Consider the following 72,089-nt stretch of genomic DNA (forward strand, 5'->3'; position numbering starts at 1 on the left):
TTCCCTCTTGACTAGCTTTGCTTTTCCAGGGGTCTATCTTTGGGGATCTATTTACCACTAAAGTTTTATAAATACTAACCAATTAATTTCTAATCTTAAAGTCATTTATTCCTTCCATCAGCTTTTCTTAGATTTATATTATTTGTTCTTTCTAATTCTACAAGAGTGCTCAATAAAAAAAAATACACAGTATAATTTATTCTAACAAGTGTTTCCAGTATGGTGATATTACAAATAATGACACTAGTACATTTTTGTAAACATGTAGAGGTGCACGGGTATACATTTCATTTATATATCCCATCAGCAGGTTGAGTTCTCCTTGTTCCGTAATCTCACCACACTTGATATTGTCCAACTTTTCAATTCTAGGTAATCTGGTGGGTTTAGAGTGATATCTTATGGAGGTCTTAATTTGCTTTTCCTTCACTGCTAATCACTTTATTCATGTTTATTGTTCACTTGAATTTCGTCTTTTGTGGGATATCTGTTTAAGTGTTTCTACTGAATTACCTCCATTTTAGATTGATTTCTATGAGTTCTTAATACTTTGGGCACCAGTTCCCTGTCACTTATTTGTGCTAGATATAAATTTTCTACTTCTTGGCTTTTCTTTTTGGTATATTTTGATCTACAAAACCATTAATATTACGGTAATTCAGTTTATCAGTCTTTTCCTTTTTGCTTAGTGCAGGGTATTTCTTAAGAAATTCCTCCCTACTCTGAGGTTACATTGGTATTGTCAGATACTATCTTCCGAAGGGTTTATACTCATGCCTTTCACAGGCGCATCAGAAATTCGTTCTATGCGTGGTGTGATAGAGGCTCTTGGAATAATCCTGTGAAGCAAGCCTGGCTTTGTCCCTCTCTTCTGAGAGCTTGGCTCTTCTAGGATCTTTGTGCTTAAATATAAAATCTTCAATGTCACATTTTACAAAATTGCTTTAGGGATTTTTTTTATTTTAGTACCATTAATCTACAATTACAGAAAGAATATTATGTTTACTAGGTTCCCCCCTTCACCAAGTCCACCCCACATACCCCTTCACAGTCACTGTCCATCTGCGTAATAAGATGCTGTAAAATCACTACTTCTCTTCTCAATGTTGCACAGCCCTCCCTGTGCCCCCCATGCACTATACATGCTAATCGTCATGCCCTCTTTCTTTTTCCCCACCCTTATCCCTCCCTTCCCATCCATCCTCCCCAGTCCCTTTCCCTTTGGTAACTTTTAGTCCATTCTTGGGTTCTGTGATTCTGCTGCTGTTTTGTTCCTTCACTTTTCCTTTGTTCTTATACTCCACATATGAGTGAAATCATTTGGTACTTGTCCTTCTCCACCTGGCTTATTTCACTGAGCATAATACCCTCTAGCTCCATTCATGTTGTTGCGAATGGTAGGATCTGTTTCTTCTTATGGCTGTGTAATATTCCATTGTGTATATGTACCACCTCTTCTTTATCCATTCATCTACTGATGGACATTTAGGTTGCTTCCATATCTTGGCTACTGTAAACAGTGCAGTGATAAACATAGGGGTGCATCTGTCTTTTTCAAACTACAGTGCTGCATTCTTAGGGTAAATTCCTAGAAGTGGAATTCCTGGGTCAAATGGAATTTCTATTTTGAGCATTCTGAGGAACCTCCATACTGCTTTCCACAATGGTTGAACTAGTTTACATTCCCACCAGCAGTGTAGGAGGGTTCCCCTTTCTCCACAACCTTACCAACATTTGTTGTTGTTTGTCTTTTCGATGATGGCGATCCTTACTGCTGTGAGGTGATATCTCATTGTGGTTTTAATTTGCAATTCTCTGATGACAAGCGATGTGGAGCATCTTTTCATGTGCCTGTTGGCCATCAGGATTTCTTCTTTAGAGAACTGTCTATTCAGCTCCTCTGCCCATTTCTTAATTGGATTATTTTCTTTTTGTTTATTAAGGAGTGTGAGCTCTTTATATATTTTGGATGTCAACCCTTTATTGGATCTGTCATTTTCGAATATATTCTCCCATACTGTAGGATACCTTTTTGTTCTATTGATGGTGTCCTTTGCTGTACAGAAGCTTTTTTGCTTGATATAGTCCCACTTGTTCATTTTTGCCTTTGTTTCCCTTGCCCGGGGAGATATGTTTATGAAGAAGTCACTCATGTTTAGGTCCAACAGATTTTTGCCTATGTTTTTTTCTAAGAGTTTTATGGTTTCATGACTTACATTCAGATCTTTGATCCATTTGGAGTTTACTTTTGTGTATGGGGTTAGACAATGACCCAGTTTCATTCTCTTACATGTAGCTGTCCAGTTTTGCCAGCACCATCTGTTGAAGGGACTGTTATTTCCCCATTGTATGTCCATGGCTCCTTTATCGTATATTAATTGACCATATTTGTTTGGGTTAATGTCTGGAGTCTCTATTCTGTTCCACTGGTCTGTGGCTGTTCTTGTGCCAGTACCAAATTGTCCTGATTACTGTGGCTTTGTAGTAGAGCTTGAAGTTGAGGAGTGAGATCCCCTCACTTTATTCTTCCTTCTCAGGATTGCTATGGCTATTCGGGGTCTTTGATGGTTCCATATGAATTTTTGAACAATTTGTTCCCATTCGTAGAAGAATGCTGTTGGTATTTGATAGGGATTGCATCAAATCTGTATATTGATTTGGGCAGGATGGTCATTTTAACGATATTAATTCTTCCTACCCAGGAGCATGGGATGATTTTCCATTTGTTAGTGACCTCCTTAATTTCTCTTAAGAGTGTCTTATAGTTTTCAGAGTATAGGTCTTTCACTTCCTTGGTTAGTTTTATTCCAAGGTATTTTTTTCTTTTGGATGCTATTGTGAATGGAATTGTTTTCCTGATTTCTCTTTCTATTAGTTCATTGTTAGTGTATAGGAAAGCCACAGATTTCTGTGTGTTAATTTTGTATCCTGCAACTTTGCTGAATTCTGATATTAATTCTAGTAGTTTTGCAGTGGAGTCTTTAGGGTTTTTTATGTACAATATCATGTCATCTGCAAATAGTGACAGTTTAACTTCTTCTTTACCAATCTGGATTCCTTGTATTTCTTTGTTTTGTCTGATTGCCGTGGCTAGGACCTCCAGTACCACGTTGAATAACAGTGGGGAGAGTGGGGATCCCTGTCTTGTTCCCAATCTCAGAGGAAAAGCTTTCAGCCTCTCGCTGTTCAGTATGATGTTAGCTGTGGGTTGATCATATATGGCCTTTATTATGTTGAGGTACTTGCCCTCTATGCCCATTTTGTTTAGAGTTTTTATCATGAATGGATGTTGAATTTTGTTGAATGCTTTTTCAGCATCTATGGAGATGATCATGTGGTTTTTGTCCTTCTTTTTGTTGATATGGTAGATGATGTTGATGGATTTTCGAATGTTGTACCATCCTTGCATCCCTGGGATGAATTCCACTTGGTTATGGTGTATGATCCTCTTGATGTATTTTTGAATTTGGTTTGCTAATATTTTGTTGAGTATTTCTGCATCTACGTTCATCAGGGATATTGGTCTGTAGTTTTCCTTTTTGGTAGGGTCTTTGCCTGGTTTTGGTATTAGGGTGATGTTGGCCTCATAGAATTAGTTTGGGAGTATTCCCTCCTCTTCTATTTTTTGGAAAACTTTAAGGAGAATGGGTGTTATGTCTTCTCTGTATTTCTGATAAAATTCTGAGGTAAATCCATCTGGCCCAGGGGTTTTGCTCTTAGGTAGTTTTTTGATTACCGCTTCAAATTCATTGCTGGTAATAGGTCTGTTTAGATTTTCTGTTTCTTTCTGGGTCAGTCTTGGAAGGTTGTATTTTTCTAGGAACTTGTCCATTTCTGCTAGGTTTTCTAGCTTGTTAGCATATAGGTTTTCATAGTATTCTCTAATAATTCTTTGTATTTCTGTGGGGTCCATCGTGATTTTTCCTTTCTCGTTTCTGATTCTTTTGATGTGTGTTGACTCTCTTTTTCTCTTAATAAATCTGGTTAGAGGCTTATCTATTTTGTTTATTTTCTTGAAGAACCAGCTCTTGGTTTCATTGATTTTTTCTATTGTTTTATTCTTCTCGATTTTACTTATTTCTTCTCTGATCTTTATTATGTCCCTCATTCTGCTGTCTTTAGGCCTCATTTGTTCTTCTTTCTTCTTTTTCCAATTTCGATAATTGTGACATTAGACTACTCATTTGGGATTGTTCTTCCTTCTTTAAATATGCCTGGATTGCTATATACTTTCCTCTTAAGACTGCTTTTGCTGCGTCCCACAGAAGTTGGGGCTTTGTGTTGTTGTTGTCATTTGTTTCCATATATTGCTGGATCTCCATTTAATTTGGTCATTGATCCATTGATTATTTAGGAGCATGTTGTTAAGCCTCCATGTGTTTGTGAACCTTTTTGCTTTCTTTGTACAATTTATTTCTAGTTTTATACCTTTGTAGTCTGAAAAGTTGGCTGGTAGTATTTCAATCTTTTGGAATTTACTGAGGCTCTTTTTGTGAGCTAGTATGTGGTCTATTCTGGAGAATGTTCCATGTACACTTGAGGAGAATATGTATCCTGTTGCTTTTGGATGTAGAGTTCTATAGATGTCTATTAGGTCCATCTGTTCTAGTGTGTTGTTCAGTGCCTCTGTGTCCTTACTTATTTTCTTTCTGGTGGATCTGTCCTTTGGAGTGAGTGGTGTGTTAAAGTCTCTCAAAATGAATGCATTGCACTCTATTTCCTCCTTTAATTCTGTTAGTATTTGTTTCACATATATTGATGCTCCTGTATTGAGTGCATATATGTTTATAATGGTTATATCCTCTTGTTGGACTGAGCCCTTTATCATTATGTAATGTCCTTCTTTATCTCTTGTTATTTTCTTTATTTTGAAGTCTATTTTGTCTGATACTAGTATTCCAACACCTGCTTTCTTCTCTCTGTTGTTTGCATGAAATATCTACCTCCATCCCTTGACTTTAAGTCTGTGCATGTCTTTGGGTTTGAGGTGAGTCTCTTTTAAGCAGCATATAGATAGGTCTTGCTTTTTTCTCCATTCTGTTACTCTGTGTCTTTTGATTGGTGCATTCAATCCATTTACATTTAGGGTGATTATTTAAAGATATGTACTTATTGCCATTGCAGGCTTTAGATTTGTGGTTTACCAAAGGTTCAAGGTTATCTTGTTTACTACCTTACTGTCTGACCTCACTCGCTTATTGAGCTATTATAAACACAGTCTGATGATTATTTCTTTCCCTTCTTTTTCTTCTTCCTCCATTCTTCATATGTTAGGTGTTTTGTTCTGTGCTCTTTTTCGGAGTACTCCCATCTAGAGCAGTCCCTCTAAGATACCCTGTAGAGGTGGTTTGTGGGAGGCAAATTCCCTCAACTTTTGCTTGTCTGGGAATTGTTTAATCCCTCCTTCATATTTAAATGATAATCGTGCTGGATACAGTACCCTTGGTTCAAGGGTCTTCTGTTTCATTGCATTAAATATATCATGCCATTCTCTTCTGGCCTGTAAGGTTTCTGTTGAGAAATCTGATGATAGCCTAATGGGTTTTCCTTTGTAGGTGACCTTTTTACTCTCTGGCTGCCTTTAATACTCTGTACTTGTCCTTGATCTTTGCCATTTTAATTATTGTGTCTTGGTGTTGTCCTCTTTGGATCCTGTCTCTCGGGAGTTCTGTGTGCCTCCGTAGTCTGAGCAACTATTTCCTCCCCCAGTTTGGGGAAGTTCTCAGCAATTATTTCTTCAAAGACACTTTCTATCCCTTTTTCTCTCTTTCTTCTGGTACCCCTATCATGCAGATATTGTTCCTTTTGGATTGGGCCCACAGTTCTCTTAATATTGTTTCATTCCTGGAGATCCTTTTATCTCTCTCTGCATCAGCTTCTATGCATTCCTGTTCTCTGGTTTCTATTCCATCAATGGCCTCTTGTATCTTATCCATTCTGCTTATAAATCCTTCCAGAGTTTGTTTCACTTCTGTAATCTCCCTCCAGACATCTGTAATCTCCCTCCGGACGTCTGTAATCTCCCTCTGGACTTCATCCCTTAGCTCTTGCATATTTCTCTGAAGCTCTGTCAGCATGTTTATGACTTTTATTTTGAATTCTTTTTCAGGGAGACTGGTTAGGTCTGCCTCTGCAGATCCTTTCTCAGGTGTAACTATCTTGGACTGGACCAGATTTTTTTGCCTTTTCATGGTGATAGCAGTGGCTGTAGTCAGGTTGCGGGTGTGTCAGCTGGGAGAAGAAAGTCCTTTCCTGCTTGCTGGATGCCTTGCCCTTCTCCACTGCCTGTGACGGTTACCTGCACTCCTGGAGCAGCCACTGGGTTAGTCCCCTAAACTGCTGTGGGCAGGGTGTCTGTCAGAGCAGCGTGGAGCCCTGTGGGGAGTGACAGGCATGCCAGGTGCATTCCTCTGTGCTGATGGCGACCCTGCCCGGCAGCTGTGTGGCATCAGCGGCCTTTGTGCCTGGCCCAGGTGGCTGTGCATTGGGCTTGGATTCCGGTCGGCTGCTGGGAGCGTGCCCGCTCCCTCTGGCTCTGCTGCAGGTGCGCGCGGGGCTCTTCCGCGCAGGCTTCTACGAGGCTCTGGCTTCACTGCCACCAGTGCACGCGAGCCACACCTGGGCTGTTTGGTCATGCTGCCGGCGGCTAGTACAAGCCTCTCCTGCGGCGCATGGATCTGCTCTCGGTTCCTTCTGGTGCTGCTGTTCCCAGCGCACGCTGCCACTCTCCTGCTACTGGGCCCGTGTGTCAGGGTCCGCACCAGTTGGAGGAATGACTGGCAGGCTGCCTAGTCCTGTGAGGGGCTTCAGAGCTGCACTGCCTCCATTTAGGGTGCCTACATTTCCCCGGTGTTCCCAGCTGCCGGGACATCTTCGTCCAGCTATGCGGTCCCTCTCTTTAAGACTTGCAGAAAGCACTCGCTTTTCTTTTGTCTGGGGGGCGCCAGTTGCAGGGACCTGTCCACGGCTTTTGCTTTACTGTTTCTCTAATATCCAGTACCCTGTGCACCTTGTGTCTGCGTCCCGGGTGCGGATTTCTAGAGCTGGTTGTTTAGCAGTCCTGGGCTTTCACTCCCTCCCCATTCCAACTCCTTTCTTCCCACCGGGTTTTGGGGTGGGGGAGCATTTGGGTCTCACCTGGTCCAGCTTGTATCTTACCCCCTTCATGTGATGCTGAGTTCTCACAGATGTAGATGTATCCTGGCTGTTGTACTGCATCCACTGGTGTCTCTTTTAGGAATAGTTGTATTTATTGTATTTTCATAAATATGTATGTTTTGGGGAGGAGATTTCCTCTGAACTACTCACGCTGCCATCTTCCTGTGATCCCCCTACTTTTGGGATTTTGATTGGGATAACTGAATCTCAGTTTAAGAAGAAATTGACAGTTCTACAATATTGAGTCTTCAGTTCTATTAACAGGTTATGTCTTTCCATTTATTTAGGTCTTCTTTAATAATTGCTTCTAAGTAAATTTATATTATTGTTTCCGTAGAAATCTTGTAAATTTTTGTTAGCTTTAGCCTTAGGTGCTGCTCAATTTTTAATGCTTTAATAAGTGGCCTCTTTCTTAATTTGATTGTCCAATTGTTGCTGGTATATGTAAGTATAATTGTTTTTTATATATTGTATTTTAAATGCAGAGACCTTGCTAAACCCTTTTATTAATTAAAATAGGTAACTCATAATTCTTTGGGATTTTTTATGTAGACAGTCATATCTATGAATAAGGATAGCTTTCTCTCTCCTTCCCAGTCTTTTTCCCACTCCTGTTTTCCCCTTGCTGCCTTATGTCAGGTAGGAACATCCAGTGAGATCATAGGCTTCCTTGTCTTCTTCCTGATCTTAATGGGAAAGCTTTCAAATTTTCATTGTTACGATTTTTACTGAAGGCTTTGGGTCAGTGCATTTTATTCAATTAAAATTTCTCCCCACTATTTTTACTTTGCTAAATGGATAACTAATTTTATCAAAACACTTCTCGGCATCTAATGAGATTCTCTTTTAGTCTGTTTGTATTATTATATTAATTTATTTAACTGTCAACTAACCTTTCATTGCTGAAATAAACCCATCTTGATCATGATGAATATATTGCAGGAATCTGTTTACTCAGATTCTATTTAGGACTTTTGCACCTATGTTCCTAATATTGGCCCATTATTTTCCTTTCTCATTGTGTCTTTATTTGAGACTTCTTTAATAAAGTTTATATTAAAGAACATGTTGGAAAATACTTTCTCTTCTATGGGAAAATTTGTCTAAGCTTGGAAGTACTTCTTCCTTGCATGTTTGGTAAAATTTGCTGGGCTTAGGTTTTCTTTTTTTAAAGAGTTTTGGTTAGCACCTCAGTTTCCTTGATGGTTACAGATAGACTCAGTGAATGTTCTTTTTCTTTTGTCAATTTTGCTGTTACGTTTTTCTAAGAATTTACTTATTTCACCTGAGTTTTAAAATATATTGGCTTAAACTTGTCACACTATACTTACTAAATGTTTGTTTACATGTGCAGCATCTGTAGTGATGACTGCTTTATCTTTTCTGGTATTAGTGTGACTTTGATCTGCAGTCTTCCCCATTTTCACAAGAAGTTTGTCAATTCTGACTTCAAAACGCCAACTTTTACTTTTGTTCCTCTCTGTTTCATCAATCCTGGTATTATTTTCTTTCTTCTACTTTGCTGTATTCTTTTTCTAACTTCTAGAGAAGTTAGATGCTTAGTTCATTTAATTTTCCAGCCTCCTATCTTTTCTTAGATATTGATTTAAGCCTATAACTCTCCCTTTTACTTACTACTCCTTACCAACATCTCACAGGTTTCAGAACATAGAATATTCGCTCTCATTTAAAGTATTTCCTAATTTCCATTTTTACTTCTTTCTAGTTAAAGTTGTATTTAGAATGAATTTTTAATTTTACAAAATTGAGGGATTTTTCTAGTTATCTTTTTAAAAGTAATTTATAACTTTATTTTATGGTCAGAGAACCTGTTTTCTATCCTCTTACATTTGTTAAAACTTGTTTTATGGCCACAGTTTTATAGTCAATTTTGTGAAATTTATCAAGTTCTTGAAAAAATTTTGATTCTGCAGTTTGGGAGTACAGAAGTTCAATATATGCCCATTAGGTCAATTTTTAGATTGCATTGCTCAAATATTCTATGTTGTTTTTCAACTACTTCATTAGTTAGTAGAGTCCTGATTTATGTCTGATTTCTCTTGGCCCCTGTTAGTCTCAAAAGTGTGTCTTAAGGTGATAAATAATAGGATGTAACAATGTTAAAGTTTAGAGCCACTCTTGTGAAAGTCCAAAATGAGGGTATAATTTCTACTAAGTCAACATTCAACATTCTACTGGAGATTATATCTAATTATATAAGACTCTCATTCCTGCCCAGCCACAAAAAGAAAGAAAAAGAATAAAAGCTATGACAACTGGAAAAGAAGAGGTAATAATTTTTGTATTTTTTCATAAAATATCTATATGAAAACCTTTGAATCAATGGTCAAGCTAGCAAACTAATAGGAAATAAGTATAAGGTTTGGAAAGAGATATAAGATCAATGAATAATAAAAATTAATAGAAAGTGTCCATTTACAAAGCACTCAAATATTATAAAATTCCTATGACTATATCTAAAGAAACATACATTATCATTATGGGTAAAATCCTGAAACTTTAACATGTAAGATTTGCATAAATGGAGGAATATACCAATTAATTTATGGGCATGCCCAATATGGGAGCTATGTCCACCCACAAATTTATTTTAACTTCATGCAATTTCAATTCAGATCAACAGGATTTTTATGGAACATGACAGATTTATTCTAAAATGAATACTGACGTTTAGCTCTACTCATTCTAAGTATGAATAAAGACATGGGGACTTGCCTTACCAAGTATCAATACTAAGTGTAAAGCTACAATAATTAAAACTATAGTTTTGGCACAGAAATGGGCAAATTAGTAGATTTAAATGGAGAGTCTAGAAAGAGATCCATGCTTATATTTGAACTTGGCATATAAGAGTGGAATTTTCCAACTTGGTGGGGAAAATGGTGGTAGACAATTAGATTTATACCAAAAATCCTAACAACCATACAGATCCCTACCTCCCAACAACAACACAATTCCAAATGGGTGAAACAAATAAAGATGAAAAACAAAGAAAACAATGAAAATGAATCTTTGTGACATCATGGAAGAGTGGATTACTTAAACAGAAAGGGAACAAATCACAATGGAAAAGATGAATAAATGATTATGATTTTTCAAAATAATTAAGACACCATAAATTATTTGCTGTAATACAACAGATAATTAGTATCCCAAATATTTATAAAATTCTATAAATCAGAAAAAAAATTTAACTGAAAAAATGAGTGAAGTATATAACCAGTAATTTACAAAACTAAAACCCACAAAAGGCCATTAAATCTATGAAAAAGGACATTGCCAGGAAACAGGCAACATAGTAGTATAAAAGGAGATAAATATTTTGACATTCAAATCACCAACAACTAAAAATTTGATATCAAGGACATCTGGGGATGTGGAGAAAGAAACTCTCCTTCTCTGCTAGTGAGTGTGTTAATTAGGAAAATCACTAGGTAAAGCAACTTGACATTGCATAACAATATACAGAATGTAATTTGTATTATTTCTACCCTACCTAAAAATACAGTGGTATAATTTCTATACCACATAAAAATAATGCTTAGGAAGATCTACACTAGGTAAATTATCACATATAATTACAAGGACACGTATAAAAGGTTTTTAATGCAGCATTGTTTATGGTAAAACACTGGAACTAATCCAAATACTCCCCAATAGAGAAATGCATCAATAAACTATATTCTTATGACAGACTACATATGTAGGTATATATAGGTATATATTAATATATCTTGAATCTATTAGTGCTGAATTTAAAAACTGCACAAGTGTTAGCATATTTGGTATAAAATCATTTATATAAAATCAAAATAGATGCACAAAACAATACTCTGTATTAGTATATAATGCACATGCACACACAAAAACATCCACAGAAAATGCACTAAATCCATGACGCTAGGGAGGAGAAAGAAATTAGGATTTGGGGTTTGAATCTGAAAGGGACTTCTTCACTTGAAGTATTTATTTCTTCTATTTAAAAGTACTTGCTGCAGGGACAAGACCCTTTAGGATGTCGATTCTCACTAGTTCTATTAAGCATTACACTGGAGCTTCTAGTCAGGGCTGTTAGGTAACAAAAAGAAAGAAAAGGCATCCAAATTAGGAAGGATAAAACTATATTGATAAATGAAATGATTCTATATGGAGAAAATCTTAAGGAACCATGAAAAATCTACTAGACCTAATAAACAAGTTCAGATACAAAACCATTATTCAAATATCAATTCCTTTCTAGTATGGAGGTTCCTCAAAATGCTCAAAATAGACATACCATTTGACCCAGGAATTCCACTTTCAGGAATTTACCCTAAAATTCAGCAGCCCAGTTTGAAAAAGACAGATGCACCCCTATGTTTCTCGCAGCACTATTTACAATACCCAATAAATGGAAGCAACCTAAGTGTCCATTAGTAGATGAATGGATAAAGAAGATGTGGTACATGTACACAATGGAATATTATTCAGCCATAAGAAGAAAACAAATCCTACCATTTGCAACAACATGGATGGAGCCAGAGGGTATTATGCTCAGTGAAATAAGCCAAGTGGAGAAAGACAAATACCAAATGATTTCACTCATATGTGGAGTATAAGAACAAAGAAAAATTGAAGGAACAAAACAGCAGCAGAATCACAGAACCCAAGAATGGACTAACAGTTACCAAAGGGAAGTGGACTGGGGAGAATGGGAGGGAAAGGAGGGATTAGGGCGGGGAAGAAGAAAGGGGGTATTATGATAAGCATGTATAATGTGGCGGGGGGTACATGGAAGGCTGTGCAACACAGAGAAGACAAGTAGTGATTCTACAACATTACTATGCTGATGGACAATGACTGTAATGGGGTTTGTGGGGGGGACTTGGTGCAGGGGGGATCCTAGTAAACATAATGTTCTTCATGTACTTGTAGATTAATAACAACAAAAAAAAGTAATTGCTTTCTATACACAATGAAAATTCTGCAAAGTTAAATCCATTCACAATAGCATCAAAAAGAATGTTTAGGAATAAACAAAAAAGTACAACACTTCTACTGTAGAAATTATAAAATTGTTAAAGAAGAGCTAAATAAATGGAAAAGCATTACATATTCATGGATCAGAAGACTTAATATTGTTAAGATGGTAATACTCACCAAATTGATATGTGGATTCAGTGTAATCTCTATTTTTCCTGACTCCCCACCCCTAACCCCTAGAAATTAAAAGCTAATCTTAAAATTGATATGTAAACATAAAGGACCCAGAATAACTATGAAACTCTTGAAAAAGAATTTTAAAAAGTGGATGACTCACACTTCTCTATTTCAAAACTTTAATATACAAAGCTATAATAAGACACTGGTATAAGGTTAACTATGTAGTTGAATGGAATAGAATTGAAAGTCTGAAATAAACCCTTATATTTGTGGTCAATTGATTTTAACAAAGGTTTCAAGACAACAGTGAAAGAATAGTCCTTTCAACGAATATTGCTGAAAATGCGTATCTACCTACAGAAGAATGAATTTGGATCTCTACCTCATGCCATTCACAAAAATGAAGCCAAATTATAGACCCAAATGTAAGCTAAAACTAGAAAACTCTTAGAAGAAAACACAGGAATGTATCTGCATGACCTTGAACTAGGCAATCATATTCAACACTTTAAGGACTTATAACCAGGACATATAAAGACTTCTTGCAACTCAAAAAGACAAATAACTCAAAAAATGAGCAAAGTACTGGAATAGAAATTTCTTCAAAAAATATGTATGTCCAATAAACATAGGGAAAAATGCTCAGCATCATTAGTCATTAAAGAAATGCAAATCAAAACCATAAGACTTCATGCTGATAGAAGTGCTAAAAAAAAAAAGACAAAAAGACAAGTGTTTGTGAGGACATTGAGAAATTGGAACCCTCATATATATTTGCTGGTGGAAATTTAAAATTTTGCAGGCACTTTGGGATAATGCGTAACAGTTTCTCAAAACATTAAACATAGGGTTGCTATATAATACAATTCCACTCCTAGGTATCTATACAGGAAAACTAAATGTCCACTTAGAGATTTGTACATGAATGTTCATAACAGCATCATTCATAATAGCCAAAAGATTAAAACAACCCAAATATCAGCTGATGAGTGCATAAATAAAATGTGATCTATTCATAAAAATGAAAAATTATTCAACCACAAAGAGAAACAAAATGCTGATATATGCTACAATATGGATGAACTCCACAACATGCTGAGTGAAATAAACTGTACACAAAAGACTGTATATCATATGATCCCTTTTATATGAACTGTCCAGAATAGGCTAATCAAGACAAAGTAGATTAATGGTTATCTGGAGCTGAGGATGGAAATGGGCTGTGACTGCAAATGGCATGAGGTTTCTTTTTAGAATGATGAAAATGTTCTAGAATTAGGTAATGGGGATGGTTGCACAACTCTGTAAATATACCAAAAATTACTGAATTGTACACTTAAGGTTGGTCATATTTTTGTTATGTAAGTTACGTTTCAATAAAGCTATTTTTAAAAACCATTTGAAGCAAACATGGCAATATAAAATGTTAATTCTGGACTGGTTGGAATGCAGGTTTTTGCTACATATTCTATTTTCTCTCTTTTTAATGTATATGAAGAACAAAAAAATTAAGACAGCATAAATTCCTGGGCCCCAATTTCAAATGAGACATGCATAAATTTATAGTCTTTTTATTATACTCTTACCTCTAGATACTGACAGTTGCCCCCAGCCACAAAAGAAATGACTGGATCCTTCTCAGAGCACTCTCACTGAGCCTACCAGTCTTACATTGGAAACGCAACTCCATAATGCTTGACTCTTAGACATACACCAAGAATAACTAGACATATGAGGAAAACATTTAACATAAAAGAAACCAAAATATCCTGCAAGGGTGGATTCAGGGGAAACAGACACAACATGGAGCACAAATGAATGTTTAAAAAAAAATCCCTAAAATTTATACTTCTAGAGAGAGAAAGGAAAAGCTGTAGCCATGGAAAAAACATCAGAAATCTATAATAAAAGGAATATCCAGAGAACAAAAGAATTTCTGGAAATTAACTGCTAGAAAGCTTGGAAAATATTTTAAAAAAAGATGGAAAATAGAGCAGATAACAAAATTAGATGATCAGTCCAAGAAGTTTAATATCTAAATGTATTTCCACAGAGCAAGAACTGAAAATAGTGGAAAGGAATATACAAAGAAATTATTTAAGAAAATTTCTCAGCAATGAAGAACATGAATTTCTACATCAGAATTTCTAGGACAATTGTTGACAAATAAGACCAATTATCTTGATTAAATCTGAAAAAATAAGAGCAAAAGAAAATCCTCAAGGTATACAGAGAGTAAAAGTGGTTTGCACAAAAAGGATCAGAAAACAAATTGGTTTTGGATTTCTAGATGCTAGAATTCAGTGAAACAATGTCATCAGAATCCCAAAAGAAAAGTGTAAAATTACAACAAAGACACTTCAGACATGCAAACTTTGCTAGACAGTGGTTATATTTGTGACCAGCCAATTTTGAATTCCCTTTTTACATTGGGAAATTCCCACATTATGACCCTTGCCTTGACAAGGTTGAAGCCAGAACTCAACTGTCCAGCATCTATTGCAGCAAATATGTAGGCAGATGACCTGGGCTCCTCCAGTCAGACACTTTTATGGAGACCTCAATTGGAGGGAATGTGAGGGAATCGATTTTGTACAGGATCTGTTCCTGGAGAGGGTGGTGAGAGATTGGGTTTTCAGAGGCAATAGTGGCATAAATTCTAGTTGGTAGTGTCCCTTCTTCAAGGTCTTTGGTGCCTTTGACCACAGGAGGTATAGGAACACCTTAATATAGATTGTTGGATAATTTGGATATTGTTTCTGGATGCAGTCTCCAAACCCTATTCTCCTGTCCTCTTGGAGATTCTGTGAGCTACTTCATAATCTCTAATGAAGCTTCCAAAGATGCTTCTGGTGGATTTGCTCACTGACACAAGGGCATAAACTAGGAAAGAAGAGGGATGGGTGGAATCACAGGGTCTAACATAGTATTGAGGGAAAGAGAATCCCCAGGATTATGGGTAACAAACCCCAGGACGCAGGCTCCACAACAGTCAAAGACTAGCCAACCCAGGTTTAAGAAAGCATATGGAAAGCTCCAGGCAGAATATTTTTAAAAGAGAAATCTGATTTAGTACCTGGTGTGGTTTATGTAGTTAGAAGAGGTGTACACTAGTGGAAATGAATTTGGGAATGAGTTAATGTGTACTAAGCCAAGCAAATGATATAATAAGAAAAGTATTAACTATAGGATAGATAAAATTTTGTACATGGAAAGCAGAGTAATCATAGCACACTACATGACTCAGCTGAGACTAACTTTACATGGTAAAAATTCAGATGTGATTTAACCAAAAAGTTTTTGTATCTATATGACAGGCTGGGGCAGGGGAAGTCTCTGTGTTAGGATGAAACATAAGAGAACTTAACCCATGCCTTTTGTGGTATGAGTGTCCACAATCTCTAAAACTGAAAAGTCTACAAATACTAGAAAAACAAAAGAAACAGCTAAAATATGTAAGAGTCATTTAGGAATGGGAATGAGGGAGACAGTGTATTGGTCAGGATTCTTTAGTTGCATACTATAGAATTCACTAAGGCAAAGAAGTGGCTTTTTTTTTAAGCATTAAAGTAATTTACAGAATCTCCTGGAGAATTCAAGAACGAGGCTTACGTGCTGCTGAAGCAATGTCTTCAAAATGTATTGACAATTCAAAGAAACATGTTAGATGTTGCCTCAAAACTCAATAGCGTGGCTGTGTCTTGGTGACAAGGGGCTCCAGAAGGCTTCTGGCTCCTGCTTCTCTCTGCTCCAGGTACCACTGTGACTTCTAAGAGTCCCTGTAACAGAGGAAAGCAAATACAGATGACTAACGAGGTTCATATTACCATGCTCAACTGATACTTTACATCACAACGAAGTCATAATGTGATATTTAAGTTGCTAATTGAAAGGACATGTCCTTCTGGCAAGTAAAAATAAAGGTCAAATTCCAATCTTTGTCATGATTTAATCTGTGCTCTTCCAACTCTGTCACAATTTAGTCTGCGCTGTTCATGCCTGACACTTCCTGCCATGAGTCTTTATATCTACATTCCTAGATGTTCCTAAATAGGAAATCTACACCAAATATTGGACTTTGAGATACAAAGTATACAGAAAAAGTCACTTTCATCTGAACTTTTCCATTTAGCTTATGAAGAAGGGAATGTTGAAGCTTGTGAGGCAGAAACATGAAAATATCATGAAGAGAAAAGCAAGCACATCTTGTGGAAGGAATTTATTACTTTAGATAAGTGCCCATTAGAGGTGAAAGGAATATTCTGGAGAGCTCCCACCTCAGCAATTTATATTAAGCAGAAAATAAATGGCCCAAGCAAATAGTACTCATGGAATGTGGAAGACAGAATCCTCACCAAGGTCTAGGATTGGTGGGACCTATATCAGGAAGGCAGTGGTTATAACTTAGAAAAGAGAAGTGAGGGAGAGAGAGCATTGAATCAAGACAATGGCTAGGAGTATTTCCAGCCAAGGATTTGTGGAAGGAGCTGCTGAGAGATACATTTGGGAAAACAAAGAGAAAAAGGTGGTGACACAATATTTACTCTGCTCCCTCCAAACTCCACTGAAGTGACAGTACTAGGATTTTTGTTTTAAGAAATAAGTCACAAAGAGAGCATATGGTACAGGAAATAAGATAGTAGTAAATTTTGAAAACAGATGAACAAATAGAAACTGATTTATCAAACCCAGAAAGTTGAATCTTAAATTGGGAGTGAGAAAAGCTAAGAAGGAACACAACTGTGTCCACAGACTCCAAAAGGCTTAGGATTCATGGCACTGGCTTCCTCTGGATGTGGACGGAGGCTAAGGAAGATTTGTTGAAAGTCCAAGAAGCAGTTGGAGCCTCAGACTCCCTCGCATTCTCTCGTAGCAGGATAAACTGCTCCTCTCTCATCTTGGTGGAAAACCAAGTTTCATTTCCTAGAGCAAGTGGAGAAGGTAGTCTCCGAACTGAGAATTTCCAGGAACCACAGGCAGTGTAGTTGTCATCGGGAAAACAAATTGATTTGGTGAGTTTCACAAGTCGGATATTGGAAATTTCAGGATCTTTTTCCATGTGGTGGGGAAGCAGGCCTGTCCCTTCCAGGAAGAAGATTGGAAGATCCTTCACTGTTCCATATGACCAGCTCTTAGAGGTGCCAGTGTCAGCGTTTCACCCAGGACACAGCCCAGCCAGACCACCATTCAGGGAAGCATCATCACCAAACCTATCCAAACACCCAGTTTTGAATCAGCTTCTTTTTGTGCTATACTCATATATGATCCAACTACTAAGGATCATCAGACATTTGAGGAAAGCCTTACATCTGAAAGACAGAAAACAAAATGAAAAAAAAAATGTAAAAAGAAATTTCAAAGAAACAGACTATACAGGGGGAGAAAAACACTTCAAAGCCATTGACATTTTAGTATTTTCAGAGAGACTGAAGAAGTGCACCTGTGAAACAAGAACAGGACACTAAGACTGGGAGGAAAAAAGGGGCTGGGAAGGTACATATACACACAAAAAGCTAAGGGATCAGAAATGACCTGTTGGAAATTAAAATTTTGATAGGGGAAATGAAAAAGACACAATTGAAGAAGCTTGGGGAGGTAAAGATGAGGGGGTTTTTCAAAAGAGAGAGTGTAGTGGTAAAAGGATAGAAAAGTGGGAGAAGAAAAGATACAAAAATTAAGGTCCAATCCATGAGGTCCAATATCCAAATAACAGGAGTAAATGTGCATAGGAAAAATGTAGAGGAAGTCATCAAAGAAGTAACTTAAAAAATGTCTTAAAACCAAAGCACCTGAATTTTGAGATTGAAAAAATTTAAGAACACTGGGACAGTGAAAAGCTTCTATAAACAGAGAAAACACACAGCAAACAGGTCATATATAGAGGCCTGTGGGCCAGTTTCATCTTCCTTATTCCTCACACCATACACACAAGACAATAAAATGAATTAATAAAATAAACCAGTTAGAATGAAAGGTATAATTAAAATCAGAATTAAAGGTAAAATTAATGTATAAAAAGGAAAAAACCATGAGGTAATACTTATCTGCCTCTGGACAGGGAAGTAATTTACTGAATATAAAAGACATGAAAGACATTACAAAGGAAAAGATAAACAGCACCATAAGACGTTGAAATGTATGTCAAAAACATTTTAAATGAAATAGAATTAAAGTTATAAACTAAATGGCAAACTGGGAAAAACTATGAGCATATATAATGAAGGGCTTATTTTAATATGTATTCATATGAGCAATATTTAAATAGTTAATTATGTAAAATAATATGTGAAATATGCATAAGTAATATGTTAAATGTTAGTATAAGTAGATGAGGAAAAAAAAACACTAGAAGAACCCTCTTAGAGAAAAATGGGTGAAAGATAGGAACCAATACATACAATGAAATACAATGGCTGATAATCGTGAAAGAAAAAATAGCATCCTTCATGGTAATCCAAGAAAGGTAAATTAAAACTAGAGCTACACTTTTTCACTTACCAAATTAGCAAAGCCTTTTCTTTTCCCCCTAAGTGAAGTTACTCAGTGGTGAGAACATGAAATGACATATTCTTTCTGAAAAGTTTTGGCAATATGTGTTAGGATCTTAAAAATATTTAAATACTAAAATACAGTAATTCCATTCCTAATAACTAGTCTAAAGAATTTCATTCATTCAACCAATATTTTACTGTATATACTGTTCTAGGTACTGAAATATAGGATAAATATAAGTGATTGGTAATAGTCGTGGAAAAGTAAAAAAAAAAAAAAACTGTCCAATAAGAGGGGGAAATTGAGCCATTTGCCTTAATAAAATAGAATTTATTCAGCCACCAAATATTATGGCTATAAATTATTTTTAATCACTGGTTAAGTAGATTTTTCTAACTTGAGAAGAAAGTTTTTGTTGAACACAATTTAGATACTGTCAGCAGAAACAGTGGCCAATGCCTGAGGCATTTTGTGAAACAATCCCCATTTGAGATAATAGAATTGAAATATGTACACAGCATGAAAGACGAAAAGGCTGAAATTGGTGTGCAATTTGGACACTGGCTGAAGTGAAAGGGACTTTTAAATTTATTCACTTCACTCCTCATCTTCTCTAGCTGAAAACACCCCCCACACACACACATATACATACATCCACACACACACACACACATACACACAAGAAAAGGTCAGAGGAATTATTTTTAAAAGACACAGAGGAAAGACTTTGTAATTTCCAGAGAACCATTAGGTTTAAGAGACCAGGTATTATTTTTTAATCATTCTTATAAGACAATACCTTTCCGCCATGGTAAGAACTGTCAGGTTTCCTTAGATAAAGAATTTCCGTGTTACTGTGGATACTATGGATAAGGATATAATGTGTATCTGAAGTGAAAGTGTATTTATTGATTCTCAAACAGTACCTGTAGCCCAGCTTGAAAGAAGCAAGCAGGCAGTCTCATGGTTACAGCAAGCAGCTGAGATCACAGAGAAGTGACACATTAGGCTGTAATACTGAAGGATTACTATCTTTGTACCTGCAAATTCAGAGCAGTTTTGTTTTGAGGGCAGTTATATTCTATATATAATATATACTTATATATATTATATATATTTATTACATAAAAGATTACCCTTTGTTGCTCAATAGCTGAAGACTAATACACACACACATATAATAGATATGATAGCCCTGCCCCATCCTTCCTAGAATCCTTAGAAATGCACAAAGGAAATAATTTAGTTTATAAAACAGATACAAAAAAACCCAAAAAAACAAAAAACAGATACAAAGTAACAACTCAAAGATTACTTCAACTGTATATTTGGTATTTCAATAAGAAATGAGGTCTTGTGTAATATTCATAGTCAGCATTTATTATGTCTTAAGGGAAAGGCCCTTAGTATGGTATTTAAGTTTTTGATATTTAGCTCTCCTAAATTGTTCATTCTTCCCATTTCTTTAGAGCAAGTTTTCTAATAGAATGGAAATTTTGATTATATATTCCCAAGAAATACATAAAAGAATTTATAAAATATTACAGAAGAATTTTAAGATTATAAAATTAGGGTGAGTAGGGAGCCTATGACATGATACTATCACAAGGCGATACTGGCGCAAAGCAGCCAAGGTCTGGCTTGGGTGGTGACAGCTAAGTAGGAGAGGAAAGCAAACTGGGTCCTTGGGGTCTTATACAGGGAAGGTAAGGAGCACAGAAGCCTCCTGTGCTGTGTAAGTGTTCTTGGGGTTTCCCAGTAGACAATCATGGTATCCCCTGACAGCCACTGCCTATATAGGCTGGGCAGGGAGATATAATGGTTGATGAAGGTGAGTAGGATAACTGTTTTACTATTTGTAGAAATAAAGACATCTAAAGGAGGAAATTAGTTTCAGAAGAAAGATGATCAATTTGTACTAAACAAGTTAATTTCAGGGGTTAGTGGACCTGCCTAAGATAAAAAAGGAAAGCAGGGGACGGAGCCAGGATGGCAGCGTGAGTAGAGCAGTGGAAATCTCCTCCCAAAAACACATAGAGCTATGAAAATATAACAAAGAAAACTTCCTAAAATAGAGACCAGAGGACACAGGACAACATCCAGACCACATCCACACCTGCAAGAACCCAGCGCCTTGCAAAGGGGGTAAGATACAAGCCCTGGCCCGGCGGGCCCCGAGCACCCCTCCCCCCGGCTCCCAGCGGGTGGATGGAGCAGTTTTTTTTTTTGGTGAGTGCTTTTTGGAAGCCTTAAAGGGACAGGGACCCCGGTGCTAGGGAGGCAGAGCAGCAGGACCGGTGAGTGGGTGCCTGGGACCAGTGCCTGAGGACAAAGAATATCGCACGTTTTTCCCTATGGGACCGGTGGGCGGGTGCCTGAGACCGGCAGTAGGGAGGAAATCGCTCGTTTTTCCCCTTTTTTTTTCTGTTTGGCGAGTGCTTTTTGGAAGCCTTAAATGGACAGGGACCCCGGTGCTAGGGAGGCAGAGCAGCAGGACCGGTGAGCGGGTGCCTGGGAACGGCGCCTGAGGACAAAGAATATCACGCGTTTTCCCTGCGGGACCAGTGGGCGGGTGCCTGAGACCGGCACCTGAGGACGGAGGAAATCGTGCGTTTTTCCCCTTTTTTTTCCTCTTTTTCGCGAGTGCTTTTTGGAAGCCTTAATGGGACAGGGACCCCGGTGCTAGGGAGGCAGGGCAGCAGGACCAGTGAGCGGGTGCCTGGGAACGGCGCCTGAGGAAAAAAAAAAATGGCGTGTTTTTTCATTTTTTGTGGGGTTTTTTTGCTGTTTCCTCTCTCATTGTTGCTGTTGTTGTTTTGGTTTGGAGAGTGTTTTTTGGAAGTCATAAAGGGGCAGGACAGGACACTTAGACCAGAGGCAGGGAATCTGGGGATCTCTGGGCACTCTAACCCACTGGGCAACAGGGAGCACAGAGGCCACTTACGGATATAAATAGCCTTCCGGCCGCTCCCCCTCCAATGGGGCTCCACCACTTTGGAGGAGCAGCCCCAGCCAGGCAACGCCCAAAGCAACAGCGGAAATAAACTCCATAGCAAACGGGCAGGTAGCAGAAGCCCTGTCTGCACACAGCTGACAAGCATAAGCCACTAGAGGTCGCTATTCTCCCAGGAGAGGAAGGCCACAAAACAAGAAGGGAAGCTCTTCCAGCGGTCACTCGTACCAGCTCTGCAAACTATCTCTATCACCATGAAAAGGCAAAACAACAGGCAGACAAAGATCACAGAGACAACACCTGAGAAGGAGACAGACCAAACCAGTCCTCCTGAAAAAGAATTCAAAATAAAAATCATGAACATGCTGACAGAGATGCAGAGAAAAATGCAAGAGCAATGGGATGAGATGCAGAGAAAAATGCAAGAGCAGTGGGATGAAGTCCGGAGGGAGATCACAGATGTCAGGAAGGAGATCACAGAAGTGAAACAATCCCTGGAAGGATTTATAAGCAGAATGGATAAGATGCAAGAGGCCATTGAAGGAATAGAAGCCAGAGAACAGGAACATATAGAAGCTGACATAGAGAGAGATAAAAGGATCTCCAGGAATGAAGCAACACTAAGAGAACTATGTGAACAAGCCAAAAGGAATAATATTCGTATTATAGGGGTACCAGAAGAAGAAGAAAGAGGAAAAGGGATAGAAAGTCTCTTTGAAGAAATAATTGCTGAAAACTTCCCCAAACTGGGGGAGGAAATAATCGAACAGACCATGGAATTACACAGAAAGGATCCAAGGAGGACAACACCAAGACACATAGTAATTAAAATGGCAAGGATCAAGGACAAGAAAACAGTTTTAAAGGCAGCTAGAGAGAAAAAGGTCACCTATAAAGGAAAACCCATCAGGCTAACATCAGACTTCTCGACAGAAACCCTACAGGCCAGAAGAGAATGGCATGATATACTTAATGCAATGAAACAGAAGGGCCTTGAACCAAGGATACTGTATCCAGCACGACTATCATTTAAATATGATGGCGGGATTAAACAATTTCCAGACAAGCAAAAGCTGAGGGATGTTGCTTCCCACAAACCACCCCTACAGGGCATCCTACAGGGACTGCTCTAGATGGGAGCACTCCTAAAAAGAGCACAGAACAAAACACACAACATATGAAGAATGGAGGAGGAGGAATAAGAGGGGAGAGAAGAAAAGAATCTCCAGACAGTGTATATAACAGCTCAATAAGCGAGCTAAGTTAGGCAATAAGATACTAAAGAAGCTAACCTTGAACCTTTGGTAACCACGAATGGAAAGCCTGCAATGGCAATAAGTACATATCTCTCAATAGTCACCCTAAATGTAAATGGACTTAATGCACCAATCAAAAGACACACAGTAATAGAATGGATGAAAAAGCAAGACCCATCTATATGCTGCTTACAAGAAACTCACCTTAAACCCAAAGACAAGCACAGACTAAAAGCCATGGGATGGAAAAACATATTTCAGGAAATAACAGTGAGAAGAAAGCAGGGGTTGTAGTACTAATATCAGACAAAATAGACTTCAAAACAAAGAAAGTAACAAGAGATAAAGAAGGATACTACATAATGATAAAGGGCTCAGTCCAACAAGAGGATATAACCATTCTAAATATATATGCACCCAATACAGGAGCACCAGCATATGTGAAGCAAATACTAACAGAACTAAAGAGGGAAATAGACTGCAATGCATTCATTGTAGGAGACTTCAACACACCACTCACCCCAAAGGATAGATCCACCGGGCAGAAAATAAGTAAGGACACACAGGCACTGAACAACACCCTAGAACAGATGGACCTAATAGACATCTATAGAACTCTACATCCAAAAGCAACAGGATATACATTCTTCTCAAGTGCACATGGAACATTCTCCAGAATAGACCACATACTAGCTCACAAAAAGAGCCTCAGTAAATTCCAAAATATTGAAATTCCACCAACCAATTTTTCAGACCACAAAGGTATAAAAGTAGAAATAAATTCTACAAAGAAAACAAAAAGGCTCACAAACACATGGAGGCTTAACAACATGCTACTAAATAATCAATGGATCAATGAACAAATCAAAATAGAGATCAAGGAATATATAGAAACAAATGACAACAACAACACTAAGCCCCAACTTCTGTGGGACGCAGCGAAAGCAGTCTTAAGAGGAAAGTATATAGCAATCCGGGCACACTTGAAGAAGGAAGAACAACCCCAAATGAATAGTCTAACATCACAATTATCGAAACTGGAAAAAGAAGAACAAATGAGGCCTAAAGTCAGCAGAAGGAGGGACATAATAAAGATCAGAGAAGAAATAAACAAAATTGAGAAGAATAAAACAATAGCAAAAATCAACGAAACCAAGAGCTGGTTCTTTGAGAAAATAAACAAAATAGATAAGCCTCTAGCCAAACTTATTAAGAGAAAAAGAGAATCAACACAAATCAACATAATCAGAAATGAGAATGGAAAAATCACGACAGACCCCACAGAAATACAAAGAATTATTAAAGACTACTATGAAAACCTATATGCCAACAAGCTGGAAAACTTAGAAGAAATGGACAACTTCCTAGAAAAATACAACCTCCCAAGACTGACCAAGGAAGAAACACAAAAGTTAAACAAACCAATTATGAGCAAAGAAATTGAAACGGTAATCAAAAAACTACGCAAGAACAAAACCCCGGGGCCGGATGGATTTACCTCAGAATTTTATCAGACACACAGAGAAGACATAATACCCATTCTCCTTAAAGTGTTCCAAAAAATAGAAAAAGACTGAATACTCCCAAACTCATTCTATGAAGCCAACATCACCCTAATACCAAAACCAGGCAAACACCCCACCAAAAAAGAAAATTACAGACCAATATCCCTGATGAATGTCGATGCAAAAATACTCAATAAAATATTAGCAAACAGAATTCAACAGTGTATCAAAAGGATCATACACCACGACCAAGTGGGATTCATCCCAGGGATGCAAGGATGGTACAACATTCAAAAATCCATCAACATCATCCACCACATCAACAAAAAGAAAGACAAAAACCACATGATCATCTCCATAGATGCTGAAAAAGCATTTGACAAAATTCAACATCCATTCATGATAAAAACTCTCAGCAAAATGGGAATAGAGGGCAAGTACCTCAACATAATAAAGGTCATATATGATAAACCCACAGCCAGCATTATACTGAACAGTGAGAAGCTGAAAGCATTTCCTCTGAGATCGGGAATCAGACAGGGATGCCCACTCTCCCCACTATTATTTAACATAGTACTGGAGGTCCTAGCCACGGCAATCAGACAAAACAAAGAAATACATGGAATCCAGATTGGTAAAGAAGAAGTTAAACTGTCACTATTTGCAGATGATATGATACTCTACATAAAAAACCCTAAAGACTCCACTCCAAAACTACTACAACTGATATCGGAATACAGCAAAGTTGCAGGATACAAAATTAGCAGACAGAAGTCTGTAGCTTTCCTATACACTAACAATGAATCAATAGAAAGAAAAATCAGGAAAACAATTCCATTCACCATTGCATCAAAAAGAATAAAATACCTAGGAATAAACCTAACCAAAGAAGTGAAAGACTTATACTCTGAAAACTACAAGTTACTCTTAGGAGAGATTAAAGGGGACACTAATAAATGGAAACTCATCCCATGCTCATGGCTAGGAAGAATTAATATCATCAAAATGGCCATCCTGCCCAAAGCAATATACAGATTTGATGCAATCCCTCTCAAATTACCAGCAACATTCTTCAATGAATTGGAACAAATAATTCAAAAATTCATATGGAAACACCAAAGACCCCGAATAGCCAAAGCAATCCTGAAAAAGAAGAATAAAGTAGGGGTGATCTCACTCCCCAACTTCAAGCTCTACTACAAAGCCATAGTAATCAAGACAATTTGGTACTGGCACAAGAACAGAGCCACAGACCAGTGGAACAGATTAGAGACTCCACACATTAACCCAAACAAATATGGTCAATTAATATTTGATAAAGGAGCCATGGACATACAATGGCCAAATGACAGTCTCTTCAACAGATGGTGCTGGCAAAACTGGACAGCTACATGTAGGAGAATGAAACTGGACCATTGTCTAACCCCATATACAAAGGTAAACTCAAAATGGATCAAAGACCTGAATGTAAGTCATGAAACCATTAAACTCTTGGAAAAAAACATAGGCAAAAACCTCTTAGACATAAACATGAGTGACCTCTTCTTGAACATATCTCCCCGGGCAAGGAAAACAACAGCAAAAATGAGCAGGTGGGACTACATTAAGCTGAAAAGTTTCTGTACAGCGAAAGACACCATCAATAGAAAAAAAAGGAACCCTACAGTATGGGAGAATATATTTGAAAATGACAGATCCGATAAAGGCCTGACGTCCAGAATATATAAAGAGCTCACATGCCTCAACAAACAAAAAACAAATAACCAAATTAAAAAATGGGCAGAGGAACTGAACAGACAGTTCTCTAAAAAAGAAATACAGATGGCCAACAGACACATGAAAAGATGCTCCACATCGCTAATTATCAGAGAAATGCAAATTAAAACTACAATGAGGTATCACCTCACACCAGTAAGGATAGCTGCCATCCAAAAGACAAACAACAACAAATATTGGCGAGGCTGTGGAGAAAGGGGAACCCTCCTACACTGCTGGTGGGAATGTAAATTAGTTCAACCATTGTGGAAAGCAGTTTGGAGGTTCATCAAAATGCTCAAAACAGATCTACCATTTGACCCAGGAATTCCACTCCTAGGAATTTACCCTAAGAACGCAGCAATCAAGTTTGAGAAAGATAGATGCACCCCTATGTTTATCGCAGCACTATTTACAATAGCCAAGAATTGGAAGCAACCTAAATGTCCATTAGTAGATGAATGGATAAAGAAGATGTGGTACATATACACAATGGAATACTACTCAGCCATAAGAAGTGGAAAAATCCAACCATTTGCAGCAACATGGATGGAGCTGGAGAGTATTATGCTCAGTGAAATAAGACAAGCGGAGAAAGAGAAATACCAAATGATTTCACTCATCTGAGGAGTATAAGAACAAAGGAAAAACTGAAGGAACAAAACAGCAGTGGAATTACAGAACCCAAAAATGGACTAACAGGTACCAAAGGGAAAGGAACTGGGGAGGATGTGTGGGCAGGGAAGGATAAGGGGGGTATTAAGATTAGCATGCATGGGGGGGGAGAAAGGGGAGGGTGGGCTGCACAACACAAAGAGGACTAGTAGGGATTCTACAACATTTTGCTAAGCTGATGGACAGTAACCGTAGTGTGGTTGTTAGGGGGGACCTGATATAGGGGAGAGCATAGTAAACATAGTACTCTTCATGTAAGTGTAGATTAAAGATTAAAAAAAAAAAAGAAAGAAAGAAAGAAAGAAAAGGGGGATTACTCCTTGACAGGATAAAACTATTGGTAAATCAAAGATCAACACATGCTTTAAATATCCTTAATCTTGGTCACTTAAAGGGTGTCAGATAATCAGCTATGGAGGTACTCTTTTTTGATAATATTCCTTTCTCTTAATAAAAAAAAAAAAAGCAGTGCCTGTGTGCTGACCTCCAATGAGTTCTGCACAGTGGTATAGAGGGCATGTCAAAGTGTTGGCAAAGGGTCTGTTTGTTTCTATGCAGAAGATCAAGGCCTAGCTTGGCTACCCAGAAAATGAACTAAGATACAATATGAGGAGGAGCTTCCGGCATCAGCACTCTCTGGAGGACTCGTGCCAGGGGATGATCATCAAAAAGCCTCCACAGGGATCCGGGTGATGCTGCAGTCGTGGCTGCGTCCACCCCACCGTTTCCTGGACTTGCCATTGGAATGAGAAGGAAGATGTCTAGGCTGGCATGTGCATACAGTGAGACAACGAATTTGACCGGATCTGTACTGTTGGAACTCAACCAGGAGTTGGGAGGGGTGCAAGGTATAGCACTCCTAAATCTTATGACTATAGACTATCTACGGTTAAAAGGACATATGGGAGGTGAATAGATCCCAGAAATGGGCTGCTTTAATTTGTCTGATTTCTCTCAGACTGTTCAAGTATAGTTGGACAATATCCATCATATCACAGACAAATTTTCACAAATGCCTAGGGTGCCTAAATGGTTTTCTTGGCTTCACTGGAGATGGCTGGTAATTACAGATTTGCTTTGTTTATGTCACCATATTCCTATTATGTTAATATGTGTGTACAAATTAGTAGTTTAAAACCTATACATACTTAGGGTACTCTACAAGAAGATATGTCAAAGAAATAATCAATCCTCCCATGTTTTCTTCCATATGCTACCTCTATAGCTTTTCTTCTTCCTTCCTAATTACAACCCTTAAATAGAATTCGTGCCTCATATCAAATTTACCGAGTATCATAATTCCTCCAGGTGGCAAAGATACCTCGAGACAAGTGCTGGGCATAGAAGCCACAGGGCATAAATCTGCAAAGAAGTAAAAAGCTAACCTTTTCAAACAATATGGCTTCTCTCTCACTTACCAACTTTACATTTCCCTGTATGGCCCCGGAAGATGACTGGTTAGCCAGAGACGGGTAAGATTCCTCAAGGGAGGAACAACCTAAGACAGGCACAGTTGCAGGGGGGCCATCAGGTGAGAAATCGGGGAACAAGAGTGGTGAAGCTTAGAACCTCACCACCCCCTGTGTTGAGAGAAAGCTTCTGCATCCATGGATATTTTATTGCCCTTGTCTAGCTTGGATTAGCACATAGTCTACAGGCACACACTTGATCATCTACAATTGCTCTTTTACAACACTAAACTATGTTTTCTACCTTTATCTTGCATCTACCTACCACTTCAGCAGTTTATTAAAAATTAAAATAATAATAAAGGGAGAAATGTGGGATCCACATATAAATCAAGTATAAAGATCAAATGAATATTCATATTTGACCTGATTGTTTATAGTTCATAATGCGTGATCAAAACTGAAAGTTTCTGTGATGAATGCCCTTGTACTGTTCACCATGTAAGAACTTATTCACTATGTAAGAATTCGTTCACCATGTAAGAACTTGTTCGTTATGCTTCAGAAGATTGGAGACTGAAGAGAACTATGCTTGAGATGGATTAATGACTGTGCATTGAGCATTGATCCCCCTATACAGAATTTTATTGTTGTTAACAACCATTTGATCAATAAATAGGAGAGATGCCCTCTCAAAAAAAAATAAATTAATAGTAATAATAATAATAATAATAATAAAGGGAGAAATGTGGGATCCACATATAAATCAAGAATAAAAATCAAATGAATATTCATATTTGACCTGATTGTTTATAGTTCATAATGCATGATCCAAAAGTTTCTGTGATGAATGCCCTTGTACTGTTCACCATGTAAGGACTTATTCACTATGTAAGATTTCGTTCACCATGTAAGAACTTGTTCGTTATGCTTCAGAAGATTGGAGACTGACGAGAACTAGGCTTGAGATGGGTTAATGATTGTGCATTGAGCTCTGACCCCCCTATACAGAATTTTATTGTTGTTAACAACCATTTGATCAATAAATATGAGAGATACCCTCTAAAAAATATATATATATATATATCTGTAAACATTTTAACACAATGTCTGTCATATAGAAGATACTTAATAAAAGCAATAATATAATTTTAAAAAAATTTAATCAAGCCATGTACAGACTACTCAATTTTGTCTTTCCACTGGGGGTTCTCTATGTCCAGGCCAGGGACACCCACGCCCCCACCCTAAACATTCCTAAGTCCCAAGATCACGTGTGTCCGCTACAGGACTGTCCCCATGTTTCCCTCCCTCTGAAGCTCTGCAGGGATTTCTCCCACAAAACCATCCTCAGTCCCTAATGAACATGACAGCACTGTGGGAGTCTGACCCACTGAGCCCCCTTCCCTACAGAACCTGCCAGAAAACAGAAAAACTTTCACCTGCTGTGAAAGTCTCTTTACCTGAAGGCGTAGAGAGTCAGTCATGGGGGATGGCACAGAAGGGAAGGCTCTGGTCTGCGGCTGAAGGTCAAAGGCCTGGAGAAGCGGCGGCCCAGCCTCCTCCTCTGCATTCGGGGCACAAAGGGGGTGTGCTCCTCACGGGGACCCTGCCGCACACTGTCCCGTCCTGGAGCCAAGGCCCTGCAGGCGCCTCCCCACTGGGTCCTTCTGAAATGAAGAGAAAGCCCTGAAGGAAGGCGCCATGCACTCTACCCACCTCACAAAGACTGGGTTTTTGCTCCCCGTCCTGGCCACGGGGGAACCCGCAGGACTCCAGACATCACTGGTTGTCCATGGGCGCCCCCTGCCGGCAGACAAGGTCAGCGCAGGATTATAGGAGGAAAAAACAGAACCACCTCTTCTAAAACATCCTTTCTGCAACTAGCAAAACTTGCAGTCAACACACAAAGTGTGAGTTCTACAAACCCTCAGCAACATCCAGGCAAGAAGTTTTTTAGAATCCAAAAACAGTGTATGTAATGAAAATACCGATGCCTAAAAATGATGACAGTGCTGATCAAATGTCATTACTACCACCACTGCTACTAATGAAAAAAAAAACAAAATTAGCAGCATGGGAGGTTAGAGTACATCCTCCCATATTCAGTCAGCACCTGTGCCGTGAGTACTCAGCTGCACCAGGGCAGGAAGACCCAACAAGGCTCCTGCCTGCAGGAGCTCCCGGGGGGAGTCATGGGGGAAGATGGACAAAAGCCACAAAAACACCACCATGTGGATGAGAAGAGCAAGTGCTCTGTAGGGGAACAGGAGAGCACCACGTCCCGAGCTCCACTAGGTGGAGCTTAGCAGGCTAAGCTGAGGTGCCATTCTGATTTTAGCAGTGGGACAAGCAGCAGCCCTGCACAAATCCCAGTGAGTTAGCCTGGCAGGAGGCACAACCTGCAGACGCGTGGAGACAGAGGCAGTTTTGCCAGAGTGGAGGTGACAAGGAGGGGGCTGGCAGGGGAGCAGGGCCGGGAGGGGTGGGCCGGGGCCTGGCGTGGGACCACAGCATGAGTGACCGACGGCTGCTGCTGTGGGACTTTTCCCCAAACTCAGTGGCTCAACCAACATTTGCCCTCCCAGTTTGAGTGGACCAGGAATCTGGCAGCTCTCAGCCGGGAGCTTCCGCCAGACTCTCGGGAGCTGGGGCTGCAGGCCAAACCCAGACAGGACCTGGTTCCCTCAGCACCCGAGCTCATGCGGGGGTGTAAGCAGGGATGAGTCTGGAACGGGGGGCCTGTGTTCTTGTGTCTGTTCGGCTCCCTCAGTGCTTGGCCACAAGGGCCTGTATATCAGTTCTTAACATGGAGGCTTGGTCCCATGAGAGGGAAGGACAGAGAACACGGGTCAGGGTGAGCAGGTAGGACAGCACTCACATTTTATGACCAGATCTTTCAAGTGGCGCACGGTCACATGTATTGCAAGGCCCAAAGCTAAAACAAAAGTTCACGCCAGCTCCAGTCCAGGGACAGAGCAGGCTCACGCCACAGCTCTCACCACTGCAGCTCACGTGCCAAAACATGTAACCCACCAGCCCCGCTTCAGAGCCAGGGCCCCTCCCAGTCACCTCTCCTGTGACACACGAGGCTCAGAACAGGCACCTACACAACAGGCCCCTGCAGCAGCTGTGGACCCAGACCCAGAGCAGGCTCAGTATACAGCTTCCACGCAGGCTCCAGGGCCAGAACCCCCACCCACAGCAGCTCAGCAGCAGCCCAGGCCCTGGGGCAGCCAGGGGTGCAGGCGCAGCACCAGGGCAGCCCCTTCCCGCCCTGTGCACGCAGCCTCCTCCTCCGTGTTCTCATCGGACAGACACCACAGGCTTACTCCATTTCGTCTTACAATGTGCACCTCACATGACATTTAACTCTTGGATTCTGGTACACTGTCCCTTTCAGCAGCAGGAAGTACAGGCACAGTGTTGCCCCACCAACAGCACTAGCCAGTTCCAGAGCATCTTCATCAGGGGAAAATCCTGTCCTTATGAATCAGGAACTCCTCGCTCCCCGCCATTGTCCCTGGCAACCACCAATCGTCCTCCTGTCTCCAATGATTTCGCTCTTCTAGATTGTTCGGAAAAGTGGAATCATACAGTATGTGGCCTTTGGTGTCTGGCCATAAAAGCTATGGGGAGAGTAAGTTAAACATTCTTTCATTTTTAATACAAATTAACAGAGTTCACTAAGAAAGATCCCTGATGGATCAAAGAGGATGGACAGAAAATGAAGCCCCAATATTAAATTAAGATTTCATTAACTTGGAGTAAGGACCGCTTTTCTATGTATCAAACGGGAGTCAGAAAACGAAAGGAAAATGTCAGGGTTAGTGAAACACATTTAAAGGCTTTTATTTTCCTGCATATACAATGTTTAAATTTTCCTCATGTACATATTAAAATTAAAATCAGAAATGTGTCCACTGATTTCTAATGTTATGCTTAGTAAGGCATATTGTTTTTTTATCTTTATAGCAGTTAATGTTAATTTAGTGAAATGATTTAAATAAGAATAAGAAAAGATACATTCTTTCTACCAAAATCCTACCAGCAAATAACAAATGATATTGATCATTCTAGGCGTTTGCCTTTAAGTGCACTCATGCCTGATGAGTGTGTGGCCTGATGAGTGAGTGAGTGAGTGAGTGAGTGAGTGAGTGAGTGTGTGTGTGTGTGTGATGGGGGGGTGAGGGAATGTGCTCTTGCACCCTGAGGCCCCACAGGTGGCACATGCAGTCAGTCTTGTTCCACTCGCTCCTTCCCAGGGGACACATCCATTTACCCAGCAGTCCCGGCTGTCAACTCTTGAGCCATTTCCAATGTTTCACTCATATTACAGGGAGGGTACATCTGTGTCCATCCACCTCTGTACTTTTCACTCTGGTCACTATGAGGGGAACACCAGGAACACAACTTATACACATTTTTTAAGGTGTCGGCTCAGTTTCAAATATCTAGGGTGTCCACTAAGTCTCAACCTTGTTTGGGAAACGGCCCACAGCCACACTGCCACTGAGATCCGAGGAGGGGAGGTGGCCATGCCAGGAGTGAGGTCATCAGGGCACCTGGAGGGACCTGTGGAGCAGGAAAGAACCTGCCCAGTCCCCTCCTGCAGGACCTCTCAGAGAGTACCCTGCTCCATGTCTTGGAAAACACCTCACCCAGGCCCCTTCCCATGACACAGCCCAGTCATTCCCTGGCCGTGGCCCAGGCCACCCCAGGCCCTTCTGCTCATACCTCAGCTTCTAAGCACAGCAGCCAGGTCCTGCTTCCAGGCCAGTAGAGGGTGCAGGCCAGACCCCTGCTTGCTCCCCAGCACCTGGCTTAGGCCCCTTCTCTCAGGAAGGAACCTGGAAGGGCAGGTCAATAATTATACATATGGCCTTGAATGCGTTCATCCAGGTGATGGCTCTGAGCTGCAATGACAAGGACCCCTTGAGCTTGAGGGAGCACAAGAGCCCTTAACAAAGCACATCAGGAGCTCATGGAACCTGTGGGATGAACAGAGCATCAGCCAGAGGCTCGGCACCGGGCACAGCCCCTAAAGAGTCTGCAGCTCTTCCAGCAGTGACCCCTCTGCTGCATTTGTCAGCCTACAATCACAGGGAACGCAAAAATAAAAAAGGAACATATGCTGGAGAGAACAAACAACTTGCAAGCCAACAGTGTCTACAAAGAGTAATTGTCAACTAGCCTCTGAGAATAGCCTGCCAAGTGTTTCTATGCAATTTCAGATGGGTTTTGCTTGAAACGTGGTTTGGACTACTCTGAACAGAGAAGTTCATTAAGGCAATAAACCCAGACAGGGAAGCAAATAACCACAAATGGTGTATCTTCTACACATTAGGCCAAGGTATAGGGGCTTTATTTACTACATCATTTCATCTCAACATGATTAATTTGACCGTACCATCTTCATACATAAGTAAAAAATTACTTCAGAATCACTCCACTAAACAGAAATGCAAAGACGTCACTATTCCTAGAATTCCTGCCACCATCACCTAACTCTTTTTTGTTCAGCACCTTTTTTATATGAATAGAAGCAGCTCTAAAAGCTACTATGTTATTTCAAATAGAGCCACTCACATCCAAATGCTGAAATGCACTGGAACGTCACCTCCAACTTTAAAGCAGAGAGGGGAGCAGTTTCCCAGCAACCTAGCTGGCCTGCCACCTCAGCAAGCCCAGAGACCACTGGCTCACTCCAGCAACAGATGTCCCCAAAGGTGACTCCCTTGCCTGTGACTACACATGCTCTCTGGAGACCCAGCAGGGCCACCAAGGCAACATGAGGGCGCAGACAGAAACTGGGCCTGCACCTGCATCAGCTCAGGCAGACCAACCAGGGCGCGCCCTGTGGGGCCTCGGGACCCCCTGCACCATAGGCAGCCACCCCAGGAGAGCAGCCGCAGGGCAGAGCACCCAGAAGGCCCAGCCCGCACCTGTTGGAGCTCCAGTCCGCCATCCAAACCCACCAGGCACATGCAGTCTACCCAGGTGACACTCCCTCCCAAGGCCACTCCTTCAAGACTGGGAGAGGCAGCTAATTCACAGAAACAGAGGAAACCAAGAAGGGGAGGAGACAGAGGAACATGCTCCTAATGACAGAACAAGACAAAGCAGGAGAAAAAGCCTAGAGGAAATGGTGTTAAGCCATCTATGTGATGCAGAGTCCAAGGTGATGGTGACTAAGATACTCAAGAAACCTGAAGGGAGAGTGGACGAGCTTGGTGAGAACTTCAACAAAGAGACAGGAAATAGGAAAATGAACCAATCAAAGCTGAAGAGGAAAGTAACTGAGAAGGAAACTACATTGGAAGGAATCAGTGGCAGATCAGAGGGGGCAGTGGTGCAGCAGCCGGAGGACAGGGTGGAGGGGAGGACGCACGCTGGCCACAGACAGGAAAGGACATCTCATCTCATGGCATGAGGACAGCCTCAGTGACCTCGACCAGAACATCAAGCCCACTGACATCCACATGACAGGAGTCCTAGAAGGAGAAGAGACAGAAACTCATGTGAAGAGAGAATAGCTGAAAACCTTCTGACCTGGGAAAGGAAACACACGCGTAGGCCCAGCAATCACAGACAACCCCCAAACAAGAGAAATCCAAGGAGGCCACAGCAAGACCCTGAGAATGAAAATGTGTGAAAGTTTCAAGATAGAGTCATAAAGGCAGCAAGAGAAAAGATGCTGGTGACGCACGAGGGGAACCCCATTATGCTCTCCCATGGGAGCTCCAATCAAGGACCCTCTATCCAGGAAGGTCACCCGGACCTGAAGAAGAGATCGAGTCTCCCAGAAAAACAAAGTTGAACAAGTTCACCACCGGTGAAATGAAACTTTAAATAAAGTTAAATGGACTTGTTTAAACACAAAAAGAAAAGCAGTGTTGTAGAAGAACACTATCATAGTATACTAATTTCACTCTCCAGACCAATCATAGTGCAAAAGTAGTAAAACAGTAACTTAAAAGCTAGGATGAAGGTAAGAAGACAAAGCTAGAAAGATTCAATTTATTTAAAAAATTTGTTAAGGGAATCACCATGAATACATGCTATCATATGCATGAAGCATGGAGAAGGGAGAGTAAAAACTTAATACCACCAGAATGCATCTGAAATTAATTTCATAAAGGCTATTGTACACTTAGGATATTATAGGTGAACGTCAAGGTATCCATAAGCTAAAAACCTAGAGCTGATACAGAGAAAAGAAAGAATCCAGGCGCAATACTAAAAAAAACTATACTCATCACCAATAGAGTAATGAACAGAGAAAGACTACAAAAAAAAAATTCACAAAGTGAAAATAAGGATGGAGCTATCAATAATCACTATAAGAATCTAAATGCTCCAATCAAAAGACACAGGGTGACTGATTGGATGAAAAACAAGACCATCTACATGCTCCCAGCAAGAGATTCACTTCATTTAAGGACACAAATGGACTAAACGTGAAGGAATGGGAAAAGATATCCTATGCCAGTGAAACTAAAAAAAAGAAAGAAACAAAAAGATGGGAAGCAATACTACTATCAGACATGGGAAGACTTTAAGACAAAGGACATACAACAAACAGAGAAGGCATTACATAACAATAAAGCCATCAATGTAGCAAGAAGACATAGAAACTATAACTATCTATGCACCCAACAGAGGAGTGCCTAAACATATAAAACAAATATGAACAAACTTAAAGGGAGAAAAACAGTGCAATGTAATAAGAGCAGGGAATTTATAACACCCTACAGATGGACATCAAAGAATTGACCATGTATACAGAAAATTGAAATTGAAACAGGAGCTTTGAACAAGTTATTAGACCAGACGGACTTAACAAACATATACACAAGAATCCATCCCCAAACAAACAATACATATTTTTAAATGTGCACTTTCCAAGAGATATTAACATCAGGCAGAAACCAAATCTCAATAAACTTAAGAGTCAAATTCTATGAAGCATCTTTTCCAACCACAGTGGAAGGTAAGCTAGTAATCAGTTACAGGAAAAAACTGAAAAAAAACACAAATACATGAAGGCGAAACAGTATGATGCTAAACAACCAATGCTGCAACAGGTACATCTAAGAGGAAAACCAAAAATACCTGAAAACTGAATAAAGATAGAAAAAGAACAGGTGAACATCTTTAGGACACAGTAAAAGCCCTTCTGAGAGAGACATTTTTAGCAATACAGGACTACCTCCTGAAACGAAAAATTTCAAATAGGCAGTCTAAAATTACCTCTAAAGGCATTAGAAAAAGAAGAAAAAAGCCCCAAGTGAGAAGGAAGAAAATAATAAAGGCAGGAGGATTAAATGATGTATAGTATTACAAAAAAAATTTTTTTTAAAGTTTCTTCGTTTCTTCTCCAGAGACAAAAATGATAAACTTCTAGTGAGACTCATTAGAAAAAGATAGAACTCTCAAACACAATCAGTGCTGAAAGAGACGAGATTAAAATATAAACTATGTAAGTACAAATGATTAAAAGACATTACTAGGAAAAATTACACGCCAATAAATTGGGCAACCTAGAAGAAATGGATAGGTTCCTAGAAACCAACACTTTCCTAGGTTTGAAGTAGGACACAATAGAAAATCTGAAGAGATTGATTATTCATAACAAAAAATGAATTGGTAATAATAAAAGAAAACACCAAAGAAGAAAGCCCACCACCAAGTGACTTCACAGCTCAATCCTATGAAACATGTACAGAAAAGGGCTGGTATACATACTCAAAAGTGTGAGGAATAAAGCACTTCCAAATTCATTCTACAAGGCCAGCATTACACTGACATCAAAACCAAGAAAAAAGGAAACACTAGGAAAATAGAGAATTACAGCCCAATAGCCCTGATGAACATAGATGCAACAATATTCAACAAAATGAGCAGATGGAATTCAAAAATGCATTGAAAGGATCACTGACCACGACCAAGTGGGATGTTTTCCAAGGAAGCAACGATGGATCAGTTATCAACAAATTACTCAATGAGACACACAATATTACAAAAGGAAGGATGAAAACTCTATGATCATTTTGAAACATGCAGAAAAAAAGCATTTGGCAAAATTCAACATCAACTCATGATAAATAAATAACTCTAAAAAAAAAGTGGGTTGAGAGGGAACATGACTCAATATTTTAAGGAAATATAGGACTAACCCACAGCCAAATGGTGAAAAGCAGAAAATGTTTCCTATAGGATCAGGAACAGGACAAGGATGTCCACTCTCAACACTTCTTCAACACAGTACCTCAATTCCCAGCCACAGAAATCAGAAAAAAAAAGAAGTCAGACAAGAAAAAGAAAAAAAGCTCCCTAAACTGGTAAGGAGGAAGTAAAATTGCCATTATTTGCAGATGGCATGAAACTCTATCTAGAAAACACTAACAAATCCAACAAAAACGATTAAAACTAAGTAATGAATTCAGTAAAACTGCAGGATACAAAATGAATATACAGAAATACATAAAAAAACAAATTTGCAGAAAGAGAACGTAAGAAAACAATCCCACTTGTAGTTGTAGCAAAAGCAGCAAGAGATCCGGAGGATGTTTAACCAAGGAGGGGAAAGAGCTGTACTCTGAAGATGCTAAGATACTGAGGCAAGAAACTGAAGGTGACACAAGTTAATGGAAAGCATCTCATGCTTATGGAATGCAAGAATTAAAATGGTTGATATTAACGTTAAAATAAAAATTAGTAATATTGTTAAAACTACCTGCAGCTCTGGGAGGAAATTGCAAGTTGGTGCAGCCACCATGGAAGCAGGATGGAGGTTTCTCAGAGAACAGCTGTGCTCTCTGTAATGCTATGGGATGAACACTGGGAACGACACTGAATGGTGGCTTGCTGAGGATGCTAAAAGGAGTTACCTACCTGCCTCGTGTGACCCTGGAGGTAGAGAGCAGCAAATGTTTGCAGAAATGGGTCAAGTAGAACTTTCGTTAAGCTGAGTTCAGAGAGATGAAGTTGTTCCCTGTGGAGACCTTGTAGGGAAAACAAAAATTAAGAGGGTGAACCTGACCCACCGGGCTTCTCCACTAAGAAGGGACAGTCCACTAGCAGCTTCTTTTCCAAGGCAGGGAGGGTGGGTCACAGGGGAAGCCCTGATTTGCAGGCAACCTGCCTCTTGGAAGGGGGTGGGAAGGATGTTCTCACCTGTGACTATTCATGCTCCAGGGGCCTCCCTGCTGAGCTCAATCTCCCCAGCAGCCTGCCCCAAAGTCTCCCCACCTGACTTCTCTGTTAGGCGGTTGTGGTGAGCCAGCTGCCTTCTTCAAGTTCTCCTAGTGCACAGGCACACAGAGACACACACTGTGCCAGGCCGCACAGTACTCTAACACACACACACACACCTGCAAGAGCTACCACACACACAGACACATGGAGGGGAGCCGACACCACGCGATGCACTCACCAGGGGGCCAGGCCGCCGCTATGCAGCTGCAGGGACCTTGACACACCCCCTGAACTTCTGCGAGCTGGCCCGTTTAGGAGCACAGAAGGCCCACGGCCCCTATGGATGCACCCTCGCAGCACCCATGCCCGCGTGCCCACCGACCAGACACCCGAACCTGCAGTCAGAGCAGCTGGCGTGCCTGGGAAGCTCCCGGATAAGACCTGGTCACCTTCCTGGCTGGGTAGGTGCGCTGCCCATGGCTTCCAATGCCCACGCACAGCTTTCCACTTTCCTCCCAGGGCCCATGCAACACCCCCAAACTCCCTGATCAAAAATCCAACGTGGAGGCGGCTACTTACTATGAGCTGAGGTGCTGCAAGTTGGCGAGGCCTGTGTGAGAACGAGGGAGCCGGGTCCCTGGCAAGAGGGCCTCTGGTGGCGGCGGCAGGAGTCTGAAGGCGTCTGGCAGCGGAGAGCGCTGGGCGTCAGTGAGCATTGGCGAAGGCAGCGAAGGTCAGCGTCAGCGGGAAGAAGGCATGTGGTGGCGGCAGGCGTTCGGGGGTGGTGGTGTCAGCGGGAGGCACCGGCTGGCGGCGCCAGGCGGGAGGCGGGCTCCGGGACTGGTAGCTGCGCTTTGGTGGAAGGAAGCGGCGTCGGAGGCCCTTGGCTTTGGCTGGCGGGGGGGGTCGGTTGCGGGCAGACTCCGTCCCCTTACGACGTTGCCGCCCCTGCACCCCGGAACCGACACCAAAGCGACACCGCCAGCCGCCGCCAACCTCAGAGATCCGCTCCGCGCAGACACCCGCGCCTCCCGCAGCTGCAGACGCAACAGTCCACTATGGAGGCAGCCCGTCCACGCTGCGGCCCACTGCAGACCCCGCTCTCCGCCGCCTCGCCCCCGCCTCTGGCTGCACCACCTGCCGACGGCAGCCTCGGAGGTCCGCCCCGCGCACAGACACCCGCGCCTTCTGCAGCTGCAGACGCCACGGCCCTCCGTGGAGGTAACCCGTCTACGCGGCGGCCCACTGCAGACCCCGCTCCCCGCCACCCGCTGCCGCCTCTCGGGGCGCACCTGCAGACGGCGGGGGGGTTGTTAGTATTGAAGAGAATGGGTTGGAATTGGAAGCAGAGTGGAGGCTGGAGGCAAGGTCGGTGAGTTTGGTAATGTCAGTTTCTACAATGCCGGATTCGTTGATGTAATAGCAGCACTCTTCCCGGAGGAAGACGCAGGTGCCGCCCTTCTCGGCTGTAAGCAGATCTAAGGCCGGCCGGTTTTGAAGGGTGACCTTAGCTAGCGAAGTGACCTGTCTTTGGAGAGAGGCTAGGGAATCGGCAGTGGATGTCAGGGCCCCCTCAAGTTTGGCGTTGAGATCTCTAACTGCCCATAGAGAGTGACCCTGTAACGGAGTGCAGAGAGCATCAAGTCAGGAAAAAGAACTAATGACACTTAACCTGACTGCCTAGAGCGAGAACCACGCAGTCTTTTCTTGTGTAAATTACCCGAGGCTTCTGAGAAATGCACCTACCCTAAGTTAGATAACTAGAAAAGGGCAACAGCCTGGGAATGCCTGGGGATGTAACCCCTGATAAGTCACATAGACATGCTTGGGTAAGCAAGAGATAACAATTGAAGCGGGCAGGCAACTGGCGCGTTCCCTAAAAAGGTTACAATGTTTCCCATTGGTTACAATATAGAGTGTGTTTTAAACCTATTAGTTATAAAATTGCGCGGGCTTTGGTGTAACTGCTATGAAGATCCTATATAATTAGTACCCAAAGTTGCTTTGGGGTCGGCAGCTCGGACTCGGCCTGCATGTCAGGGGAGGTGCTGTTGACCCCAGCTTGCTGGCTGAATAAAGACTTTGCTTGGATTTTCATCTCCGTGTCCGTGTGTCTTGTTCTCTGGGAAACCCGGGAGTCCTAGACTCTAACATTTGGGGGCTCGTCCGGGATCCGTGCGGCTTCCCTGAAAACAAAGGACGGCTGGAGGCAAGGTCTAATTGTCCGGACGGGGCAGTGTAATTCGAGGGTTGCCCCCTCGTGTCTGCATAAATCCATTATAAAGCGGGAGTCGCCATCCCGTGTATGGTCTCGGGTTAGTGACCCCGAGTGAGAGAGTCCGGGTTGGTAGTCCCGGCCCCCGGGTTAGTGACCCTGGGTGAAGTCCAGGTGACTAATCCTGGCCCTAGGGTCTGAGTGACTTGGCCTTAGGAAAGCAAGTCCGATCAGCAGGAACCTGGCACCCGAGGAGGAAAGGATCAAGCTCGTCACCCTGCAGCAGTCCGAGTGGATGCCTTTTGGGAGAATCACGAGAATTTTTGAGGATCCTGAAAGTGGTGAGGGTGGTGCGCACCAGAGTGAAAGAAGGACCGGTCCGAACGAGTGCGATCAGATGTGGTGTGTGTGCTTGGTGTTATCATTGATTGTTTTATTGTGTTTTGGTTTCGGTTTATTTATTTTTTTTTGCACTTCTCATTTTAAGTTTCCTTGTTCTAAGGTTCTCCTGCTCTCTCCGTTCCTCCTTTCTGCCACTACATCATTCCCTGCGGGCACGGGTCAGGCAATTAAGAACCATTAGGGTGCCCGCCACTAGAAGACTCCCATGACAGGATAAGGGGGTCACAGCCGCGAATCCCAGATAAATTCGCATCCCCCGCAGAAGAAAAACTGTGCAACGACAGGCACCCATTCACAAGCACATACAACAGTCATCTTGTTTGAAGTGGCATCTTCATCCTTCGCCTTTGTCTCCCTCATATTCTTTTTCTTCTTCTTTTTCACTATGGGTCAGACTCAGGCTACTCCTAAGAGTCTGATCCTTTCCCATTTCCCGAAGGTCAAGGAACAGGCCTTAAATATGCGCCTTGGCATCAAGAAGGGTAAGCTCGACGCCTTTTGCTCAGTCGAGTGGCCTTCCTTTGGAGTAGGCTGGCTGACCCAGGGGTCTCTTTCCCTGGACCTTATCGGCAAAGTCAAAACCATTATCTCCCGACCAGACCCTGAGGGCCACCCTGACCAACTCCCCTATATCTTGGTCTGGGAAAATCTAGCCGAGAATCCTCCGTCCTGGCTGAGGCCCTTTTTGTTGGGAAAACCTCATACTGATCCACTAAAGACCTCCGTCCTAGTTGCTCAGGAAAAATTAAAGCCCTCTGATCACAGGGCCAGAAATCCTGTGCGCCCGAGTGTGCCGCCTGTCCTCCCCGACAGTTCTCCTCTCTACCCCCTTCTGCCGATTGAGCAGCCACCCCCGTATGCGGAGGAGAGGGATGAAGCTGCTGGGAGGATAGAAAATGAGGCTGGGGAACCCAGCAGGAACCAGGCGGCTGCAGCTTCCCCAGACTCTTCAGCAGAGGGAGGCAGGAGGCCGGAAAGAGCTTCCCCACACTCCCCCACCTTGGCCCCATGCTGGGCGCCAGGTAGAACAGGAGGAATGCAGTTAAGGCCTCGGGAGGCCACGGAACAAGAAGGGGAGGCTCCCTCCTCCACCTCAGAAGGAGCACTGCGGGTTCTGCCTGTGCGTGCCATCGGTACAGGCATCACTCAACAATATCAATACTGGCCCTTTTCATCTAGTGACCTCTATAATTGGAGGACTCAGAACCCTCCCTTCTCAGAGGACCCCAAGTGTCTTATAGGTGTAGTGGAGTCCATTATGTTTACCCATCGTCCCACATGGGATGACTGCCAGCAATTGCTCCGCACTCTCTTCACGATGGAAGAGAGAGAGCGTATCCTCAATGAGGCCAGGAAAAATGTCCTCAGAGAGAATGAAAGACCCACTACCCTCCAGCCCATCATCGATGAGGCGTTCCCACTTACGTGCCCGGATTGGGACTTCGGGACTGCAGAAGGTAGGGAGCATCTCCAGGTCTACCACCAGACTCTGATGACCGGTCTCCAGGCGGCCGCCAGACAGCCCACTAACCTGGCTAAGGTAAAAACTATTGTTCAGGGGGAAATGGAAAGCCCAGCCGCGTATCTGGAAAGGCTGTTTGATGCTTACAGGCAGTACACCCCCATAAACCCAGAAGCAGAGGAACACAGATCAGCTGTAGTCCTCTCATTCATCAACCAGGCAGCCCCCGATATCCGGAGAAAACTCCACAAGCGGGAGGACCTGGGGGAGATCTCTATTAGGGAACTACTGCAGCAGGCAGAGAAGGTCTTCAATGCTAGAGAAACTCCAGAAGACAGAGAAGAAAGGCTGAGGAAAGAGAAATGGGTAATGCAGGAGAAAAATAGGAAGGAAGACAGAGAATTTCAGAAGAGGGAGAACAAGAAGCAGAGGGAGGAGATGGCCAGGATATTCCTGGCCAGGGTGAAGGAGGGCCCTAGGCCACCTCGAGGAACAGGACCCCACCAATCCCGACTAGGACGAGATCAATGTGCCCTGTGTAAGAGATATGGACATTGGAAGAGGGAGTGCCCCCAAAGGAGGGAACAAGGAAGAGGGAACCCTGTTAAGACCCTGCACCTTGGAGAGGAGGATTGACAGGGATGGGGCTCGGCACCCCTCCCTGAGTCCTGGGTAACCCTGTGCATGGAGGGGACTCCGATTGGGTTCATGGTAGATACTGGGGTGCAATATTCAGTTCTTAACCAGGCCCACGGTCCCCTGAACCCAGGACTCACAAGTATAGTCCAGGGAGCAACAGAGTCTAAGAAATGTGCCTGGACCACTAGCAGAAAAGTGGACCTAGGAAGGCATCAGGTCTCTCACTCATTTCTGGTCATACCTGAGAGCCCTGCACTGTTGTTAGGTAGAGACTTACTAACCAAGGTTGGGGTGCGCATTCATTTTGAACCTGAAGGGATAAAAATCATGGACAAAGAAGGGCAGCCCCTACAACCGGCGCATGTGTTAACTCTGTCCCTGGCCGATGAACATCGTCTGTTTCAGGCGGATCAAGAAAAGGGGGGCCGGGGAGAAATCGACTCTTGGTTACAGAGGTTCCCTTCCGCATGGGCCAAGACCGGAGGAATTGGTCTCGCTAAACACCTATCCCCGGTCATTGTTCAACTCAAAGCCGCAGATCTACCCATCCAGGTCCGGCAATATCCAATGCCGTAAGAGGCTAGGAAAGGGATAGCACCCCATATCCATAGACTGTTGGAGACAGGAATCCTTAAAACCTGCCAATCTGCGTGGAATACGCCCCTGCTTCCAGTGACGAAGCCTGGCAGTAGAGATTACAGACTAGTGCAGGACTTGCGGAAAGTCAATGAGAGGGTAGAAGACATCAATCCTACAGTGCCCAACCCTTACACCCTACTCAGCCACCTGCCACCCACGCATATGTGGTATACTACTCTGGACCTGAAAGATGCCTTCTTTAGTATCCCACTCTCTGAAGTTAGTCAGCCTTTGTTTGCCTTTGAGTGGCAAGAGCTGGGGGGGTGGGGAGAAAAGGGCAGCTTACCTGGACTAGACTACCACAGGGCTTCAAGAACTCTCCCACCTTATTCAATGAAGCCTTAAGTCAGTACCTGGAGCCCTTTCGCAGGAGCCACCCCCGTGTGACACTGCTGCAGTATGTGGATGACCTGTTGCTGGCCACAGAAACCCGTGAAGAGTGCAAAGAAGCCACGGGGAACTTGCTGGCTGAACTGGGCGAACTGGGATATCAAGCCAGTGCCAAGAAAGCCCACATCTGTCAGAGGTCAGTAGTCTACTTGGGGTACAAAAGGGGGGGGGCAGGTGGCTAATGCAAGCTATGAAACAAACTATCCTGACTATCCCCGTCCCTTCCTCACCCTGGGAAGTGAGAGAATTTCTTGGCTCAGCCGGGTTTTGCAGGCTCTGGATTCCAGGGTACGCAGAAATAGCCCGACCGCTATATGAAGCGACCAAAGAAGGGCCGGGCTGGCAATGGACTCAGGAACAACAAGAGGCTTTTGACAGACTAAAAGAAGCTCTCCTCCAGGCCCCCGCCCTATCTCTGCCAGACCCAGAAAAACCCTTTATCCTGTTTATAGATGAAAAGAAGGGAGTGGCTAAAGGAGTCCTGGCTCAGCAGCTGGGCCCATGGAAAAGACCTGTGGCCTATTTGTCCAAGCAGCTAGACCCAGTGGCCTCCGGGTGGCCACCTTGTCTGCGTATCCTAGCAGCTATCGCTCTACTGGTAAAGGAGGCAGACAAGCTGACTTTTGGCCAGAACCTGAGAGTAACAGCCCCACATACCGTAGAGGGGATCCTCAAGCATCCTCCAGGAAAATGGATGACGAACGCAAGACTCACCCACTACCAAGGGCTCCTACTAGATTCTCCATGAATCGCCTTCTCTGACCCAGTAACCCTAAATCCTGCCACCCTTCTGCCAGACCCAGATCTGACGACCCCCATCCATGACTGTAGAGACATCCTTTCCGAAATTATCCAGGTGCGAGCAGACCTGAAAGACACACCGTTACCTGTGAGCTAAATTGGTATACGGATGGGAGCAGCTTTGTGCAGGAGGGGGTCAGGAGAGCAGGGGCAGCAGTAGTAACCCACGAAGGGGAAGTTGTCTGGAGCGCAGCTCTGCCCCCTGGCACCTCAGCACAGAAGGCAGAACTTAATGCTCTCGCTGAGGCCCTGGAAAGAGCAGAAGGCAAGCGGGCCAACATTTACACAGATAGCAGAAATGCCTTTGGCACTGTCCATGTCCATGGTGCCATCTACCAAGAAAGAGGATTCCGTTCCGCGGAAGGGAAGGGACTGAGGAATCTTCAAGAAGTCCAAAGACTACTAGCTGCTGTCGAAAAACCCAAAGCGGTAGCAGTTATACATGTACCGGGCCACCAATCAAAGAAGACACCTGAGGCCATCGGCAACAGCCATGCTGATGCGGAAGCTAAGAGGGCAGCCCTCTCAGACTCCCTTGTACTTACAGCCCTCGAAATACCCATACCTGAACTGCCCGCCTTGCCACCCAAACCTGAGTATTCCCCCCAGGATCTTGAGTGGATTAAGAAACAAGTCTCAGGGAAAGTGTTTGGGGAGGGAAATTGGAGTAGGGACCAAGAAGGTACGTTGATCCTGCCAGAAGCATTGGGGCAGTACATGCTTGCTAATCTGCATAAGTCCACCCATCTAGGCTGGAAAAAGCTGCTCAGCCTTTTCCAGTCTGCGCAGTTGGTGTTTCCCCACCAGAATGAGGCAGCTTGTCAGATCACGAAAGAATGCAGTAGCTATGCAATGCTAAGACCAGCCCCAAGAGGCCTGCACCCGGCAGGTACCTGGGAAAGGGGGAGGGCTCCAGGGAGGAATTGGGAAATAGACTTCACCGAAATAAAACCAGGGAAGTATGGATACAAGTATTTGCTGGTTATGGTAGATACTTCCTCTGGGTGGGTGGAGGCCTTTCCAACCAAGCATGAGACTAGCCAGGTAGTAGCAAAAAGATTAATTGAGGAAATCATCCCCAGATATGGGGTGCCTGAAGCAATAGGTTCTGATAACAGCCCGGCTTTCATTAGCAAAATCCTGCAAGGACTAGCCCTAGCTTTGGGAGTAGATTGGAAGTTACATTGTGCTTATAACCCACAAAGCTCTGGGCAGGTAGAAAGAATGAATCGGACCCTGAAGGAGATACTTTCTAAATTGGTATTGGAGACTGGCGGGGACTGGGTGACCCTCCTTCCCTTAGCCATCTTCCACGCTCAGAACTCCCCCTATGTACATAGTTTAACTCCATTTGAGATAATGTACGGGGCCCCTCCACCCATAACCTGGCGAGTGCAGCTTCCCGGTGCAGAGGACCCATCCCCTGACTATCTGAATGTGTTGCAAGCTCTTGCTAAAGTGCAGCAGGAAATCTGGCTCCTGATCAGAGCATATTATGATGGCGGGAAAATTCCGAGCCCGGAACATGGCATAGTCCCAGGAGATATGGTATGGGTCAAAAGACACCAAGTGAGGACTCTCGAGCCCAGGTGGAAAGGACCTTATGTTGTATTGTTTACCACCCCCACTGCTCTCAAGGTTGATGGTATCGCTCCATGGGTGCACCACACCCACATTCGGATCCTACCTTGTAACGATCCAAGGAACTGAAAAGAAGAGTGGAAGGTGCAGCAGCATCCTGCCAATCCCCTAAAACTACACTTAAGCCGAAGATGAAAGAGATCCTGCTAATAAGCTCCTTAGTATGGATCTTCACGGGAGCCACATCTGTGGGGATCAGAGGCATCAACCCCCATCAACCAAGGAACCTGACCTGGACGCTGATTGATAGTGACAATGGGGAAGTCATCAACTCCACACAACACAGTGCGCCAATCGGAACCTGGTGGCCTGACCTGTATTTCTTCTTTCAGCAGATCAACACCGTTTACTGATCCATCCCTCCAAATTTGGCTTGCTCCCATGGGTTTTATGCTTGCCCAGGAACAGGAAAAGGAAGGCACTGTGGGGGGGGGGCATGACTTCTTTTGTGCCAACTGGGACTGTGTAACCTCGAACGATGGGGATTGGAGATGGAGAGTTACAAAAATCGATTCTGTCAAATTTACTTATGTCAACAAGGGCATCCCTCATCACCAGCCTATGACCCTTTACAAAACCAAGGCTTGTGACAAAATGGACCAGGATTGGGTAAGAGTTCAATTCACCGAGACGGGCAAAAACACCAAGGTATCGCGCTGGATAAACGGACTAGCGTGGGGAATGATGTATTATAAATATGGGGGGCATGCCGGCTCGACCTTCATCATTAAATTAACCGTGTCAACTCCCACCGCCGCCGTAGGTCCCAACCCGGTTATAAATCCCCAGAAACCTTCAATCCAGGACAAGGGCCTGAGCAAAAAGGATGAGAAAATGCCGACCAGAATGCTTGCTCCAGAGCCCATGAGAGAACTGGGTCCATCGACCTCTGGGTTATGGGTCCAGCACACTCCCTCCGGGTTAGATAATCCCATGTGGGAAATGGTGCAGGCAGTAGTAGAGACTCTTAACCACACCACTTCCTCCCTTACCGATCCCTGTTGGCTATGCTACCCAGGTTCACCCCCCTTCTATGAGGCTATCGGGATAAATGGCTCCTACACTATCAACAACTCCCATCCCACTTACTGGGACGGAAGACCGTGGGGACTTACAATCGCTCAAGTCTCAGTCATTGGTACGTGTGTAAGCACAGTCCCGACGATCCAGAGCCAGTTATGCTCCTCCTATAATAACACTACGTGGGAGCAGGGAAAGTGGATTATACCCTCCTCGGGCTGGTGGCTCTGCTCAAAGACAGGCCTCACTCCGGCCCTATCCACCTCTGTGTTCAATGCTAACAGTGAGTTTTGTGTGCTGGTGGCCATTCTACCTCACCTAATGTATCATTCTCACGAATCTCTCCTTTCTTATTGGGAAGAAAGGCTGAGCCCCCACCAGAGCAAGAGGGAGGTTGTTACCACCCTGACCATTGGGACCCTCTTCTCCCTAGGGATAGCAGGGGCAGGCACTGGGGTCGCAGCCCTTGTGACGTGGGAAAAAGGGCTCACAGCCCTGAGGCTGGCAGTCGACAGGGACCTAGAACAGCTCCGACAGTCAATATCAGACCTGAAGCAATCCCTCACCTCCTTGTCAGAGGTGGTCCTACAGAACCAAAGAGGCCTGGACCTCTTGTTCTTAAAAGAAGGTGGGCTATGCATAGCCCTAAAAGAAGAATGCTGTTTCTATGTAGATAAGACAGGTGCAGTCAGAGATTCCTTAGCCAAACTAAAAAAAGATCTTGGCAGGCAGCGTAAAGAATATGAAAGCAGCAGCAGCGAAGGCTGGTTTGAGTCTTGGTTCAAGCGCAAGCCATGGTTTGCTACCCTCCTCTCGGCTGCTGCAGGGCCACTGGTCATCCTGCTGTTTTTGCTTACCATCGGCCCGTGTATAATAAACAGGCTGCTTAAGTTTGTGCAGGAGAGGTTTGACACAATCTAACTCCTGGTCCTTCACCAAAAATATCAGGCCCTAGAAACCACTGTGGAAGATTCCTTAGTCTGATCAAGGAAGGGGGGCAAATGTAACGGAGTGCAGAGAGCATCAAGTCAGGAAAAAGAACTAATGACACTTAACCTGACTGCCTAGAGCGAGAACCACCCAGTCTTTTCTTGTGTAAATTACCCGAGGCTTCTGAGAAATGCACCTACCCTAAGTTAGAAAACTAGAAGTGGGCAACAGCCTGGGAATGCCTGGGGATGTAACCCGTGATAAGTCACATAGACATGCTTGGGTAAGCAAGAGATAACAATTGAAGCGGGCAGGCAACTGGCGCGTTCCCTAAAAAGGTTACAATGTTTCCCATTGGTTACAATATAGAGTGTGTTTTAAACCTATTAGTTGTAAAACTGCATGGGCTTTGGTGTAACTGCTGTGAAGGTCCTATATAATCAGTACCCAAAGTTGCTTTCGGGTCGGCAGCTCGGACTCGGCCTGCATGTCAGGGGAGGTGCTGTCGACCCCAGCTTGCTGGCTGAATAAAGACTTTGCTTGAATTTTCATCTCCATGTCCATGTGTCTTGTTCTCTGGGAAACCCCGGAGTCCTAGACCCTAACAACCCAAGGCTCCTCCCGAAAACCCTGCCCCAATGGCTGAGGTGGTCAAAGAGATACTGACCATGATGGGAAGGAAAGCAGCCCTTTTTGTGCGTGAGGGCAAGGGAGGTTGGAGCTCAAGAAATTCTGCCATGCTGTAAAGTGTAAGCTGTGGGATTAGGGTGATGAGAATGCAGGATGTATCGGAGTTGGGAGGCAGTGAGTTAAAAAGACTGCCATTACACCAAAAGAAGTGTCCCGGTTGCATAAAAGTCTTAGAGCCCGAGGTAGGGGTGTAGATAGAGAGGCAGTGAAGTGCGCTGGAGGGGGGTGGAGTTGGGCCTACACAGTGGTGGATGGTGAGATTATCTGCGTATTCTGGTTCCCATAGGGGTATGTCTGCCAGGGGACGGAGGGGTTGTCCTTCTGCATGGAAGGAGTAGTTGGAAATATTGAGGGGCATGGCAGCCAGCAGTGGGCGCTGTAGTGATGCACACAAGGAACAACTGGTGGTGTTGAGGGTGTGGTTGAGAAAGATGGTGGTGTCTTGAATGAGCTGTAACTAAGAGTAGGAGGAATAAGAAGATGAAGAGGCGCCGTCAAGAGTTTGGATAATGACTTTTTCGGAATGTCTGATATCTGATGCAACTTGAGAGATCTGGGAGTGAGAGAGAACATACTCTCGAGAGATATGAAGGGTACCATGGGGGGTCGAGGACACCCCCCGTAGTAAACTGAGGCTGTGACTCCGGCAGCTCATCGAGTGTCCCAGGGATCTGGGATTGATAAGGAGAATGAGCCGTTGGGATATTTCATGAAGCGGTTGGAGGAGTAATACTGTGGGTACTGGGAGTTACCCATGTAGTGAATGGTGCAAGACCAGTAGGGACATCCCCCATAAATGTCTTGCCATCACCTGCAATAGGCTTGTCTTTGGTCATAGAGGAAGCAGAGGTAGGGAGAATAAGGGTAGCTGCTAGTGAACACTTCAGTGGAGGGAGGAAAGTGGAGGTGTAAAGGCTCAGAGCAGCCTTCCAGAGGGCAGTCTGATGTGGCAATGAGGGCAGTAACTTTTGTTTGATGCTGTGTGTAAGTTTGTCTGACTTTGAATCGCCATACAAAGGAGGCTGGGGTGGCGGGGAAGACAATAGGAATGAGGAAAAAAAGCGAGAGAGCAGTAAAGGAGGGAAAAGTCATGATTCGGGTATGGATGGCAAAGGGGGTGAACGGGATTTTGGAGGAAAGAGGACAGTAAGGTCAGGAGTCTGGAGGGAGGGAGAGTCTGTAAACTTTTGTAGGTTAAGAGATCTTTTAGGTGATGTGGGGACAGAATGGTAAGGGGCGCCCTGAATGTCAGTTTATGAGCTTCCTTCTGCAAGAGCTGTCCAGCGGCTAATGCCCATAGGCAGGGGGCCCATCCCTGAACTGTGGGGTCTAATTGCTTGGAGAGATAAGCTACTGGGGCAAAGGATGGGCCATAATATTGGCCTAGGACTCCTAGAGCTTGACTGGACCTCTCATGAATGTATAATGAGAAGGGCTTCAACAAATCAGGAAGATGGAGAGCTGGTGCTTCCACAAGGGCTTGACGGAGCTTAATGAAGGAGTGTCAGGGTGAGGAGGATAATGGTTCTTCAGGGGGGCCCTTGCTGAGGTCATATAGGGGTCTTGCCAACAGGGAGAAGTTAGGGATCTACGCTCTAAAATACTCAGCCAGGCCTAGAAAGGAAAGGATTTCTGTCTTGGTTTTGGGAACGGGCAGGTCAGAGAGGAGCCGTTTTCTAAGGTAATGGACTTTCTTTGTTGAGACAGAAGGAATCTAAGGTAAGTGACAGGAGAGGAAGAGATTTGAGCTTTGATGGGGGATACTTGGTAACCTCTGGAAGCTAGAAGGTTAAGTAGGGAGGCAGTGTCAAGTTGAGACTGTTCTAACGAGGGACTGCAGAGTAGAAGATCATCTACGTATTGTAATAAGGTGGAATCAGAGTGATCATGATGAAACTGTTTGAGGTCCTGAGCTAGGACTTGTCCAAAAATATGGGGACTATCTCGGAAGCCTTGTGGCAAAACTGTCCAAGTAAGTTGTTCAGAATGTCTCGTGCATGGGTCCGTCCAGGTGAAGGTGAAAAAATCTTGGGAGGAGGGGTCCAGAGGGATAGAAAAAAATGCGTCTTTGAGATCTAGGACTGAGAAGTGGGAGGCTGAGGCAGGGATCTGCGATAAAAGGGTGTATGGATTTGGAACTAAGGGATGGATAGGGACAAAGGCCATGTTGATGAGGCGAAGGTCTTGGACAAGGTGGAAAGATCCATTGGTTTTTTTAACAGCTAATATGGGGGTATTAAATGGGGAATGAGTGGGTCTGAGGTAATTTTTGTTTAAGAGATCTTGGATGATGGGTTGGAGGCCTATGAGGGCTGAAGTGGTTAGGGGGTATTGGGCCTGACAGATATACTGAGAGGGGTCACGTAATTTGATAGAGGCAGGAGGACATAGAGCTATGGAGGGGCTTGTAATGTCCCAAACTTTGGGATTTACAGGGTGTATGAGGGCGGAACTGGAGCTTTCATTGGGTAGAGTGGGGTTGTCAGCTATGAGGGCCATCAGAAAGGGAGTACTGGGGGCTGTGGGAGTCTATATAGTTATGGAAATGTGGAGGAGAGAAAGGATGTCCCATCCTAGTAAAGGGATGGGACACTGGGGCATAACCAGGAAGGAGTGGGAGAAAGGTATGGGATTGTCTTGGATTGTGCATAAAAAGGGGGGGGGGGTGTTTAATGGGAAAATATGTTTACTTCCTACCCTGACTACAGGAGTAATGGCAGGCGTGGTAGGGCCCCGGTATTCTCGCAAGACTGAGAAGGTGGCTCTTGTATCTAGGAGGAAGGAGATGGGGCGACTGTCTACTATTAAAGTAATACTGGGCTCCTGTTTGGTGATGGAAATGGTTGGGTGAGAAGCCCCTGGGCCCCATCAATCTTCTTCTGCTAGCCCCACTACAGCGAACCTAGGATAGGGGTTGTTCGTCCAGCCTCCCCTTCGGGTGGCTGGGCAATCAGATCCCCAGGGGCCCTTTTTGTGGCATCTGGGGCATGGGGTGGTAGGAGATGTGGGGGAGGGGCACACCCTTGACGAATGTCTTTCTTGTCCGCACTTGATACAAGCTCCTGGGGGGGCTCTTGTTGTAGAGGCACCCAGGTTGTGGTTTTATCAGCTGGGCCAACATTTGTAAGTTGGCCTGATCAGCCTTTTGTTTATGGTATTCTTTCTCCTCCTCCCGGTTATGGAAGACTTTAAAGGCCACTGTTAGGATCTCAGTCTGTGGGGTAGCAGGGCCCTGTTCTAACTTTTTGAGTTTAGCTTTAATGTCGGGGTAGCTTTGAGCTAGGAAGTATGTCATAAGGACATGTCTTCCGTCAGGCGTTTCTGGGTCAAGGCTGGTATACTGTAATAGGGCTTGAGTGAGTCTGTCTAAGCTATGTCCTAGTGGGGGGGCGATAATTTTGGGAGGCCCTTGGGACTGAGTCTGAGGGGGACTGAAGGGTTCTGGCTCAGTCTGTTAGGGAGTGACGCAGTCCAGCCGCGCCTAGTCGAGCAAGTCCTGAAGTGTGGAAGGGGGGGCGAAGAAAATAAAGAAAGATAGAAAGAACTGGGAGGGATGACGCTCCCACATGTCGCCAGCCAGCAACCCAGCTGCTTGCCTCTGCTGCTCCAGTTGGGCTTGAACTCAGGACTCTGAGGTTAAAAGTCCCATGCTCTACCAACTGAGCTACAGCAAGGCTCCAGTTAGTTGCTTATGGAATGCGTAAACAGAATGTTCTTTGTTCTCCATTCCTGCCACATCGGCAAGTGGGGGAAGGGCATAGCTAGAAACAGGGGTGGTGTTTCTACACATCTTCAAGGTCTCCCTATTTTCAGAGTGAGGAGTCTTGGCTCGTCTTCGAGGACAAGATATGTTTTTGTGGACAGATAACTTCCAAGGACTGCACCGGTTGTTCTTAAACTTGTGCTTTCCTATGCTGCTTTCAGACATGGGGGAAGGTGCTTTCCCATTCTGCCTACAAACATGTGAGAAGACAAAGGCGGTCCCCCACAGGGGAGAAACTGGTGATGAGGGCAAAGACGGAGGAGGCCCCCGGGACCTAGTTAAAGGGGGGCTGAAAGGCTTAGGCTTAATCTGCGGGGGACGAAGGCAAAGGAGGTGAGATGGGGGAGGAGATGGTGGGGGAGGAAGGGAGAAGGGCTGTTGTAGGAGAAGAAGGGGAAGGGAGTGAATGGGAGGCTTCTGCGGGGGTGGCGGCTTGCAGTCTAGGAGAACTTGGGGGGGGCAGGGGGAGGAGGAGGCGGAAAGCTTTGATATAGGGAATCTCCTTCCATTTTTCAGACTGTGCCTGGCAGTCATTAAAGAGATTGCGAGTGATGTTAGGATCAAGAGTTCCCCCTGCAGGCCATTGGTTGTTATTGTCTAGAGGGTATGTCAGCCAATCTTGGGAGCAGTATTTACGGAAAAGTTTTGGTTTTATATCAGGTGTCAGGGAGAGGGTAGCCAGATGCTTAAGCAGGCATTCAAGAGGTGAACTTTCAGGGAGGGATGAGGAGGCTCCCATGGCTAAAGAACAGAGAAGGAGACAAACAGGGGAAGACGAACGGAAATCCTCGGATTGGAGGCAGACCGCAAGGAGACAAAGGGAGTCCCCGATGATCCTTGGTGGTCTGCAGAAACTTGTATACGAGTCGGAATTTCTTAGGAAGTGTGGGTAGTCACCCAGACTTCCCTAAGAAGGCAGAGTGCCAGAGTCACGAGGTACCTAGTACTAGGAATTTTCGGCGGATGGAACGGATTTTGGCAGACAGAACGGAAGGACGAAGGGGGAAAAGGGAGCGTTCTCATCCACAAAGGAGTCACCTCATGTATGGCTGTTGGAGGAGGGGCCTGAGGGTCTGTGGCAGCTGTGAAGGCCTGAGGCAGCAATTTATGGCTATTGGAGGGGTCCTGAGGGTCTGCAGCAGCTGTGAAGGCTGGAGATGGCAATTTATGGCTGTTGGAGGGGGGCCTGAGGGTCTGCAGCAGCTGTGAAGGCCAGAGGTGGCAATTTATGGCTGTTGGAGGAGGGGCCTGAGGGTCCGCCACAGCCGTGAAGGCCTGAGGTGGGGAGAGTTCCCTCCTCATCCCCGAGCGTCAGAGCCTTGCCAGACGATCACGGTCAATGGCACTGCGATAGCTCAGGGAAGAGTGGCCCACTCCGGGGGAAAACTTACCTAAAGGCCAGAGAGGAGTGGTGAGTGTGATGAGCCAGTGCCGGAAAAAGAGGACGAGGGCAAGCTGCTGCTGGTGTCGGGGGGAAGACGGGGCCCAGTTGGGGTGTCCCATCTCCCGGGTTTCAGCACCAATGAAAGGAAAGGAGTGACACACAGCAGCAATTCACCAGAGAATTCTGCTTTATTAGGGAAAGGTGCTGAGTTATATAGGAAGGGGCATGAGCTGATTGAGGTGTCACTTTTACGGGGCTGGTGGCTATTGGCTAGGTGCTGGGAGTGGGAGGGGGGAGAGAGGTGATTGGTCTTCAGGTGGTACCATCGGGAACCGAGGACCCAGAAGAGAAGCCGGAAGTTCACCATCTTACTGGTGGGGGCCCTTCAGTAAGATAAATTCTAGCCAAAGTAAGCAGGCGAAGAGAGGCAACAAAGGGCCAGGTAGTTTATTTGAATGCGAACACCCAGGCGAGATTTCTCCAGTCTACAGAAATAGAGGCTGGAGAATTCGCGCACGTAAGCAGACAGGCAGCGAGTTTTTAAAGAAGGCAGGGGTAGGCAGAGCTTAGATTTACAGCGGTGCGAGGATTGGCTAACGTAAGGCACAGTTTTCAGGTTGGGAGGGGGCAACAGCCGGGGACTTTGATACGTCATCAGGGTCTGACATGCTTGCTCCTCCCGTCAGCGCTCTCAGCCTTACATTTCAGCCTTTTTGGTTATAATGGGCGCTGACTCAATCTGGCTACTTCTGGCTGAGGAGGGGCGACGTGGGGGGGTTTAAGGCTGGTTGATGGCCGGAGGCTCAGTTGGGAGGGGCGAGTACTCACACAGCAACAGTTGATTAATTTTCATGTGTGAAATTTCTGCTATGCACTGTTGAAGGAACTTGAAAACACATGGGGTGATTAAGAGTAAACCACAAACTGTTATTAAGGGGCCTAGCAGAGGCATTAGCCAGGCCATTATGGGAGACTGAAGCCACCCATAAGGGCCGCCTTCAGGTACTCGTGTTCTGTGGAGGTCTTTTTGTAATTCTTGCAGTTTTTTTACACTTCGCTCTATGACCCCAGACTCATTGATATAGTAGCAGCATTCTTCTTGCAAGAAAATACAGGTTCCACCCTTTTCTGCAGTAAGCAGATCTAAGGCTCGCCGATTTTGAAGGGTGACCTGGGCAAGGGAAGTAAGTTGTCACTGGAGGGAAATAAGGGAGGTTGAGGTTTCTCCTAAGGTTAGGCTCACTCTATCGTCTAATGCTGCCAATTGACTTGCTAGACTTTGAGAGCTCACTAAGCTATGGCTTAACGCTCCTGCCCCTGTGGCAGCCATGGACACTGCAGTAACTAGACTCACTCCCACCAGTACTGGTAGAAAAACTGCCCTCTTCTGTCTAGTGTTTTGATATATAGACCATTCATCTACTGCCTGTCTTACCTCAGGTTTGCTGTACAAAGTTAGTTGGGACACTCGCATTACTGAAAAGCAGGGTCCTACCGTGGTGCTGTTGATGCATTGGGTAAGCGTGCTGTTGCACCAGAAGAATCCACCTCCTTGAAGGGAAATTGGAGTGTCTACAGTCACGTGTCATCGGCATTGACCCCTGTTGCACCAGAAGAATCCACCTCCTTGAAGGGAAATTGGAGTGTCTACAGTCACGTGTCATCGGCATTGGCTTCTCACTGGTTTAGCAGGCAAGTACCTCAACATAATAAAGGCCATATATATGACAAACCTGCAGCCAACATCATACTTAACAGTGAGCGGCTTAACATTGGGAACAAGACAAGGATGCCCACTCTCCCCACTTCTATTCAACATAGTACTGGAAGTCCTAGCCAAGGCAATGAGACAGCACAAAGAAATAAAAGGCATCCAGATTGGCAAAGAAGAAGTTAGACTGTCACTGTTTACAGATGACATGATATTGTAAATAAAAAATGCTAAAGAATCCACTCTAAAACTACTAGATCTAATATCTGAGTTCAGCAAAGTTGCAGGATACAAAATTAATACACAGAAATCTGTTGAATTCCTATACACTAATGATGAACTAGCAGAAAGAGAAATCAGAAAAATAGTTCCATTCACAACTGCATCACAAAGAATAAAATACAGAGAAATAAATCTAATGAAAGAAGTGAAAGACCTATACTGTGACAACTACAAGACACTCATGAGATAAATTAAAGAAGATGCCAAAAAGTGGAAACACATCCCATGCTCATGGATAAGAAGAATTAATATTGTTAAAATGGCCATCCTTCCTAAAGCAATCTACAGATTCAATGCAGTCCCTATTAAAATACCAACAGGATTCTTCAATGAACTAGAAAAAATACTTCTGAAATTCATATGGAACCACAAAAGACCCTGAATAGCCAAAGCAATCCTGAGAAGGAAGAATAACCTGGGTGATTATGCTCCCCAACTTCAAGCTCTACTACAAAGCCATAGTAAACAAGACAATTTGGTACTAGCACAAGAGCAGAACCATAGATGAATGGAACAGACTAGACAGTCCAGATATTAACCCAGGCATATATGGTCAATTAATATATGATAAAGGAGCCATGGACATACAACGGGGAAATGACATCCTCTTCAACAACTGGTGTTGGCAAAACTGGACAGCTACATGCAAAAGAATGAAACTGGATTACTATCTAATCCCATACACAAAAGTAAACTCGAAATGGATCAAAGACCTGAATGTAAGTCATGAAACCATAAAACTCTTAGAAAAAAACATAGGCAAAAATCTCCTGAATATAAACATGATAAACTTTTTCCTGAATGCATCTCCTTGAGCAAGGGAAACAAACGGAAGAATGAACAAATGGGACTACATCAAACTAAAAAGATTTTGTATAGCAAAGGACATCATCAACAAAAAAAAAAGTCATCCTACAATATGGGAGAATATATGTGTAAATGACATATCTGACAAGGGGTTAACATACAAAATAAATAAAGAACTTACACACCTCAACAAACAAAAAGCAAATAACCCGATTAACAAATGGGCAGAGAATATGAAGAGACAGTTCTCCAAAGAAGAAATTCAGATGGTCAACACACACATGAAAAGATGCTCCACATCACTAGTCATCAGATAAATGCAAATTAAAACCACAATGAGATATCACCTCACACCAGTAAGGATGGCCAGCATCGAAAAGAACAACAAATGCTGGCGAGAATGCAGAGAAAGGGGAACCCTCCTATATTGCTGGTGGGAATGTAAGCTAGTTCAACCATTGTGGAAATCAATATGGAGGATCCCCAAAAACTAAAAATAGAAATACCATTTGAACCCAGAATCCCACTCCTTGGAATATACCCAAAGAATACAACTTCTCAGATTCAAAAAGACATATGCACCTCTATGCTTATTGCAGCACTTTTTACAATAGCCAAGATACAGAAGCAACCTAAGTGTCCATCAGCTGATGAATGGATAAAGAAGATGTGGTGCATATATACAATGGAATACTATTCAGCCATAAAAAAGAAACAAATCCTACCATTTGCAGCAACATGGATGGAGCTGGAGGACATTATGCTCAGTGAAATAAGCCAGGCAGAGAAAGACAAATGCCAAATGATTTCCCTCAATGAAGCAAAACTGAAGGAACAAAATGGCAGCACACTCAGAGACTCCAAGAGTGAACTATAGGTCACCAAAGGGGAGGGGTGTGGGAGGGCGGGTGGGGAGGGAGGGAGAAGGGAACTGAGGGGTATTATGTTTAGTACACATGGTGTGGGGGATCACGGGCAGAACAGTGTATCACAGAGAAGGGACATAGTGGATCTGTGGCATCTTGATGTTCTGATGGACAGTGACTGCATTGGGGTATGGGTGGGGACTTGATAATATGGGTAAATGTAGTAACTACATTGTTTTTTCATGTGAAACCTTCATAAGAGTGTATATCAATCATACCTTAATAAAAAAAAGAAAAAAAGAAGTCTGCTGATAGCCTCATGGGGTTTCCTTTATAAATAATCATTTTTCTCTCTCTGGCTGCTATAAGTACTCCTCATCCCTGATCTTTCCCATTGTCATTATATGTCTTGGTACTGTCTTGCTCGGGTTCCTTTTGTTAGGGACTCTCTGTGATTCCAGGACCTGAATGTCTTTTTCCTTCCCCTGATCAGGGAAGTTTTCACCAATTATTTCCTCAATGAAACTTTCTATCCTTTTGTCTCTTCTCCTTCTGGTACTCCTATTATGCAAATATTATTTCACTTGGATTGGTCACACATCTCTCTTATCATTCTTTCATTCCTAGAGATCCTTTTTCTCTCTGTTCCTCAGCTTCATTGTGTCCCTGTTCTCTAATTTCCATCTCATTGACTGTCCCCTCTAGTTGCAGTAATCGACTCTTAAATCCCTCCATTGTATATCTCATTTCAGTTACTGTATTCTTCAGCTCTGAGTGACTTTTTCAGGTTTCCTATCTCTTTTTGAAGTCCTCCCTGAGATCTTGAATATTTTTCTGTAAATCATTGAGTATATTTATGACTTTTACTTTGAAATATTTACCATGAAGATTCATGATTTCCATTTCATTTAGCCCTCTTTCTGGTGTCTTGTCCTGTAGTTTTGTTTGGAACATATTCCTCTCCCTCCTCATTTTGCCAGAGTTTCTGTGTTTCTTTCTTTGTATTAGTTGGATCAGCTATACTTCCTGGCCTATAGAGTAATAGCTTTATGAAGGTGTCCTGTGGTGCCCAGAAGCTCAAGACTTTATTGTTCAGTGCCTGGTTCTACTTTCCAGGAGCCCTAAGTGCTGTTGGTGTGCAGTATGTGGAGTCATCTTTCTGCTGGTAGTGATCTGAGTCAGCAGAAGAACAGTTTGCTTCAGTCACCTTTACGATCCAAGCAGAGGCTTCTTCTGGAATCACTGTGGATGAGCTGCCCTCTGCCTGCCCTGCAGTAATGGCCAGCTGCAGGGTAATTGGATGGGATGGGCCATTGTGTAGCTCTTGGGCAGGGAGGGATGAACAGCATCACTGGGCTTGGATACCTGCAGGGAGGAAGGTGCTCTTGGGACTGGCTCCTGCAGGCATCTCCCTAGTTGGGCTGGAAAAGAGCCAAGGAAGCTAGAAGAGTCCCCCTCTGCCTACCAGGCAGCAAAGTCTGATGCTGATTCTGGCCTGAGTGGGTTGGCTCACCAGCCATGCACAAAGGGAGGCAGCTTGGGGCTGAGTTGCCAGAGAGAGGGTTGGAGCATCTGGTGCTCCTAAGAGTTCCTGACTTGTTTGGCTGAGAGAAGACTGGGGAGAAGGCAGTGCCAACTGGTATCTATCTGCCATTTCTCCTGTGGAGAGAGTCTGTATAACCCTTGCCCCTTTGGCACCCATCCAACTGCTGGCAAATCTTTCAAACTGCCACCTATGCTTTGGGTCTCAGGTCCAATGGCATGTGCCCATCCTCCACCAGCAACTGGAGTCTCAACCTCCCAGAGTGTTTCACCTGTCCCTGGTATGCAATCCTGCTAATCACCAGAACCCATTGTAATGTAGACCTGTGCTCCCAGAGCAGATCTCCAGGACCAGGTGTGCAGTGTGCCTGTGCTCCTGTCCCCTCCCTGATTGGTTCCTCTTTAACCTGTGGGCTGGGGTGGGGAGAGGGTTTGGGTCCCTTTCATCACAGCTCTGCCACTTTACCATTTTCTGTGTGGTCTTCCTTTCTTTTCCAGGTGTAGATGATCTGTTCTGCAGTCTTCAGGTTGTTTTCAGGTTGAATTGTATTTTCTGTATTTCTTCTTTTATGTGTTTTTGGAAGGAAGTTTCTGCCTTGCCTTCCTAGTCCACCATCTTTTTCTCCACCCTTCTCAGTAGCTCATTGATTCTTAGTGCTGAATAGTATTCCATAATTGGGTGTACTACAGTTTATTTACCCATTCATCTATTGAAGGACATTTTGTTGCTCTTAAGTTTTGACAATGATTAATAAAGTTGCTATAAACATGTTTGTGTGGATGTAAGTTTTAACTCATTTGGAAAAATATCAAAGAGTGCAGTTGCTGGATAGTGTGTGAAGAATATAGTTTTCTAAAAAACTTCCCAACTGTCTTCCAAAGTACCATTTTATGTTCCAACTAGCAATCAGTGAGAGTTTCTGTTTTTCCACCTTTTTGACAGTTTTGGGTGTTACTGGTGTTTCAAATTTTGGCCATTCTAATGGGTGTATAATTGTATCTTATTATTGTTTTCATTTGCAATTCCCTAATGCATATGACTTAGAACATCTTATCAGATCTTTATTTGCCATTTGTATATCTCCTCTGGTGAATTATTTGTGCAGATCTTTTGCCTCTTTTTGATAGGGTAGTTCATGTCTTATTGTTGCATTTTAAGTGCACTTTGTGTATTTTGGGTAATGGTTCTTTATCTGATACATCTTTTGTAAATATTTTCTGCTAGTCTGTGACTTATCTTCTCATTCTCTTCACATTGTATTTTTCAAGACAAAGTTTTTAATTTTAATGAAGTCCAGCTTATCAATTACTTCTTTCATGGATTTTTTGGTGTTGTATTTAAAAATTCATCAACAAACCCATAATCTTCTAGATTTTCTTTCTAGGAGCTTTATAGTTTTGGATTTTATATTTAGGTCTATGATCCATTTAAAGTTCATTTTCATGATGGATGTAAGATATGTAATAGATTCTTGTTTGCATACAGTTGGCCAGTTGTTCCAGTGCCATTTGTTGAAAACACTTTTCCACTTTATTGCCTTTGCTCCTTTCTCAACGTTCAGTGGATTATATTTACGTGGATCTATTTCTTGCCTCTCTGTTGTATTCCACAAATCTATTTTTTTGCCAATGTCACACTATCTTTACTAGTATAGCTTTATGGTATAAGGTAGAATCAGGCCTCCTACTTCGTTTTCCTCCTTCAATACTGTGTTGGCTAATATGGGTGTTTTTGCCTCTCCATAAACACTTTATAATCAGTTTATCAATTTTAGGTTTAATTTTATTGTCTTTTTCTAGTTTCCTAAGGTGGAAGCTTAGAGTACTGATTGTAGACATTTTGTTCTGTGTGCCCTCAGTGCTACACATCTTTCTCTAAACACTGTTTTCACTGCATCCCACAAATTTTGTTAAATTCTATGTTCATTTTAATTTACTTCAAAGTATGGTTTAGTTTCTCTTGAGATTTCTTCTTTTACCTATATGTTAGGTAGAACTGTGATGTTTAACCTCCATGTATTTGGGATTTTTCAGCTTTCTTTCTATTTTAATTTCATCATGATCTAAGAGTGTGTATTACATGATTTCTATTATTTTAAATTTGTGAATTTTCAGGGCCCAGAATGTGGTCTACTTTGGTGAATGTCTAATTAGCTCTTGTTGGATGAAGTATTTTATAGATTCTCTGCATCTGCCTGTCTGACACTTCAATTTAGGGGAAAAGGTTTGCCCTGTGACATCAATTCTCTGAAGGGTCTGAGAAGAGTTTATCTGATTGTTAGTTTATTCAGTTTTTTACTTCTTGTTAGGACTCAGTGACAATTTCTAAATTCCTTCCATATTTGACCAGAAGCCAGGAATTTCGCCTAAATTTGCAATTAAAATTTTGGTGGAACACATAAACGGATTGTCAATTGCTGCTTTTCTACTACAAAAACACATTGAGTAGTTGTGACAGAGGCCATGTGGCCTGAATGCCTAAAATATTTACTATCTGGTTCTTCACAGAAAGTTTGCTGACCCCTAAGCTAGATGATAAAAAGACAAGGCTCAATTAAATTCTGCTTCTAAGAGACATGTTTTAAATATAAAGACACAAATAGGTTGAAAGGAAAAGACTGAAAAAAGAAATACATACAACACTAAGCATGAGAAAACTGACGTGGCTGTGTTCATAAGACTTCTAAACAAGGAATATTATCAGATCCAGAGAATTACTTATAACAATGAAAGTTGAATGGGTCAATCAGTCAGGAAGACATAAGAACCTAAATGCACATGAACCTTATAACAGAGCATCAAAATACATGAAGCAAAGACTGACAGAACTAAAGATAAATAGGCAAATATATAATACTAGAGAGAATAAGTGATAAAACATTTGAAACAAAATGTTAGTATGTATATTAGTTTTCTATTGCTGCTTAACAAATTGGCACAAATTTGGTGGCTTAAAACAACACAGTTTTGTAGGTCAGAAGCCAGGATGGTCTTAAATGAGTTCTTTCCAAAGAGTCTCATGAGACAAAAATCAAGGTACCAGCTTTATCTGGGTTTTGTAGCTTCTGGAGAAAAATTCACTTCCAAAGTCATTCAGGTTACCTTGGAATTCAGCTCTTTGCTGCTGTAGGTCTTAGGTCTCTGTTTCTTCTCTGGCTGTTAGCTCAGCTCCTAGAAGCTACTTGAATTTCTTGGCACCTGGTCCCCTCCATCATCTAAACAAGCAATGTTGCATTACTTCTTCCTCATGCTTAAAATCTCTTTGATTTCTTCTGCTGCTACCATCCAGAGAAAAATGTCTGCTTTTGAAGAGCTCATACAAATGGAGAGGATCCATTAGGATATTCTCCCTATCTTTAGGTCTGCTAGTTCATAATTTTAATTGTGCAAGTGAGGAAGAAACCTCCTCCCTCTACTCTTCTAAATTCTGGGGTCCCTATAACAATATACAGATTAGTAAGAGAAAAACAAACAAGTTTATTAACATGTATAGCTCTTGGGGCAATACTCAAGAAAGTGAGTAACTCTCAAAGAGTGGCTTATAATTCAGGCTTATATATCATCTTTAACTGAAAACAAAGAAATAAAGCTGTGACTAAGGCCAGTTTGCAGAGTTTTCAGGAAAAATTCTAAATAAAAGTAAGATTTGTTATGTAGATTTAAGTTGATGCCTTCTCTGTTGTGATGTAGTCATCCTCTTCCAGGTACAGAGAAGGAGTTACCCTTACAAAAGGAGATTCCATTTATAACTTTAAATTTCCCTTACAAAGGGTTAACTTCTTCTCTGCTGTTTCTCAAAACAATCAGTTCCTAATATGCCAAAGAAGCATACTTTGAGGTAGCATATTCTAGTCTCCTACCATTGCATCTGTAAAATCTTCTTTTGCCATGTAACATAATTTAATCATGGGAGGAACATCAGAGAATGGAGATCATAGGGCTTGTCTATGAAAAATTCATTTGAGTCACCTTGAAATGAAGATGAAGTTTTATTGAACCCAGCTGAGGACTTATATACCTAGAAACAATAACTCCTGTGGATAGGAGAAATGTCTCAAAGAGTCCAAGGCATACAAATGTATTTGTATCCTCAGATAGACATTTGAATGAAAGAAAGACAAAATTTCAAAAGGGGTACTGTAATTCTGGGGAAAAATATGTTCCCAGCACAGGGCTAATAACCTTTGAAGCCAAAATCAAAGGGAGAAATAAAGTGGGAGAAACTCGTTTATTGCTTATGAGCAATCATCTACTTCTGCTCACCCATGTCTCTCATGACCCAGCTGCAAAAAAAGGCCCCACCAAACCTCTCTGGTCCAGATATGCCCTCACTCCCCCAACTCTTGTAATCACCTACTGATATGGAGATGGGCTACTTCTCTCCACCACTTGGAGACACCTATTGATATGTAGATGCACTAAAACCAGACAAGAGATTCTGGAAATATTGCAAGTTTACCCACAGCTCACCCCTCCAGAAATCTCACCTCTCAATCTACTCACTCCCCATCTTCCACATTGGCCCCTGGGCAAGAAAACTGGAGCACTGTAACCAGACTAATAACATACAATAACAACAACAATAAAATCATGATAATCCTCAAGATGGAGGATTCAGCTAGGTTAAAAGTCCTATGCAGATTAAGGCCACAGCTCACCCATTCCACAGGTGTCCAGAAGCTGAACAGGTAGAGAGTTCAAAAGAACCATCACAAGACAGCTGCAGCCTTGGGCTGGTCCAGGACACGGGGACTATAGAATAAAATAATCTTAAAGGCAATAAGATACATGTTTTAATGACACCAGCATAGGCAAATCTTGTCCATCAGGTAGGATATGTGACAGAGAGTGGTCCTGTGAGAGGACAATGGCAGGAAAGGGATCTCATCCTGGTCTAGTGTACCAGACTTTCACCCCCCTCCCTGCAGGAGTTACAGATGGGTCAATATATAGAGCTATGGGAGGTATGTGCGCTGGCCATAAAGATAAAACAAAAGTTCCCCATAAGATTCTCTTACCTCCTGGATGTTTTGGGTACACTACCATGATCTTTGGGGGCCATTGTGCTGTTAGTCCAGGAACACACAGGAGGCCAGATTCCAGGCCTTTTCTCCAAGGTGCCAGAAAGGCCAGCCAGCGCTGGTGCATGTGTCAAAATGTTCCGGGCCATGTCCACTCAACAAAGTCTCCAGGGTTTAATGCTGATGGAGCTGGCAGCAGGATGTGGCTCTGCTGGACATATCCTGGCTTCAATAACTCCTCTTTGGTTTGTACATACAGTTGTATCGGAGAGGAAGAAATGTGTGTTAACGTACCCACAGGACTCAAGGCTCCTTTTTGGGACTCCTCACTCAAATGCCGTAGCACTGTCCATAAGCGAACTGAACAGCCCTGTAGACTATTAGTGTCTGACTTCAGGCCAGATTTTAACAAACTATTGTACTTCACTATCATGCCTGCCCTGGTAGGGTTATATGGTACATGAAACCTCCACTTTATTCCTAATTGCTGTACCCGTTCTTGTAACATGTGTCCAGTAAAGTTGGTGCCTTGATAGCTCTCAATCACCTGTGGCTGGCCACAGGCTGCAAAGAGATGCTCTAGGCCCTTTTTGGTCATTTGCTGATCTGCACAACGTGCAAGAAAAGCAACCAATAGCCCGGTAGTTGTGCCCACACAAGTCATGGCATACTGATATCCTTCTGATATGGGCAGAGGCTCAATATAGTCTGTCACCTGACAAGGGGTATCGGCCCCTTTACTATTGTCTCATGTTGCTGTGGGGCTCAGCATAAGTCCTTCTTAGAGTGCACAAGACACTCTTTCTGGGCTCTGCTGACTTCTTCAAAGGCCAATGGTGAGCCCCACTGATGGGCTACAGCCCACATTGTCTTTTGCCCCATGTGCAACAAATGCCGATGTAACCATTGGGCTACATCAGAGGCCTTTCCTTCCAGCTAACGCACCTGGGCCAATGTATCTGCTTCATCATTCCCTGGGGATGCCAAAGGCAAATGGCCAGTCACATGATATATGGTAACTGTCTTAGTCTGAGCAGAGGACTATAAGTCTGGCCACAACTCTTTCTCCCAAAGGGACCCATGACCAACCATCCAGCTGGCATGGTACCATGTCAGTAGCCACAGGGTCAAGCCCCAATAAGTGGCCTAGCTGTCAGTGAAGACACCTATAGGGGAGGCCTCCTGGGTGATCACAAGCCATACTGCCTGAAGCTCATCCCATTGATTGCTCTTCCCCTCTCCATCCTCCATCCATGTTATCTCAGTCTTAGGATGGAAAGCCACAGCCCTCCACTTCCAGGGCTGCCCACAGCTGGAGCTGTCTGTATACCAAGCATCTTTAGGTATAGCGGCTTTTCCCTCCTGATAAGGACTCTCTGCTACCAATGGCTCAAAAGCAAGTTCTTCCTACTTTCCACTGGTATATGTCACTGGCCCCAGTAAGCATTAGTGTTCTCCATTTAAGGAGCTAGTGGAAAGAGCACAATACTGCTGTTAATGTGTGCCCCATTTGGCCAGTGTATGCGTCTGTGCCACACTGCTCCATGGTTTTGGGTCCCATCTAGAACCCACCCCACAATGGGATAAGTAGTTATTACCTATTATCTAATAACCAAGGTTATTGCCTTGGTCAGAGCTATTCTGGTGATGGGCTCCGTAGCCAGCAAGGCATGGTACATGGTACACAGCAGCAGGTTGCTTCTCTATCAAGGTGTACCGGACCTCTGTTCCTTTCCATAGTTGTGACCAGAATCCAATAGGTTTCAAGCTGCTGCCACAGGCCCCATCCATAACCATCTTCAATTAAATGAACATCCAGCTCATGGGGCCTTGATGAGTCCATTACACCCAAGGCCTGCATGGCCTCCACTGCTCGCTTAGCAGCAGTGAAAGCAGCTGCACATGATTCATCCCAGTCCCACCTGATGCCCTTTCATACCAACCAGTATAAGGGCTTCAGAATTTGTGCCAAGTGTGGGATAAACACTCTCTAGTAGTCCAAAAGACACCCAAATTCTTGTAATACTGCCACAGTGGAAGGGATGGGGAAAGCCTAAGTTCTGTCTATGACTGATTCTGGGATAACTTTGGTTTTACCTAATGAGTCAACCCACAAGAACTTTATGGACAAACCAGCTCCCTGAACCCTGGTGCTGTTCACAGCTCATCTTCCTCCTGTAGATGTTGCAACAGTCTAGGAACTGCCCCTTCTAAATCTGCAAGAGAATCAGACGTGAGCATATCATCAAGGTAATGATACAGCTGCACCATTAGTGGTTTCTTCCATGTGGCCAAGATCTGGGTTACAAGTCTGTGACAGATGGTGGGACTGTGGAGGTATCCCAGTAGAAGCATAGTGAATGTCCACTGCTGGCCTTCCCATGTGAAGGCAAACTGTTCCTGACTTCCCTGTGCTATGTCAATAGAGAAGAAAGCATTAGCAGGGTCCATAACATAATGATACGTCCCTGGTTCATGACTGAGGGTGTCCATAAGGGCTGCTATAGAGGGGACAGCATCATGCAAATGGGAACTAAAAGGACTGTGAGTGGGCTTTATGATGCCCACCTTCTCCAACTCCTGTAGAGTTTCTCCAATTTCCTTGTGTCCCTCAGGTAATTTATATTGCTTAGTATTTGTCACCCACCAAGGTACAGGCAGAGCTACAGGTGGGTGCTTAGCATGTCCCCTCAGAACTGCCTTTACCAAACATACCCTCAGTCTGAACTCACCTGCAGTGGTCTGTAACCACAGGCCCTGCAGGATATCAACCCCCAAAATATATTCAGGGATGAGAGAAATGTACACAGTGTACTGCTTGGAGGGTAAACACCCTAGCCCCAATGGGATTTGGGCTTTTTTCACTCTGATTGCCTTACCCCCATAACCATCTATCACAGAAGGAGTCGCAGGAGAACATTCAGGGTTGCTGTAAATCAGGGAACATTCAGCTCCTGTGTCCACCAGCATCAGGACACATTGTATATTCAAGGGGGACCAATGAATTGCTAATTCTACATGTGGCCTCTGGTCCCCACCGTGTCCCATAAGGTGGGGCCTTGACCACCCCGTCAGTCAAACCACAGCACCCAATCATCCTCTTGTGGGGGTGAGGGCCCAGACAGAGCCTGAGTACTGTCTCCCAGGAAGAATTGCAGGGACACAGGCTGGACATGGGGCTTTGCCTCTGGCTTGCATATCCTGGACCTCAGTGGCTAGAACTGCTGCTCTGGCTTTAATTGGTGCCACAGTTTCTAACAAGATCCTATTGGGCTGCCCATCAAGTTTTTCTTTCACTATCCCCACCTTTATCAAATCAACCCACATCTGTGTCCTCAAGACCTTCACAGGGCCCTTTGCACATTTCCTTTCAGTAATAGCCCAGACTTCCTTCTGTGCTCTTATTGTTTCAACCTCCCTCAGATCTGCTAAAGTACAAGTAGGCTCACTTATGGGTTGCCTTATGTGAGGGCAAGAATAGTCACTAGGGACCCAAGAGAGATGGGGGAGCTGTACAGAGTGCTAGATTTCTCATTCCTACAGTGAATGACTCTTCATTAGGGCCCTGGGAATCCATATTATAGATGATATTTTTCATGCCCTACTCCCGTAACACCTACTGGAGTTCTGCATACATTTTCCAGCTAACGGGTAAGTATGGTAAATCACCCTGATTAAGCCAAACTGCTCTGATGGCTGCTGTCAGCCAATCCAGAAGTGCCTGATTCCCTGAGGTGTGACTGGCATTTGCAACCACTGCCTGAAGGAAGGGTGAGTCATCAGGCAAGCCAGTCTACCCATTTCAGAACCCGATGTAAAAATGTTTTCCACTCCATATCCCAGAGGCGCAAAAGTCACATAGGCAGAGGTTCCAGTGGCTTCTGCTGAAACCTGTTGCTCATGTCCACCAGCTCATATTGCGTATAGGGGCGGAGTATAGGGTACTCCAGAACCTGTGGAGGTGGCTGCTCCTTCCCCTGAGGAGCCCGAGGTTGTCGCATTTTTATTTTCTTAATTATAACAGGGCAGACCTTTAAGACAGGAGGGGCTGGTGCCTCCTGCTGTGGCCTCAGAAATAGTTCTGCCCTCGGCCCCACCCCCTCCTCCCCCAACATCTCATCGACCATCTCCAGGCCTGAAGGCACCACTCTTTCCTCTCCCACCCCCTTGGCCTCCTGGAATGCAGACTCTCCTGCTGCCTCCTTCCTCACTGCTAACCTACCTTCTGGGAGCACAACCCATCTTCTCAATAACTGTCTCCCATAGCTACATTCCATTGACATAAAATATGCGATGCTAAAGGAAGGGCTGGGGTTGACACACATCTTAGCATCAAAGGACATTAAGGGGAAGGGCAACATTCTTATCTTCTTACGTGCAGGAATCCAGACAGCAAAGGAAAACGGATATGTTATTACATGTTTTGCTTAGTTTTTGACTTAGTTTTAATTAGCAGATGTTATCATAGAGATAGAAAACTCAAGTTTTCAAGAGTGACCATTTTGGGACTCAAAGAGTCAACAAAATTTTCAATCCTTAGGCCTTAGATGTCTTTTTGGTGGTCTCTGCTATGGTAGTCGCTCTTCTTTTAGAGTCTTCCTACCACAGTGATGATGTCGAAGACCTGAGCAGTGCACTCACCATGGCCTGATTGGCATTTACAGAACACTCACTTACAAAAGCTGATCATAGACCTCCACTGTGACCCAGTGACTCCACCCCAAGAAAAATGAAAACTTATGTCCATATATAAATTCTTATATAAGAATATGCAAAATATTGTATAATTAACAAAATAAACATTTAAATGAAACAATCATATAACTCTTCATAATAAAAAATAAAGGCAGTTAGAAACTAGGAAATTTTCCTTTTTCTGAAATCACTGAAGAAATGTTAAGAGAGCCAGAGAGACTGCTAAATAAATGTTTGCGGTGACATCCTAGTGTCCCCCTTCTTTCCTCCTTCCATGGGAGCTCTTAGTTAGACTTTGGTCTAGCAGTCGCCAGACAGTTCTCTTGTTTCATCCAAGTGTCATCAGGCAATCCAAACCAGGAAGACCTCCCGCACACTAGGTGAGACATAGCCTGGGAAAGCGTTCTTGACTCTGATTGAGAAAGAGTTCATGAGCAGGTCGAGCAGGTGATGCCGGGGTTCTTGTTCATGAAGCCGAAGAATGAGCTTCACAGACAGTCAACGTAGGAGAGCAAGGTACAGGCTTTTATTTAGAGATACAGTGAAAGAACAGAGCTCCCAGCTTATGCCAGGAGGGGACAAGAGAGTCCGTAGTGGTGCGTTGTCTAGGGGGTTTTATAGGTAGTTGAGGATTTTTTGAGAACATGAAAAACTTAGGGGTGGGGACTTGTTAAGTGGTCCCTGAATATTAAAAATTAATATAACTGTAAGGAATTTCCTGCCTTGATTTCTCTCTGGGACACCGGAGCCTTGGTCTGGGAGCACATCAAAAGGCTGCCTGCCCAGCCCCCAAGGTGGGCCGAGGTATTGTCTACTTGCTAAAGAATCTTGCCTCTTGAACTTTCTGGGTGCTAAAATGCAATCTTATCTTTAAGATGGAATTCTTCCTGCCTCTAACCATGCCGTGTACAGCTGGGTCTGCATGCTAAGTTAGTTGCTCAGTTTGCAGATCTGAAGGAGGAAAGACAGCACATAGGCCTGGGCCTTTTAGCATGCTAAAGTGCATCTTACACATGGTTACAAATGATTAGCATAATAAAACATGTGCTACTCTTCTTTATCTGGGGAACATTAACTGATCTCACTGAAGTATGATTCTAGAGCTCAATGTTTAACATAGAGTTTTAGCAGGGGGGTTTCCTTGCATGTAGTTGCACTGCTCTGACTGCAGATATCCCACCCTGCCCCCTCCGGAGGCCCTCACTCTATTCTAACTACATCTATGGTCCCTGTCTCACAGGTACAAGCAAAGAGTGTTTAATAAGGCAAAGTACACACTCCAGGAGGGAGTGGGGTGTGCCCCAGAGAGCAGTCGCACAGTGGGGTTTGGTCGGGTGGTCCTACAGCTGGATTTCAAACAGGGGGTATAAAATTCACTGGGTCTGTGGGGATTCCTCAGCATAGGGAGGGGATTTCCAAGAATTCCCTGGAATAGGTGACGGCCTCTTTCTGTCTTTAGATGGTCGTGGTGCCAAGGGGTATGATTTTTAGTATGCTGATGAGTGTATAATGTATTTTGAGGTGAAGTCAGGATCAGTTTCTCCTCCATGTTGGAACCAGTCAGTTTTGGCAGGTCTGGCCTCCCTCTCCACATCCCATGAGAAGTTTACACGGAATATTTAGCGTATAAACAAGCACCTAACTGAATATAAACACCAACCAAAGTCCCCAGTGCCCTCCCCGCTCATGTCTGGCTATCTACCAACACTAACACAAAGTTGGGACTATACACACTTTAAGGCAGGAAAGAGACAGTAAGATAAACATCCACAGGAGGACTCCACATGTGTGGGGGTGATGTGTGTGTGTGTGTTTTTGTGAGATGGGGTGCATGAGCTTGCTATGTCCATAAAGGGCTGGAGGCAGCCCAGGCTGTGAGATGCTTCTGGGGCAGCTCTTACTACTGCAGTGACTTCTCATAGCCACTTTTAATACGGCCACAGTGGGATTATTTTTGGGGTGGGGCTGGGGGAGGGAGGGACATGTTTGCAAAAACCTACCCAGGGATTTTGTCACATTTCTAGTTCTCTGGGAATAGACTCTTCCATCTTCCTAGCGCTACAGCATATACATTTTCTCATCCTTCCTTAGCAAGGCAGTATGAACCAAAGTAGAGGCAGCCTATTATGTATATGTTTTAGTTGTCTGTGTGTGTGTGTGTGTGTGTGTGTGTGTGTGTGTGTGTGTGTGTGTGTGTGTATGGTGTTTCTGCCTGATTCTAAATCTAGCTGTTTCATTAGGGCAAGTAATGGCATTGTTAGGCTGGAGGAAGGAAAAACAAGGACATGCAAACAGAACAGAGAGATGCCATAGGGGGAGAACAGACCAGACCCCAAGGTCCGTGCCTTATATGGAAAGGGGACAGCTCTTCCTGAATTCCATCCTGATGTGCCAACTAAGACCCAGATGTCAGCCTCCTCCCTCTTGAAGGAAAAAAAGTTTCTAGTTGTCTATTATGTCACCTTTAGCCAATCATACCTCTCCACACCCCCTAGGATAGCTTGCCCATTCCTCCCCCTCCTAACCCCTTATAAGCCCCCACCTCCCTGACTGGGTGTGACTTCCCCGGTCTGTAATACCCAGACCATGGGACATTACCTGGGAGTGGCGTTCAAATAAACTA

General features: G+C 43.4%; 1 long non-coding RNA gene across 2 annotated transcripts; it reads right to left on the reverse strand.

Annotated features, from left to right (window-relative positions):
* Positions 1-8,166: 8,166 nt before the first annotated feature.
* On the reverse strand, positions 8,167-30,139 carry LOC108400814 (uncharacterized). 2 transcript variants are annotated; one of them, XR_012125592.1, is made up of 5 exons: positions 29,830-30,139; positions 17,611-17,630; positions 17,063-17,575; positions 15,934-16,100; positions 8,167-11,247 (listed from the first exon to the last, which is right to left on the reverse strand). It is a non-coding gene; the product is annotated as an uncharacterized lncRNA (long non-coding RNA). The 2 variants fall into 2 exon arrangements; XR_012125591.1 differs by lacking the exon at positions 8,167-11,247 and having other exon boundaries at positions 11,254-16,100.
* Positions 30,140-72,089: the final 41,950 nt, after the last annotated feature.

This window comes from Manis javanica, chromosome 15 (genome assembly GCF_040802235.1).
Source record: "Manis javanica isolate MJ-LG chromosome 15, MJ_LKY, whole genome shotgun sequence".
NCBI lineage: Eukaryota > Metazoa > Chordata > Mammalia > Pholidota > Manidae > Manis > Manis javanica.